Source organism: Euleptes europaea, chromosome 2 (genome assembly GCF_029931775.1).
Source record: "Euleptes europaea isolate rEulEur1 chromosome 2, rEulEur1.hap1, whole genome shotgun sequence".
NCBI lineage: Eukaryota > Metazoa > Chordata > Lepidosauria > Squamata > Sphaerodactylidae > Euleptes > Euleptes europaea.
Window position 1 is genome coordinate 64,273,110 of NC_079313.1, and position 61,131 is coordinate 64,334,240.

A 61,131-nucleotide genomic window follows, 5' to 3' on the forward strand; every position below is an offset into this window, starting at 1 on the left:
GTCAGCTTTGACTTGACGGCACTTTCCACCACCACCACAGTGGTGGCTGTGGCTGCCACTAGTTAGCGTCTGCCTCTTGGCAAAGGCCAGGGTCACTTCAGTAATAATATACATGACAGTGCCTTTGAGCATGTACAGAGTGCCTTTCCTCCACTATTAATAGCCACAGCTGGCTCCACACATCTGATATCTGAGCAGGACATGGCGTTGAGGCAGGAATGTGCCTCTCCTCCTCCGGTTTTAGAGCCCTCCGTTCTGGACAGCAGTCCATACTTCCACACTGGAAAACCAGTGCCAGCAGAGGAGATACAAGGACAGCTCAGAACTGCCAGCAGTCGCTGTGGCTTAGTAGGGCTGTATAGAAGGAACACTTTTGTCAGTTTTCAAACTCTGTCATTTGCAGTCTTAAACTGAGTTAAATCCCATCCAAGTAGCATGATTTATGTACTATTAAACAGGTTTATGAGTAGTGTTTGTATGTTTTATGTCTTCAGTTTGTCAAGCATACTGTTGCGTAATAGCTCTGGATGTCACTAGTTTTCAAAAAAAATGTGAATTGCAGTTTATTACAAAGGAGAGCGGCATGGCTAGGGGCCTCTCCTAATTATAACTGCCCCGGAGTTCCTACCAATTTTAACCTTATTCACATTCTGTCTCAGTCTGAAACGTGGGTGGAAAAAATGCAGAATCACAAGCCACTTCTCATTGGAAGTCATTGGTAAAATGTGTGCTGCTTTTGGGAGATTCTGACTACACCCTACAAAAATGTTACATGTGTTTAGACTCATGGGAGGCATTGGGGGTGCAGGAGTCATTGGCTTTTTATGCAGGGACGTTTCCCTGTGGTCACCCCTGCCAACTGCTTCAGGGCTTCCTTTTGATTATGCATGCCTTTTCCACCCATCAGAGGCCACCTTGCTGTCCCCACATGTTTTGCCTGCATTTTCCAGATTCTGGCTAAAACAGCATCTGAAAAACACGGGCAAAATGTCGGGGGGGGGGGAGCGAGGCGACCTCTGGTGGGCAGAAAAGGCATGCATAATCAAAAGGAACCCCCAAAGCAGGCGGCGGGGATGACCGCAGGAAACGTCCCTGCGTAAAAGGCCATTGTTCTCTCCCTGCTATGTTGGCAAAGTGGGAGGCTGTGGGGGAGCACAGGAGTCATTGCCCCCGATAGCTGGCAAAGCTGGAGCCTGGCAGGGCATAGGAGTTGTTGCTGCCCACCCTCTCGAGCAGACAAACCTGGAGGCGAGGGGTACAGGAGTTGTCCTCTCCCCCCCCCCCAGCTGGCAACAGAGGCCGAGGATGACATAAGGGGTGGGACATAAAGAAACAGGGGGTGAATGAGAAGTGGGGGGGGAAGAGGGGTATGAGTGTCAGAGAAGGGATCGGGGCGAGGGGAAGAAATAAAGGCAGGGGAATGGGATATCCCCTCCCCACAAGGTCTTTGTAGGTCCCTGCTTGTACAGTTTGTTTACTGATACCCATTTAAATAGCTCAGGCTTACTTACTCATATCAGAATGCAAGTCAAACTTACTGTTAATACAGAAATACATTTGAGATGACTGACTGAGGACATTCCCGGTACTGGAAGAATAACACCTTCAGTGGGAGGAAGAGGCAAGAGACTGAACAAGTGAGCCAGGTTTGCCAACTTTAGGGAAAACCTTACATGGCTGTAAAGGATAACATAAATAGAGGATATAAATAATGCATTCTCTCTTCCTCTTTTTTTTAAGCAAGAATCTTAGTCCATGGCTATTTATGCTTGGTAATTAGCATAACGTTCCAGGCTGAATTGTCCCGCATATTTTTTAAAAAATTTTTCACGGTGAACCATCATTCAGGAAGTGACTGCGAAGCCGGCGCATACCTGCTTCGCATTACTTAAGAGCCCCTTTAACGCTACCTTTTGTGTTTGCTCTGCCCCCACACCGAAGAATCCCCTCAAGGAACCATGCAAAACGACAGCCGCGCGTTAGCTATGCAAACGGCGGTTGGCTAATGGAAGGACAAAGGAGCAGGCGAGTGGGGGTGGGTGGAATTTCTCCTTTTTTGTTGGGACCGTGAATAGTCATTTTAAAGGTCACATTTTTAAAAAGAGCTTTGAGCGACCTTCAAAATTGACCCTGCATAAATGACCCATGAATCCTCATGCTACAATTAGGATTCTCTGGGCTTTAGGCATTAGGCATGAGCAATGGGCAAGGGAACACTCTTTTATTATTGTCTGCATCATTGATGGTGCAAAAGCTGCAGAATATATGTTATCCACTGGTTTAACCCAGCAAGTCTGAAAGCTTTATGATAACTCTGCTGGAAAATACTACAGCAGTGTAACATAAAGCTGATTTATACGTTAAATGCACCAGATATATTCAGTTTGAGAGGAGGAACAAAATAATTTACAGTAATAAAACATAAAAACATTATTTTTAGCTGCCCATCTGCCAAACTACCCACAATTAGCAAATGCAATATACTTCCTGGCTTAGAGACTGTTCCTCGGAGCACATCAATGAAAGTTAAAACACATGGTTGGGGAATACATCTGCTCTTAATCTGCAGCATTCTGAAGTCAACACAAATATTTTTGCTATTTTCCCCTTAACTCTCAGCCATCAGAAAGCCTGCGGTGTGCTACACTGGAAGGATTGAAAATAGAATAAACTTGAAAAGTAGGAGAAAGAAGAAAAACAGGGCCAGGGTTTTTGAGAGAGAAAGAAAGATCGGGTATCTGTAACTCAGGAACAGCAAAGAATAACCAAGAGTAAAACAAAGGCAGACCTCAGGATAGATTTCTCCAACATAATCCACTAGATTCTACTGAGATCTAATGGTCTGATAAACCATCAGAAGTGCAACTCTATGCAGAAGAAGCCCACAGCCTTTTGAATAGCAACATTTTTTTCCTGGAACAAAGGGTTTGTAGTTGATAGCCTTAAGGAATTAATTCTCGCAGGAAAATGTATTTCTTATAGATAATTTGTTTTTTTAATTAAGTGATAACCATGAAGCCTGCTGTCTGGGAATAATCTGAAAGCACAATAAAGTGAATGCAAAGATGGATGTGAAAGCAAATGTTGTAATGTGAGAAATCAGCTTCAGATCTGTGGCAATGTTATACAGTTCCTGGTTGCAAGGGCTCATTGTGTAACATCACATTACAAAAATGCCTGTGTTTTCTTTCCAAAATACTTGTCTATCCTAGCAATACAATATTTCATTTTCAAACATTTCGGGCAAGATGTCTCACTCTCTGACAAACACGTTTGGAATCTTGTGCAGGATAGAGGAAGCCACGTGGGATTGATTTAGGGAACAATCCTATATGTTTCCTAATTTTTTTTTTAAGCATCAGAGCTTATTTACATGCATTGGAGTATTATGTGTTGTTAGTCCCTTCATTCTTACAGAATGCCCACTTGTATCTGTGCTAACTGAAAACCTAGAAAGTAAATGTAAGCAGTTGCATGTTTATAATATGACAAGGACCTAATGCAGGAGATTATTAATATGCAAGTGTGGTATGCAGTCACAAAAGGTACATATGAAAACCTCCTGGTTATTCCGAATCCTAACAAATAGCTCCAGAAGTCCATAAAATTAATTGAAAATCAACTCTATAATGACTACATTTCCAGGCAATCTTCATCAGAAACTAAGCTATAAGTGAACCTCAGCTGTATCTGCATAATGGTATAAGATTAAAGAAACAAAACCATAAAGTTTCCAAGTAGTGGTAATGATATTAGGCTTTTTTAATAGAAAAAACAGGGGGAGGGGAAACTATAATACATTCAGAATTTGTATAAGGCCAATAAGCCAGTTCAAAAATGCACTCAAAATATTAATAGCCTGGAGCCAGGACAACAACTTCAAGAAATTATAGGTAAACATCAGTTATATAGTCTCCAAACAGAGTAGATCCTAGTCCTGAAAAATTTACATTCTGAATCAATAGGTTTGAATGGGCTTAAAAAGATGGTACTGTTAATTGTACACTTCCTTGAACCATGGGGAAAGGAAGGGTCTGCATATTTTGATTAATAAATATAAATAATACATTGAGGTATAAATGTGTACCATTTGCAATCACCTTTTAAACATGCATTGGTGAAATAAGCACAGCAGGAACCACAGACATGTGCTTAGATGGTTGCTATCCAATTTTAAGTGTTAAGCACTTCAGACTTGGAGCACAAGGATCATGCCACACACAGCCTTACACCCTAAGGCCCTAGATTGCATGATGGGTATAGAAAATTCATATATGATCGAATGGAATGCTATTCAAACACATTTAAATGTTTACTCCACTCTGAAACGTTCCTTTAAAGATAAGATTATCAGTACGGTTGCCAGCCTCCAGGTGGTGGCTGGAGATCTCCTGCTATTGCATCTGATCTCCAGGCAACAGAGATCAGTTCACCTGGAGATAATGGCTGCTTTCAAAGGTGGACTCTATGGCATTGTACTTCATTGAAGACACTCCCCTCCCCAAATCCTGCCGTCCTCAGGCTCCACCCCCAACATCTCCAGGTATTTTCCAGCCCGGAGCTGGCATCCCTAATTACCAGCCTTATTATTTTTTATCAACAACAGTATCAGCAAAGGATGGCAGACACTGAGTTCTGTTTTCACACCAGCACTAATGAAGAGCATGGAACCAATACGATGCAAAGCCCTTGACAATTTTTATGTTGTTTAGCCTCATAACAATGCTGTAAAATAGAACATCATAATTCCTGCAAGACGGTGACTGGCTCAAGGCCACCCAATGAGCTACCCCCTCTTAAAATGCAAGATTACAACATTCACACACATGTGTTCTAGAGCCTGAGTATAGTCAGCAATATTTATTCTGTAAGTTAAGAGAATAATTACATCATTGTTCTGTAGCTTAGTAGGAGAGGCACAAGGGGTATCATTCTTCCAAGAGAGGTATGGGAGGAATTATTGTTGTATTCATTATTGTGGTTTTAATAAGAATTTTTAATTCTGTTTATTTGTAGTGGGGAAAGGTCTTCCATTTCAACAGCCATCCAGAGGTATCTGATCTAATAAATAATAGAGATAAAGTTATCAGATGTCTGCTTGTTTGATTGCCACCAGATTTGGAAGTTTTGCTCCCTGTAGCGTTGGATGCCCTAGAGCACTGCCCTAGTTTTGTAGAAGAAATGTCAGAGAGAAGACATTCAGTCCCCATTGTCTGAATTTCATTTTCTCCAAAGGAAGAGAGGGGGAAAGTGCAAGGAGATTGGGTCACACAACCTGAAATCTGAGAGCCACCAGCCTCTTATTGAAGTTTATGAGAATGAAAAGGCAGTCTCATCTAGAGAACAAGGGAAACTTGCATGATGCACTAACAATGGGAGAAGTGTCTAATCCTGAGGCCTGAGGATCTTAGTCACTTCTGTGACCCTTTGAAACACTTGTAATATAAAGTTGTCTTTGCTGTGGTGGGGTGCAGTCTGTCATCTGGTGAGCAGCGCTAGGATGTGTAAACAAAGAACAGAAATAAGAGGTGAGGGAGACAGACTGTTTTTAATCTTTTCTTCCTCTCATATTAATCCTCTTCCTGTTGTTGCTCTCTGGAGTATAAAAGGAAGATTTTTTTTTAAGTCTCATCAAATATTCACTGACAACTTTCTCATTTGTAGGGCCCCCAAATTACTCAATATTTCCTGCAGGTGTTAACACACTGAACATGCAAGGGTAGGGGAGCTTGATGCAAAGCTGAAATACTCCAAGGAAATTCTGAATGAGTTGTCATAACTTTCCTTACAGCCTCACCACTTTCTCCTTCATTGGTTAAAGAACAGAAGGAAGAAGCCTGCCCTTTTCTGCCTTTTTCACTGCCCCAACTCATGGGGTTGACATTTTAATAGAGTTATCTACTGACCCTCTCAGAGACTGTGGCTCAGTGGTAGGGCATCTGCTTGGCATGCAGAAGGTCCCAAGTTCAATCCCTGGCATCTCCAGTTAAAGGGACTAGGCAGGTAGGTGATGTGAAAGACCTCTGCCTGAGACCCTGGAGAGCCGCTGCCAGTCTGAGTAGACAGTACTGATTTTGATGGACCAAGGGTCTGATTCAGTATAAGGCAGCTGTTCATGTGTTCACCTCTCAATCTCAGCACGTTTATACCCCATTAGCCTATACTCAAAGCTGGGATTTTTTTTGTCCCAATGTGCATCACCTTACACTTACCTACACTGAATTTCATTTGCCACTTTGTCGCCCACTCACTCAATTTGTGAAAATCCTCCTGGAGCTCTTCACAGTCTTTCATGGTTTTCACCATTCTGAATAATTTTGTGTCATCTACAGACCTGGCCACTACCCTACTCAACCCTAGCTCCAGATCAGTTCTGAACAAATTAAATTGTACCAGCCCCAATACTGATCCTTGTGGGACCCCACTGATTACTCCCTCCATTGTGAGAACAGTCCATTTATTCCTATTCTTTGCTTCCTGTTATTTAACCAAGTCAACGATCCCTACCCCTTGGTTGGCTCTGAGACCAACTGTTCCAGAGGCTCAAATGCTCTCCACCGGAATCCTGTGTTAGGTGTCCCAGTGGTCCAGGACCTGCCCAGAATATGTGTGTGACTTTTGTTTTGGCTTTTATTTAAATGATAGTGTATAAATTGACTATTGTATTTTTGTGCAATTTTCTGTAAACTCATCTGGGCAGTTACATACAAATGCCCTAAATAAATAAACCCAATCATGCTGAAGTGATCCAACCCTGGTCACTTTATAAACAGGCTGATTGTTCTGTTTCAACCCACCTACCCACTGGGTTTTCCATTATTTGATGGTTTTATTAAAGGTGAGCCTTCCTTCTCCCTCACTTTATCTCCCAGGTGCTTGTCTTTCAGCCCAATTCTGACAGAGCATATGGAGCTCAGACACTAGATGATTTGGCTTCCTTCACCCACATGTCCTCTTAATATAAAATCTAACCATCACTTTGCTTTATATATAAAAAGTGGAGAAATGTTAAAAAACTATTGTTCTTAAGGCTAAGGATATTAGTTTCAGAGAAGCAATCACCCTGAACTCACCTGGGGCTGCCTTTGCAACTCGGGGCTGGAAGCAGTCAGGGAGGGCTGATCTTGCCAGCTCTGGTGGCAGCATGTTTCCTGGAAGTAGCTGGGGGGGCCACAGCCCAGTTGGCTGCAGGCATCTGGGAGGGGCCTGGAGCCCAGGCGAGCCTATGCACACTCTTTCCTCGCAGGCTGCCCTGCCTCTCCCTTACATAGCTGGGCTCCAGCTGGGCCCTTCCCCTCACTCGGCTCCAGCTCTCCCTTTCATCCACCCTTGCATGTTGGTTGTTATGGATTGCATTTTCTGTTTATTTGCTTCTGTTCTCTGCCCAGGATAGGGTTGCCAGGTGGTGGCTGGAGATCCCCTGCTATTGCAACTGATCTCCAGCCGATAGAGAACAGTTCACCTGGAGACAATGGCCGCTTGGGCAATTGGGCTCTATGGCATTGAAGTCCCTCCCCTCCCCAAACCCCGCCCTCCTCAGGCTCTGCCCCGAAAACCTCCCGCCAGTGGCAAAGAGGGACCTGGTAACCCTAGTCCCCATGCTGTGTCAATGCTTCTGCAGTTGTGTTCAATAAATCTGTGGCTTACTTTTACCCAACTGGTTGTGCGTGGTGTGTTGATGTCCTCCCCTGCCCCGCTCTCTCCCTTGCCCTCTGGGTCTGCAAAACAACTAAATACATGAAGTAGCAGGAGCTATAAACTCAGTATTGTCTGCTCTGAGAGGCAGTGGCTCTCCAGGTTCTCAAGCTTATTTTTTTTTTTGTATTACACAATCTTATCATATGAACACATGAAGCTGCCTTATACTGAATCAGACCCTTGGTTCATCAAAGTCAGTATTGTCTACACAGACCGACAGCTGTTCTCCAGGGTCTCAGGTAGAGGTCTTTCACATCACCTACTTGCCTAGTCCTTTTGACTGGAGATGCCATGAATTGAACCTGGGAGTTTGTGCATGCCAAGCAGAGGCTCTACCACTGAGCCACAGCCTCTTTTAAATGAAGATGCTGGGGATTGAACAGGGGACCTTCTGAGTGGAAAGAAGATGCTCTAACATGGAACTACAGTTCTACCCCTAAATGAGTACAAAAGACAGGAAGGAAAGCATGTATTGTGGGGGAAAACAAAACCAGAATATTGTGAGTGCTTTTGACAGTCCTAGCAGTGGAACAAACTAAACTACTCTTCCAGTGCAAAGACTGCAATGCCTGTCTAGTACTAGGCACCCAAGATGAAAGATATCTTCTTATCTTCGGATCTTTCATTTTATCTTAGCCTGGCCTTTATTGGTTGCCCCATGGAGTCACTTTTGAAGACTCTCATCTCTAAATCTTCACCCAGTCTGGTTTGCCGTTTCTCCATCTGTCAGAGAAAGCGCCTATTCACCAGGCCTGGGCAGACAATGGTTTTATTATCCTTAAAAAAATTGTTTTTTGAGTACTGACTTCTTGTTGCACATCTCTGCTAGTTTATGGAATGTATGGAAGTACAAAGAAGACCAATTTAATACAACATTATACAGCTGGAGAGATGACTTCCTAGACAATTCAGGTCTGAGAAGATTCTGCTGTGTAATCTCTCCCCCTCCTGCAATTGTAGCAGTTTCCAAAGTTGTGTCCATGAACTCCCAGATGTTGATTTTTTCTCTTTTGATTGAGGACACAAGGGTTCAGAAACTAGGTTTAGAAAATAATTCAGCTCTTCTCTCCCCCCCTTACACAAGTGGAAATTCTAAACAAGCTTTGAATTGTTATTAATATTTATCAAGGTAAAATACTAATTAAAAAAAACACTAACAAACATACAATAAAATATTCTAAAATACAATTCCGTAGCACAAAACAGTCATTCAATTGCCATCAAATGAAAAGGCAACAGAGGAGCTTTTTCAATCGCACTTTGCTCTTTTACACTTTTATTCCAAACGAACAATAACAGAGGCCACCTCTTTAATTAAAACTGCAAATGCGGAAGGCATAACATTAAACTGATCTACAAGTTCACCGAAACAGCGACAGTTGGCTTGGCTTGGCTTATTTATTCTAAAGTTTTCAAAATAGACTAGAACAAGAAAAGTAATTTGGGATAATTAAAATATGTCAAAGATTTCTGTCTTGCATGTGGAAAATGACATTTAAACACTATAAACTTGCTAGATGAAACATGAGATTTCAATTTTATAAGAGCTCAGCTTTTTCGATAGCAGCTGTTTGCAAGTTTGAAAATATGACACTAAAAATTAACAAACAAATATGAAAGGTCTTAATTTAGTGGGAGCAACAAAAATGTTTACATTTACCCAAAATGTTTGAACCTTTCAACCAGAATAAGTTTATTCCTACTGCTACAAGACAAAATTAAAAGCTCGGAGTTGTTTACAATCATATTCTTTCATTTTGTGCCATGGATTTTAATAGTTGAGAGTCTGAAAACTGCCATTATAAAACTTTCTTCTTTGAGGTTCTATAATTACAGAGCAGCTTAATGCTTTTATCTTTATAGCATGTGGAATGGGTGTAAATTTGCAGTCTGCCAGTTCCGTCTACTGATTTGCTTTGCTTTATCTTGGAGGAAAACTAGGTATGAAATATTTGCCAAGTTTCCACAGAGGAATTTTCTAAAATAGTTTTTTGGGGTTTTTTTTGCCAACTCTGGATTGGGAAATTCCCAAAGATTTGGGGGTGGAGCCTGGGGAGGGTGGGGTTTGGTAAAGGAAAAGTACCTCAGCAGAATATATTGCCATACAGTCCACCCTCCCAGAGCAGCCATTTTCTCCAGGTGAACTGATCCCTGCAGTTTGAATGTCAGTTGTAATTCTGGGAGATCTCCAGGCCCACCTAGAGGTTGGCAACCATGAAAGGAAGACTGACTGTGAGAACAAACTTTGGATTTCTGTCCTTGGGCTTCTGAAGCACTGGCTCCTACTAGACCAGGGGTAGGCAAACTGCGACTCAAGAGCCGAATGCTGCTCTGGGCTCCAGGATCGCGGCCGCCCACCTGAGAGAAGCCCCCTTCCCCAGGTGCGGAGGGCGCGCGGGGGGGCTGGCTTCCTTCGGCAGAGGATCGGGGCTGCATGTCGCGGCGGAGGAGAGCCTGGCATCCCTTTCCTGCCCCGGCTGGGCTCTGCACGCACACAGAAGTCCCGCAAAAGTTATCCGCCTTTCCGCCAGCCCAGAGCCGCCGCCGCCGCCACACCTGGGGGCCCCCGGGGAGAAGGAGGGAGGCCCCAATCCAGCACACACACACCCTCCCCTGCCTTCCTCACCTGCAAGCTTCAGCCCATCCCCCTCGTGGCCTGCCCTTCCCTTCCACCGCTGGAGAACGCCAGCAAGAGGGGAGGGGAGAAGGACACCCCTCCGCCTTCCTCCTCCTCTTCTTCCTCCTCCTCCTCCTCCTCCTCGGAGGCCGAGGTGCTGAGGAGGGGCGGACAGGCGGACGGCAGGCCGGCCGGGGAGGGAAGGAAAGAAAGAGCCGAGGCAGCGGCAAGGAGGAGGCCGAGAGGCGAGCGCGGGAGGCCGAGGTGGCCGGGATGCGCCAGGGCGGCCGCTGAGAGATCAGTGGGGGGTCGGGGAGATGCAAGGCCATTGCTCACATTAAGTGTTTGTCAGTCATTGTCATGATTTAATTTTATGGATACCTTATTTACAATTTAATTGTTATCAATAAATAAGATCATTATTAAGTATGATATCAAGTTTTATTCAGTGTACCTATAGTTTAATTAAGACTTAAAACTTTAATTAAAGTTTATTAAGTTAATAAACAGTGTACCTACCTACCGTATATACTCGGGTATAAGCTGACCCGAGTATAAGCCGACCCCCCAAATTTGAGGCCAGAAAAGGGAATTTCTTATTGACCCGTGTATAAGCCGAGGGACAATAAGAAATTCCCTTTACCGGCAATGCTGCGCTCTAAAATGGCGGCCGCCATTTTAGAGCGCAGGGATGATCTTGCCCCTGCCCCAGGTCGCCCTCCCGCCGGCCTCCCGGGGCCTCCCGACCCACCCCAACCCACCCCGACCCCAGTGCCATCCAAGAGGGGGAGGGGGAAGAGCCCCTGAACCCCCTACTCACCGGGAGAGGTGGCGAATCGGTGGCGGCAGCGGTGCGGCCTTCCTGGGCCGGCAGGAGGCCCCTCCAGGCCACTGCCGGCCGGAGGAAGGCGCGTGAGCGCGTGGGAAGCGGCGGCCCGGCCTGCAGGGGCCTCCTGCCGGCCCAGGAAGGCCGCTGCCGGCAGGAGAAAGGTGCGCGGGCCCTGCGGTGATGGCGGCGATGATGGCGGTAAGTTCCCCTCTCCCTCCTCCCCCCTCTACCGTATTGACCCGTGTATAAGCCGAGTTCGGCTTTTTCAGCCCTTTTTTTGGGCTGAAAAACTCGGCTTATACGCGAGTATATACGGTATATAGTTCTTCACACAACACGTGGTTAAATGGTGGGACTCCCTGCCCCAGGAGGTGGTGATGGCTGCCAACTTGGAGGGCTTTAAGAGGGGAGTGGACCTGTTCATGGAGGAGAGAGCTATCCATGGCTACTAATCAAAATGGATACTAGTCATGATGCATGCCTATTCTCTCCAGGATCAGAGGAGCAGGCCTATTATATCAGGTGCTATGGAACGCAGGCAGGACAATGATGCTGCACTGGTCTTGCTGGTGGGCTTCCTGGAGGCACCTGGTTGGCCACTGTGGGAGCAGACTGCTGGACTTGAAGGGCCTTGGTCTGATCCAGCACGGCCTTTCTTATGTTCTCATGTGTTTACTGCGTCTGTGAATCTAGAGAAAAATTTGCTCACATTGTTCACATTAAGTGTTTGTCAGTCATTGTCATGATTTAATTTTATGGATACCTTACTTACTTTTTTCCCTCCTCAGAGGCCATGTCTACCCACTGGCTTTCTTGGTGGTAGACCTGGACTCCAAAGAGGGGGAAAAGTTCCCCTTCAGAGGCCAGGTCTACCAATTGGCTTCTATGGGCCTCCGGAGGCCAGGTCTACTGCCAAGAAAGCCAATGGGTAGACCTGGCCTCCCAATGGGACTCAGCCGGAGGCCAGGTCTACCAATAGGCTTTTATGGCGGTAGACCAGGCCTCCAGACGAGGACTCCGGACGGGGAGGGGGAAATGGCAGGGACTTACAATTTAATTTTTATCAATAAATAAGATCACTATTAAGTATGATATCAAGTTTTATTCAGTGTACCAATAGTTTAATTGAGACTTAAAACTTTAATTAAAGTTTATTAAGTTAATAAACAGTGTACCTACCTATATAATTTAAGTTTAAGAAATTTGGCTCTCAAACGAAATCTCAGTCGTTGTACTGTTGATATTTGGCTCTTTTGACTAATGAGTTTGCCGACCCCTGTACTAGACAACTCAATATGATCAGCAAATCTCCACCCATCCTCCCCATAGCTAGACAGCATAGTTAATGGGGACTTCTCAGTTAGGCAAGTCTGTGCTATTGTTCCATGTAGGGTTGCCAGGTCCCTCTTTGCCACCGGCGGGAGGTTTTGGGGCGGAGCCTGAGGAGGGCGGGGTTTGGGGAGGGGAGGGACTTCAATGCCATAGAGCCCAATTGGCAAAGCGGCCATTTTCTCCAGGTAAACTGAACTCTATCAGCTGGAGATCTGTGGTAATAGTGGGAGATCTCCAGCTAGTTCCTGGAGGTTGGCAACCCTAGTTCCATGCCTTTTAATTTTGATGTAAAATCCTTTCCCAACGTATTTCTTTGTTGCACCTGTTAACTGGTTTCCAAACGCATGGAACCAAAAACAGCTCAACTTTAGGATTACCAACTCTGGGTTGGGAAATTTCCTGAGATTTGGGGATAGAGGGCAGGGTTTTGGTAGGTGAGGAACCTCAGTGTGGTATAATGCCATATAGTCCACTATCCAAAGCAGCCATTTGCTTCAGGGGAACTGATCTCTGTAGTTTAGAGATCAGCTGTATTTCCAAGAGAGCCACAAAGTCTGACTGGAGATCAGAAACCCTACTTATCAGTGACCATTGTTAAACACGTACACAAATTTGCTGTTTCTCACAATAGTCAAAAGATCTGCTTACCATTTGGGCCTTCCTAAGTAGAGAGCAGAAGTGAAGGCTATGTCTTTTGCAGCTATCACCCAGGGCAAGCCAGTTTATTTCCCTCCTAATATGCAATTTTCTGATTAACTATATCTAGACCACAAAACCAGTCGCTGGCTACCAAGAGTGTCAGAATCATCCCTAATTAATTCACCAAGATAGTATCAGTTTCTTTTGCAAACTTCAATAGTAATGCCCAAATTCATGCCACACCTGGCCCGTGATCACACTAGCAACTTACCTCGCTATTTAGACGTGTTCAGTACACAAGCATCCAACACGACTTTAAATTTCTGTTCCCACCGCGCCGCCTTTCTCTGCTGCATTTGATAAGCCAGGATCAAATTAAGACCGGTGCGCTCCCACGCATGCCCAGTCAGCGCTCGAAGCAAGGACGGCAATTGGTCCAGCGTCAGTTAGGGAGGCGGGGGGAGTGGGGTGGTGGGCTGGCAGCAGGAAGTGGATTGAACACAGATTGCATGTTAGCACTTTAAGGCTCTGGGTGAAGAAGACATTTCATTTTATTAATTCGCCGTATAAGCGGATGCTCTTAACGCGGAGAAATTGTGCTCTGGAGACGTCTCCGGAATCGTTCGGTTGAGATGAAGTGCGAACATGCAAGGAAAGCCCGCAGAAATCGGAGCTGCAAACGCGCAGTGCGGACATGGTCCTGGTCTTTAGCTGTAGTCTATTCTTATCCTCCAAGGATTGATGGAGGAGAAACAAGATATTAAAATGTGTAGTTATTCCTGATCTCTTTGCTAGGATTAAAAAAACACAACAACAACAACAACCAGGAAGTAAATTCTGAGATACCATCTTAAAATCTGAGAGAAGAAGGATGTGACCACAATATTATATCTCAAAGCTTTCTAAAAAACTGGATTGATAACTGTTATACTTAAGTATCAATCAATCAGTTAAATAGCATCTGGGGGACTCTACAATAATGTCACAGATTCCTATTTTTTGCGTTGGGAGCAATATTTTGATTAATTCCACTTCGGGGAAAGAAAAACACAAGGGTATATGTAGGTCTGGCATACACAAAGCGTTTTCATGGATGAAACTTCTAAGTCTTTCCATTTTTTAGCTGCCTAATGCAGATTTTGAGTAAAGCTGCAAGGAGAAAAAGAAATATAAGCATGAATTCCAAAACATCTGGATCTAATTGGATTCTGATGGGATGTGCAATAGCCAATAAGGAAGGGAACGTGTGGGAGGAATTGCTCACACAACTGCTGTTTTGCCTAAGGATATTAGGCCTCTGTGAAAATATTTATTGCTATCTCCTTTCCAAAAAGGAACCAAGTGTTCCATAATCGAAAGGATCAGCATTCTCTGACATTCAGCAACCACAAATATTAGTAGGGTTGCCAAGTCCCTCTTCTCCACCGGCGGGATGTTTTTGGGGCAGAGACTGAGGAGGGTGGGGTTTGGGGATGGGAGGCACTTCAATGCCATAGAGTCCAATTGCCAAAGTGGCCATTTTCTTCAGGTGAACTCATCTCTATCAGCTGGAGATCACTAGTAATAGCAGGAGATCTCCAGCTAATACCTGGAGGTTGGCAACCCTAAATATTAGCAGGCCGTGCATAGATATTGGTGTAGGCACAACTGCTCTCTCACAATATTGTGTCTTTCTTCTCTTCCTCCCTGCCATTGATTTGCACCATTCAGCCACCAGGCTATCTAAACTGTCTCTCCCCAGTCTATTGAAGTCAGGATGGGGAGCCAAGCTTGCCTTTCATTACTGTTTCCACCCAGGGAAATTGCGTGTGATGGACGCATGTACTCTCTCTTGCGTTACAGTGAGAGTCTACCCAGTTGCCATGGTGCTGTGCTGCTTGAATGGCTCAAAATGTCAGCGTGGGGCTATGTTGGCTACCTGTCCCAGTTTTACAGTGTGATGTCAACTCCACTTTATTTACAACCATTTTATACAGCTAGTTCACTGTCAGTGTACCCCTAAATAAGCTTTGAAGGGTGTATCTTTCAGGACTGCACTGTCTGGAAGTCTGGGCCCTAGTATCAACACATGCTATCCCTGTAAAAAAATAATAATGGTAAAGGTCCCCTGTGCAAGCACCGGGTCATTCCTGACCCATGGGGTGACGTCACATCCTGACATTTACTAGGCAGACTTTTTGTTAGCGGGATGGTTTGCCATGCCTTCCCCAGTCATCTTCCCTTTACCCCCAGCAAGTTGGGTACTCATTTTCCCAACCTCAGAAGGATGGAAGGCTGAGTCAACCTTGAGCCGGCTACCTGAAACCAACTTCCGTTGGGATCTAACTCAGGTCATGAGCAGAGCTTGGGACTGCAGTACTGCAGCTTACCACCCTGCGCCACAGGGCATAATACAAATAGTCTGGCACAGCGATTCAAGTACATGCCAGTGTCTGTTTGTTGGAGCAATGGGCAGTTGCATTGGACCTCAATGGCACTTCCATGCAACACTGTGCTGCTATAAGCCACGTTACCTTGCTTGTACTGCAACTCAGCTTTCTCACCACTTGGAAGCTGCTCTAAGAGGCTTCCCAGAGCCCTTCAGCAGTGTTATTGCAATAGCCACAAGAGTGCCAAAAGAAAAACCCTCAATCAACTTAAGGCCATGGGTAGTCAGCAAGTTTGCCTATGTCCTGTATCAACGTGATGGAAATGGGTACATGTGGCGTGAAAGAATGTCTAATAAGCATGCGATGTGTGTCCAATGGAAACCCCACATCCAGCATTTTGCTGTTATTGACCCACTTCTGCCTGCAGCGATTGTCATTGTTCCATTCAGGCCTCCAGACTGACTGACCTCAATTGCCATAGATGGGTTGAAGCATAAATGACAAATGGTGTGGGTCTGCTTCACCCTCCCTCCCTTCTTTCCTGGGTCAGAAGTAAATATGTATGTGGGGTGGGGGTGGGGGGTTGATTTTTGTCTTGTAATACCAGAGGTGGACTGGAATGTGGGAGGAACTTTCTCAGCAACAAAACAGAAAGCAACACTATTTATTATACAGGTTTTGCTCACAGGTTTAAAAACACAGTTTAGGGTGTTGTGAGTCAGCTTGAGCCTCACTTACAGTATCTGTGTAAGTGTGGTGGATGCAGAACAGTTGGAAGTAGAAAGGAACTATTATAAAAAAAACAAATTTATATTCTAGCTAATGCTTCTTTTACATTTGTAGATATGGGGAATTCTGAAATGCAGAGTGTTCTTTCTGAAGACCTCAAAGACCTAGAGCCGTGTTAGCGTGCTGCAGCTGGCACGCCGAGCCCGCTCTGTGGGCACGCGCAGACCCGTCCTGTATGCCTAGGGCTGTGCCATGTTGCCGTGGTGAGGGCGCTGAGGGCGGTGCTCCTTCTCTTCAAGCCCATGCTCCCCAAACCTGCGCTGGCGCCCTCCCTCTCCTTGCACCCGGGGCAAGTCCCTCCCTCTCTCTCAGCTGAGCTGCAGCCGCAGCTCAGCTGTTTGTCGGGGCACCCCGCCCGTCTTCAGTTTGGACCGGGAGGCTGTGGCCGAGCACCTTGCCATGCCCCCCTCTCAGCTGAGCTGCCCCGCAGCTCAGCTGTTTGTCGGGGGCCCTGCCCGTCTTCAATTTGGATGGGGGAGGCTGTGGCCTGCTGCGCCCCCCTCTCAGCTGAGCTGAAGGGCAGCTCAGCTGTTTGTAGGGGGGCCCACCCGTCTAAAAAAGAATTTAGAAAATTCTACAACATTTGCAGACAATCCTACAAGCCATCAGGAAATCTACAAGGAATTTTCTAGCATTGTAGCAGCTGCAAAGGTAAATTTTAGTAACAGATTTTTACAGTTCCGTAAGATGGCGACAACCCTGTTTTCTTACTTCTCCAGAGAAAGCCAAATTTGAAGAACTTGATCTTTCCTGCCTACACTGGTTAGATTTAGAAAATCTGGAAATGGAGCTAATAGAATTTCAAGAAAGCTCTATCTGGAAAAATAAATTCTATGACCTGTGTGAAACACTTGAGAAGATAGAAGGGATGCCAAAGGACAGCACAGTTAGTTCTGAAAATGAAATCCTTAAAGTGTGGAATTCTCTGCCAAATAATTTTAAGTCAATGAAAGCACTTGGGATTGCTTTCCTTACTTTGTTTGGATCATCTTATGCTTGTGAGCAGCTGTTTTCAGCTTTGAATTATATCAAATCTGACACCAGAAACAGGCTAACAGATGACCTGAGTGCTGCATGTGTTGTTCTCAAACTTACAAAGTATGAGCCAAGGGTAGACCAATTATCAGCATGCACACAACAGCAAAAATCACATTAATTATTCAAAAAAATTGACGATGTCCTCAAAGATGTCACAAAAATGGTGAATTACATCATGGCTCGTGCTCTGAATTGTCGACAGTTTCAAGCACTTCTTGAGGAGGTTCAGGCACAGTTTAATTGTTTACTTATGTACAATAATGTCCGGTGGCTGAGCAGAGGACGAGTCCTGGAGAGATGCATGCCAAATACAAACTTTTACCTTTCGATAAAAAGTTGTTTGTATCATTGAAAGCTCTGTTATCGTGTTTTTCTTTTAACGCAAAATATGTGAATGTATGAGTTGTTTTTTCTAAACTAAAACCTTTAAATTCAGGTTAAATTGCCGTATTGGCACTTGGCGATAAATAAGTGGGTTTTGGGTTGCAGTTTGGGCACTTGCTCTCTAAAAGGTTCGCCATTACTGACCTAGAGAATATGAACTTGGTTCAAGTTGACCACAGCAAGTATGCATTTACTTGAAAGTAAGAACACATGTACATTGGGGTTAGGCACTCCTTCCCTTTTGCTTCTTCAGCCCAGAACCCTTACCCAAAAGAAGCTTCTCCTGTCTGAAAGGGAATGTTGGGATGGTGTTGCATGCATCTCCATGCAGTCTAGTTTGGCCCTAAGATTATGCAATCTTGTGATAAGAATGCTAGATATAAACGTTATTATCTAGATATGAGGAGTCTGAATATCCCACTCCCTCAACTGGTCTTCTTAAAGTCTGTCTTCAGAGATTTAGAAGAAATATTGCACTGCTATTAGTACATACATTGATTCTGTATCCCCTAGTAGCTGGTTTTGCAAGTTTTTATAGCACTTTCAGATGTCCCTGGAAGCATAACCAGCACTGTAACAACAGACATGTACATAAGTTTATGGGACTTTCATAACTGCTCATAAACAGTAACGCCCTCCCCTCAAGATCCACTACTAGAATTATTTTTGGTTTAGTATGCTAGATGTGCTCAGTTAGTCCTTGCAAAAGAAAAGAAAAAAAGGCAAACTTCCTTCCTTGCACCCCAGCTTGGTTTCTCCCACCCCACGAGGCTAGCAAGAACTATTAGAAAAACTGACCAAAGCTTTCTCCTCTCACACAGCAAGGGTTCCTCCTCCTCCATTACTACAGTACAATGATCACATATAAAACGCTGGCTAAGGCCTATCGTGGTAGTGTTGAAACCAGGGGAAGGTGTATCTTAAAAACCGTCTATGCCTAGACTTTGAGCCCATTCCTGAAGAGAGGGGGTCGAAGCTCCATAGGAGCTGCCGTGACCCCGCGCTGGCGTAGGTGCCACCTTATCACTAGGGAAGCCAACCTCCAGGTACTAGCTTGAGATCTCTTGCTATTACAACTGATCTCCGGCCGATAGAGATCAGTTCATCTAGAAAATATGGCCGCTTTGGCAATTGGACTCTATGGCACTGAAGTCCCTCCCCTCCCCAAACCACGCCCTCCTCAGGCTCCACCCCAAAACCTCCCGCCGGTGGCAAAGAGGGACCCGGCAACCCTTATCACGGAATAATAGTGGGAGATCTCCAGCCACCACCTGGAGGTTGGCAACCCTAGTGTGTGTGTGTGGGGTGTTCTTGGAGCATTCCAAGGGGTGGAGCTGAAGTTAGTCAACTTCCTAACCCCTTTTGCCTCAGGAATGCCCCCTCAAGCACCTTTTTGGGTAGCGTAGCCTCGCTTTGTTCAATGGGGGAATTTTTCTCCATTTAGATTTATAATCCCTTTTATTTTACTTTTGGCGGCTGGGAAGCCTCTGAGGAGGTGGCACGGCTGCCGTGGATCCAACCGCCCCCCTTCAGGATTGGGCTGCCCAATTCCAGGCATCACAAATCAGGGGGGCAATAGCAATATTCTCACCTGCAGACTGCAATTCTAAGAAGAGATGAAAGCTTCTAAATCCACTGAAGTCAACATGCTCAGGAGGGTGTTACTCTGCTTAGGACTGCAGTGTGTATTTAGCTAGTCAGCCAAACTGATAAGTACGTTACTGACTGGCCTTTCATAGTTATTAGATACATCTAATCATTAATTTTGCCTCATGGCAAAGTCACCAAAACATCCGCTTAAATGGAGAAGCTTTCTATAAAGTTCTGAGTTACAGGTCTGCAAATGCCCTACTGCTGTGGGTAAAGCTCTCCAAACAATATTGCGTGGGCAAAAAGCAAAACAAAACAAAAAATTAATTGCTAGGCCCGACAAGTTAAGGTAGGCATGAGGGAGACATGCTGTGCGTATGAGTAGTTCTGCATGGTTGCATTTGGGCCTATCTCTAGGTGTAATACTTGGAAAACATGTAGTTATGGGTTGTAGGTTTATAGTCATGTTATAATACTGTCACAGTTAATTATGGTTAGAAAGGTTCCCTAATTAATGGGGCAGCACATTAAAAAAGATGGTTTTTGATACTTAAAGAACATGCAATAGATACGATAGATACCCTCTTCGAAGAGGCCTTCCTTTTTAAAAAATGAGGGAATGCCTTTTCTAATATGAAGCCTGGTATAAAATTTAGGTGAATGCATCATGTAACAATCAAGATTGCTTCCCTCCATCCCTTAGAGCTGCTACTTGTCCCACAAGGGCGGAAACTGTGGAGAAAATAACAGCCATGGGACTAAGACCTGGAAAAAGTCTCAGAGGAAGGGGTAAATGACCCTTTTCCTGTGCCATTTTGAGTCAGGCGCCTCTGGTAGTTACTATTTACATTTGAAAAACAACCACCATGAGATCTCCCAACATCATATCTACTTTAACCTGTAGAACGTGGAGAAGCTAAGTTTTCTACCCTGACCACCAAACATCCAACTAAAGACTTGAGCTTCAAGTTTTCTAGAGCTCACAGCAGCCTCTAGAGGCCATGAGCCATTTCTGCATGCTCTTTTTATTTGGGTTGGTTGTTTTAATTATTTTATGCTGTAAGCAAGCGGCAGATATATGTTCTAAATAAACAAAAACTGCATTTTTACATAATGGTATGTGCAAGCTTTTCCTGTGAGCTGGAGGTGATGGAGAACCTCAGTTTAACTTTACTGTCTTATCTGCCCCCACAAACTTTTAAATCTGCGTTAAACTTCCATAACATTACAATCAATGAATTGAGGCTCATATTTTATTTTGGTTCAGCAGAGCTTAAAAGAATGCTCCACATCTTCACATGGCACAACCAAGTACCCCAAACAAGTGTTTTGACCACAATACATTTAGCATATATTTGGGAAGTACTTTTTTCAGTTGTAGACAGATACTGTTGCAACCTAGTAGTATAAGAGGTTGTTTTTTTAATGCACCAGTCGCAGGAAAAAGTGGGATTTTCCCCTCCCCTCATTTTACTATTAAGGTTCAAGCCTGTGTCACAGCATTAAGATGAGAGGAAATATTTCTCTGCTTTTCAAACCTGTCGTGTACAATCTGGAATTTAGCTTTCACATTAAAAGGGGAGGGGGACAAGGACACACCCAAGAATAATTTGGAGGCCTCATTACGTGCTCCATCTGGTCTATTTTGGCAGGAGGGACTGGGCTTGCAGGATGATTAGTTTTACAAAAGGCACAGCAATGCCTTACGTTAATGGTTCTTGACACTTGTAGAAAAATAGAGCAGTGTAGTATGGAAATTAGACTCCTCTATTAGTGGCAAAGTGCAAGCAATCTGACTACGCAGCTATTACAAACCTTTGAGGAAGGCCCTGATCTGTTATTGTTCTCACACTAATGTCACTTAATTTGGGCCAGACTGGTAATGAAGATGGGGGAGGAAGGGGGCATAGAAGGGAACAGAAGATAAAATCTAGTACAGCTGGGGAGCAATTGCCAGAGACACTTCAAAATCCTAGTTGAGCTACACTATTCCTAGGACTTCTATAAGCTTTGCAATTTTATATATTTTTATCATTAAGAAGGCAAATAAAATTAAGGGGCTTCAACAGTAAATCAGACTGGGAAGCAAGCCAATGTACTGTTAGACTAGGCTCAGGGAGACCGATATTAAAATTCCTATTCTGCCCTAGAAGCAAGCTGGGTGACCCTGACCCAGTCACTCTCTCTCAGCCCATTCCTCAAAGCTGAAGCAGCCGGGGACGAAGTGGCTGTGGCGCCACCGTAGAGGCTCCAAAGAGGTTTCGTGGCTGCAGTAAAAAAACATGTTTAAAAACAAAAATTAGAAAAAGGGGGGAAAGGCCCCATAGGAAACAGCGATGCTGCACCAATGAAAAGGTGGTGTGGCAACGCTGTTGCTTCAGGGAGCATTCCTGGGCTGCAAAGGGTTAGGAAGGTGCCTAACAGCATCTCCATCTACCCAGAATGTCACAGGAATCTCCTGGGATCCAAGGGCGCCGGCGTCCAAGGGCAGTGCTGCTTCCCCGGTCCAGGGGGGCTGCATAAGTGCCCCTACGCCAATGTCCATGCCTGTTTGCATGGCATAGATGCTGGCGTAGGGGTCACGCCTCCTCCTATGACCATTCAGCACCCAACCTCAGGAATGCACTGTCTGTCTCTCAACCTAACCTACATCATGATGAAAATGGTGGACAGAACATGGTTGTAAACTGCTCTGGATGCCTATCTTGAGGGAAAGCAGGATATAAATAAATAAAGTTTACAGAGTACACTACTCTTCTATGCAGTTGCTGGTTCTTTTAAATACAAGCTTTCTACTAGGAGACTTCATGTAATTTTTCAATGTGGCACTGGCAAGTATAAACTAAGGGAAGAAGGTAAGTGGTCAACTAGCCCAGCCTCTTTTTGTTGTGGTCCTCTTTGAGGAAAGAAGAGTGTCGTTCAAGTGTAGGAAATGGCAAATCAAGCTGTGAGAAGGGAAAACATCTGGAAAAACACCTGTCGCTGCTGTCTGTAGAACAGGAAACCATGATAAAACTTTGCCATTCTAGGTAATACATTCTGGGCGATGCATATGCATTACCACATTAGAACTGATAAAAAGATATCCATGGGACAGTCGTTCTTTGTTACTCTTAAATGTTGCAGACCTGTATAGTTTCCACCATTCCATTTTGGCAGCTTCATAAGGAAAGGAAATGTTACTTGAGCATGTTAAAAAGGAGCTACTTGGAGAAAGGGCTGATTGGCTGTCTAGAGCTGGTTGAATCCATCTGTATCTTATTCCTATCAGCAGGCTGATCAAGCTGGTTGTCTGGCTAATGCAAACATTCTTATGCAGCGTGATCTTGTGCTTTTTGTGGGGGAAGTAACTAGTTCCACAGCTTTCAACAGCACTAGCTTCCCAAAAAGACTGTAATTGTACACATGCAAACAGATGCCAAATTATTTCATATTATTATCCATGAGATTATTGGTGCCTTCATTGCCCATCAGTGATCACTCTCACCCACATGCCCCAAAGTGCTCTCCTCTCATACTTTGGCCACAGATCTTCTCTTCAAAGCACTTCTTTGCGATGGAGACAACTGGTGTGGGAAGCAAAGCATCTGTGAGCAGAGAGGAAAACTGTATCTTTTTAGCTTGCTTTTCAGCCTCAAAATTGTCTCCCAGAGCAGCTATTATGAGTGCTGCCCATAAATTCCAGACATTTTACTTGAACTAGAAAGGTGCTCTCTTCTCAGTATGCTTGTGTGGTTGGTTCTCTGGAGGCCGATTGAATCTCTGGAGGTGGACTTCTACTTGATCCATTTCAATGCCAGTACAATTCCAAGATGTGAACACATGAACACACATAACGCTGCCTTATACTGAATCAGACCCTTGGTCCATTGAAGTCAGTATTATCTACTCAGACCATCAGCGGCTCTCCAGGGTCTTAGGTAGAGGTCTTTCACATCACCTACCTGCCTAGTCCCTTGAACTGGAGATGCCAGGGATTGAACCTGGGACCTTCTGCCAAGCAGATGCTCTACCCCTGAGCCATGACCCCTCCCCTGTGGGTATAACAGGAGTAGGGGTGGAAAAGAAGGAAGCATGGTTGAGAATCATACATTGCCCATCAAGACAGGAGACAGAGACTAGATCAAACAGGGGATGGAAATATAAGGGAAAGGGGGGATTTAGTAATATCCAGAAGAGCCTAGCTTTTTTGCCCCAATTGCAGAATTAATATGGGGTGGGGGTAGTATGGTTAGGGTCCGCCATATCACATTTATGAAAAGAGAAGCATTCCACAGTGATACTGCTTCATTTCATTTTAATGTTTTGCAATGCTTGTATTAGTGATGATTTCCATGGAAGGGTCTTTGTACAGCAGATTGTGGCACAGAGTTCAACTGATAGATATTCTTTGAAACAGGATGTTCCAGAGAAGGGGGAGCAGACAGTCATTCACAGTGATTGCATACTTTGTGGCACAAAGATTAAAAGGAACTCTACACACTGCCAACAAAAAGGCCCTTTGTGCAGAGGCCATTCAGGAACTTCTGAAAAAGAAAGGGCAACAGGATTAACTCCCACGGTTCTTTTTCATACAGTAATTTGTTTTAACTCCTACTAAACCAAAAGCAGCATACTAAGTAAGTACTATGCACGAATTAGAAAGGCAACAATTAACAAAGACAACGTCTATCGGCATACACACAGTGTAAACTTTGCTCTTTTTTTTAAAAAATGACATCTTTTCTCACTTCATCGTGCTTTTTAAATAGTATTAGCAGTTTTAGGGATACATTTGATAATAGAAAGGAAGACTAGCTGATTCCAACTGACAGCTGCCAGTCACTCCAAGTCGTCTTTCCAGTGGCCTCAGATTCCATGTTTATGTGATGACCGTGGGGCCTGTGCGGCCGGTTCTCTCGTGAAGCTGAGAAAGCTTCAGTGAAATGGAGATGAGGGGAGCTAACATGACCTGTGAGAAAAGCAAAAGGGCAACAAAAAGGAGAACAAAGAACACACATCAGTAAAAACGGGATGAGGTTTAAATTTCAAAATTTCACCTTCGAGGCTTGCTCAAAAACCTTGGGCAGAAGAATAAACTCTAGATCTAGAAACCAGAGTAACGCCTATCAACCCTAAACAGAGAAAAATCTATGTGGCCTCTAGGAACCCCTGCGACCCCTGTCTGCTTCTGCCACAGACCACCAAGGCCCCTGAAGTTGTGTCCCTGGAAGTGGGGACCCTCTCAAATAGCACTGGGCATGTGTGAAAGGGGTATCTGCAATGGGCAGGGGAATGGGCAAAAATCACCTTTCTTCCTCTGCCAAGAGCAATGCTACCCTGCTAGTATAAGAACTGCTCTGCCAATGAAACAGCACCTTTGGACCCAACCCATAGGCCTGGATCCAACGCAGTGTTTCTGAAGGCAGAAGGATTTAGGTTTGCAAAGTGCAACTTTTTTGCATCCCCTTCTCATAGCAGCCACAAATGTCCCCCCACGAATGTTACGAAATCTGCCTGCATAAACACTGTTGTATCAAGCTATACACTTTATGTGGAAAATGTAATAAACACAACCTTCATTTACAAAAACAGTGTAAAGCATCCACAGTCATAGATTTAAAAAAAAGGACCATGAGAATCTGGGCAGATGCCTACAGGTCTCTGTCTTCTGACATGCAAGAAGTGACAGAAAGGAACAGAACCCTACCTGTGGATCTTCATATATTTTGGAAGGATCTTTTTCATAGCTGTCAATATACAGCCGCACAGTTGCTCCAGCACTTCCTGTACCACTTAGTCTAAAGATGATGCGAGAACCATCAGCAAAGATGAGCCTCAAACCCTACCAAGACAAAGGGGGGGGGGGGAAGAAACACACACAAGAGATTTACTTCAATAAAAGAATGGTATTCCTGGAAGAGTGTTTCTCACTAAACTTTTCTGAGCACAAGGAGGTACACAGATCCTTGTTTGGCAGCTGGCTGGCTGCCCTTTGGTGACCTTAATCATTCCCCAGTCACTCTTGCCTGGGGAAATGAGCATTCCAAATTCTCATTTTGCTGTATAGAGCTGCAGGAGCACCAAAGTATACTTCTGCTGAATATAAATATTTTTAACACTTTTAATCAATTTACATTTCTTGTATTTCATTTGTCCCTTGTTTCTGTTCCAGTAAAACACACTTTTAGGCCAAGTTTGTTTGTTTATATATATGCCTCATCATTATCGGAATGCTGAGGAGCAGCAGAAGTCAGGTGTCCCATTCCCCCCCCCACACACGGGTAATTGTAATGATGAGGCATTGTTAATCTGGGCACATTTCTTGGGGACAGAGCCAAGCATGTGCTCTGCAGAGGCCTTCTGTTAATTCAGTTAAGCAATGGGAGCATGTTACAGCTGAGGCAGTGCTATCGTTTGTTTGTGAAGACCACAGGGCTTGCTGTGAACTTGGGAAATGGAGAAAACGTAACATGCACACTAGGATTAGCTTAGCCTGCTGCAGGATACTTATAAACAGAAAACAGACTGAATTTTAAAGTCTTCAATTCAGACTACCAGCGGCTTGCAGATATGCGTTTGCCTGAACTCCATACCAGCTGGCAAAGCCATCGGATGGAATGTCTGAATGTGGATATCAGGCAAATGCTTTTTGCTGCCCCGCTTTTGCATTTACAGAAGTGTACATTAACTGAAAACTTGCCCTGAATGAATTCTAATAATCACATAACATGTTTTAACAAAGAGTAACACTATTCAATGAATCCAAATATTCTGTTTGTGTATGCCATGAGCTTGCCAGGATGTAAGTGGTGTGGAAGGATTAAGGAAGTTTGTACTGGAGCAGGAAAATGCATGGCTGGCGGACAGTGCAAGACAGCACACAGAGAGGATTAGACAGGATGCAGGCCAAACAGACTTGGGGAAGGAGCTACCAGAAGAGTGCAAGAAGGAGCAGGCGTGGGGGCGGAGGCTGTATTCTGGGACATGGTCACATGACATGGCACAACCAGGGATGTTGATTAAACCATCAATAAACCTGGCCTCAGTCACATCTGATTTCCTTTTACAGGGGCTGCTAGGAGGCTGGGGCCAAATTATTCCCTAGTGAGTTTAACTGAAAGTGAAGACAGCAGGAATGCTTTGAAAGCCCAGACCGTTGCTATGAACCAACTCATTGTCCTACCAATTGAGCTCAGATGTGAATTTGCCTTTGCCATGAATGGGAACGAGATCATAAGAACCATGTCACTCCTTCTTGGTAGTATGCATTAAATCACAGATGCCGTAGGTCAGTGGTTCTCAACCTTCCTAATGCCGCGACCCTTTAATACAGTTCCTCATGTTGTGGTGACCCCCAACCATAAAATTATTTTCGTTGCTACTTCATACCTGTAATTTTGCTACTGTTATGAATCGTAATGTAAATATCTGATATGCAGGATGTATTTTCATCACATAGGGAGACATTTTAGATGTTACGTTAGGTTTGCGTAAGGCAGCTAATTGTGCTCATGAACATTCAGCAATTCAGGGGAACCATATGCTCCGCCTGGGATCATTGGAGAAGCCAATACAGTAAATAAAAACAAAATACACCAGTAGGAAAGAAACACCCAACCCCAATTCGTTCACAATCAAAATCTCCCTGCCCTTGGAAGGGGTGAGCCGTGAAGAAGGTGAGCTGTGACTCACGAAAGCCCATATTCCCTGCCAGAAATGTTGTTAGTCTTTAAGGTGCTAGATTCTTGCTCTTTTCTACTGCTACAGACAGACTAAGACCCATACCGATCTATCTCCTTGGAAGTTTTGCAAATGCACAAAGCTGCCTTCTATTGAATCAGATCCTCAGTATTGTCCACTCAGACTGGAAGCGGCTCTCCAGGGTATTAGGTCAAGGCCTTTCACATCACCGAAATTCTGATCCTTTAACTCAGCTGTTTCCTAACTGTGCTCCATGGAGCACTTGGTGCTCCGCGAAACATCTCCTAGTGCTCCGTGAAGAGACTGGAAAGAAAAATGCTACTGTCATTGCTAGGTGAAAATTAATGACTAATTTATCTCCTGAAAAGTGCTCCATGATGCAAAAGGTTTGGGAACCACTGCTTTAACTGAAGATGCCGGGGATTGAACCTGGGACCTTCTGCATGCCAAGCAGATGCTCTACCACTGAGCCATGTTTTGCTCTTCCTTCCTGAAGTACCGAGACTTTGAACAGAATGTCCTGAGGGGTTGCAACGTCCCCTTTTGTGAATGCTGCCATCGCCCCCCACCCCCAAAGGCAGTTTTCAATGCAGAAACCGCGGCAGGGAAGAGAAGGCAGAAACCAAGCACAAAAGCTGAGCCCGACCTAAGCCTCTCTCACGGAGCCCGCAACGGCTCCCCCTCAGACAAGAGACCCTGGGGAGGGGGAGGAAACGCCGGAGGGCTCCAATTTGCCCATCTGATTCACCTCAGGGGGCGAAACTCATCCCCGGCGTCCCCAGCGCAGAGCAGCCTCCTGTGCCCCACGTTGCGTGAGGAAGAAGCCACCGCGGCTCCCGCCAACTGCGCGGGAGGGGACGAGGAAGGGAAAGGGGGGGAAAAGGAACGTTGGCCTCACATGACGCGGCGTGGCCAATGGCGAGGTGAGTTTCAGGCCTGGTGGGGTGGGAGGGGGACAGAGTGAGAGAGCGAGTTGCTGACTGAGGCGGCTTCCTCCCTTTCCTCGTCTGGGGAGCCTGAGAAGGGGGTGGGAGGGGGAAGAGCCCTGCGTGGGGTCTGAGGGAGTTTTCCGATGGTCTTAGGCGACCCCTGTGAAAGGGTCGTTTGACCCCCAAAGGGGTCGCGACCCACAGGTTGAGAACCGCTGCCTTAGGTCTTGGAAGAGTCCAACAGTGTGATATTTTATGGTGCTTTAAATATCATATAGAGAGTTTCTTAAAAATCTGTGTAGCTACACAGGTTCTTACAGCACTTTCTACCCTATAGAGAAGGTATGAAATATGTTCCTATATCCTAGTGACTACCTTCTAGCATAGCAGCTTTTAGTGGCCATGCAGAGGTAAAAGATGATGACTACAGGGTTTCTACACTTCCCATAGCATAACAGCTGTATAGGGCTAGCAGAGTAATTTTGGGTCTTTTTTGCTACAAAATGGAAGCAAATACAACAATGAAATGGTTTGTCAAGACTGGAAGCTAGGCATATGTCTAAGGACATCATTATTAAACTTTTAGCAACAAAATTCATCTTAACATTTAAATCTGTCGCAAGTTTACTCTTACAGCCCATTCCACAACTGTGCCGGCGGCCGCGGCAAAAGGCCTGAGGAGGCCGACGAAGGCTGCCGGCGGCACAGGGCCCACACTGCTGGCTCCCGGGCGACACACATCGGCGTGAGTGGCCCCAGCGCCAGCGTGCAGGCCCAGACGCCGGTCCCTGGCCGCTGTAGCAGCAGCGCTGGGCCTGGTCGCCGCCGCCGCCGCCTCCCGCCAGACTCTGGCTGCCAGCACAGCTGTTTCGGCTCAGTAACGCCCCTTTTTTATTTTGTCGAGATACGCCAGATTTTTGCTGGCGTATCTCCCGTGCAACCCTATGATGGTTGCATAGTTTTTTTGCGCCGGGTAGAGGTTTCAGCGGTGCCAAAACCTCCTTAGGAGGCAACACTGCTGGGTTGCCTCCTAAGCCCAGCGCAGGCATTCCTTTCAGGAATGTGCTGTTATTACACCATCTACCTGGTTTCTTGAGATGCTTCCATCCACAGGATCACTGTATTCAAAGTTATCGGCTTTCTCCACAGTATATGATTTGTCACCGGCTGATAGCTTTTTCCCCACGAAGGAACGATCAAAGAACATTGTCTCTAGATCCTTCATCATCTTATTTGCACTGTCAGCATCCACCTCTTCATAGTCATATCTATAAATCAGGGAGACTTTAATTAGAGAAAGATAGAAATCTATGGTGTGCAAAGCCCTTACTATGCTTCATTTTTAAACTTCAGTTTTTTATGTGGTTCTTGCTGTGTTCTCCTCACAATAACTCTTAAATTCTTGATAAAAAATATGAGACATGAGACCATAAAACAGTGTTTTAATTAAAATCCCAACCTACTATTGTTCCAAGATAAGGCAGCATCTGGACTGGAGTGGGACAGGGAAGGACTGGCCAGATAAATAATACAATAGAGCAGGGGTGGGGAATCTTTTTCCTGCCAAGGGCCATTTGCACATTTATAACATCTTTCGGGGGCCATACCAGGTGTAGATCTCCCGGAGGAGGGGAAGAGGCTAGGGTTGCCAGGTCTCCGGCCACCACCTGGAGGTTGGCAACCCCAGGGGAGGCCACGCAGAGAAGGCCTGGAGGGCGCCCCCACTCCCCCCCAGGCAGGAGGGCAGCCAGCGGGGGGCCCGAGCAAATGAGGCGCCAGGGGGGTGCAGCCCGCAGTCGATCAGCAAGGGAGGAAGGAAGGAAAACAGAGAAAGAGGAAAAGGGAGAGAGGGAGAAAGAAATGGAAAGAGGGGGAGAAAGAAAAGGACGGAGGGAGACAGACAAAGAGACAGAAAGAGAGGGAGAGAGAAAAGCCTTCCCTCCCCCCCCCACACACACACCTGCCAGCCCCACGTGACCTGGCCCCAGGCTCCATGCCTTCCCACCCCCAGAGACCACAAAAGGCCCCCCTGAAGCCCGATCGGCTCCTGCGCGCATGCTCTGCCGCCAGGAGCCGTGGGCCTCTTTCCCCCCTCCCTCTCGCTGCTCAACTGCCGACAGGCAGCAAGAGGGGCTTACAGTGTGCCCCGGCGTTCCTACATGCTGCGGTGATAGGGGGGGAGCCTTGGGGGAAGCGTCCCTCCCCCTCCTCTTGCCGACCAACAGCTGTCAGTCGGCGAGAGGAGGTCCAAAGGGCGCCGCAGCACCCCTGCAAGCTGTGGCCCCAGGAACATCCTCAGGGAGGGCCGCCCTATGCTGCGCCTCCACAGCGGGGCCCCGGAGCTCCCGAGGGCCACAAAAAATGTCCTCGGGGGCCGCATACGGCCCCAGGGCCTGAGGTTCCCCATCCCTGCAATAGAGGGTCTGAGGAGTGGGCACACAATTTGTGGGTTTTTTCTTTCCTTACAGAAGGAAGCTGACAGAACAATCCACATTTCGGTACCTGAAAACCTAGTATACAGGTATAATTTGATCTAGGAACATAGTATGCTAAAGCTTCTCTAAGATCGCCACACTCCCAGGGCTCCATCATGCAAACGTAGACAAGGAATGACAACAGTAGATGTGCTGCCACAATGCCATTGGGAAGTACCCTACCATCCATATGCAGATGGTGTACCAAGATTTCCCATGTTCCTCTCCTTTCTGGCAGTTCTTTCTCCCCCCCTCCCCCATAATAATTCCTGGGGTTGCAGGTCCTGTGTAGATGAACAGCCATGAGGATCAGTAGGCTAGAGTGAAGAGAACAAAGGGATGCAATCGACATCTTTCCTCACCAAAGCCATGCTTGCAGAAGAGGAAGGAAGAAGAATTTCACCTCTTTGTCTTCCTCACTCCTGCCTCTTCCAACCAGCGCTCTTGTTACTCTGTGTGGTCCAGCAACCATGGGAATAATCTTCCGAGGGTTTGGGATGCAAAACCAGAGAGGAACACAGAAGAATAAGGCATCCCAACACAAGGAGTCTCTCCAATTCTACTGCAAAGGAAACATCCTGTATAACTGTCTCCTCAGGGCTTCCAGCCCCTTTCAAGCACTTTCTCTCCTATTGCCACTATGCTTCTCTTTGCTCTTAAAAATGTCCAAAAAGGAAATTCCACAACACATTCAAACACTGAGTTCAGAATAAAACATACAAAATCAGAATGTATATGAAGACGTCCACCGTTTGTAACTTGTTGGACACCATTGTCCTGAATTTTCAGAACTAGATGCTGAGATTTAATTTAACTACAAACCCTCATGATTTGTGCAACAGCAAAATCCAGTTTTCATAATGTGATTTAAAATTTGGCACAGAATTTGGACTCTGAAAAAGAGGACTGTCATTTGCATGATTGTTGCTTTCGTGGAAGAAGGAATTATGGAACGCTTCCTTTTTATAATAATTCTTAACGGCCACTGTATATACTTTCCTCTGTATATACTTTCCATCATGGTGAATTTGCCAGGCTAATCCTTACCTCGTGAAGAAGTTCCTCCCATATTTTTGCCAGTGATCTTTCAAGATCTCTTCTACACTCTGTTTGCGGACAGCTATGATTGACAGCCATGCCAAGACAGCCCAAAGTCCATCTTTTTCACGAATATGATCAGACCCTGAAAACACAAAGCCCAGAAACAAATGAAGTCAGGCACAGGCTGTGTGAGTACTGGTCTTCTTCTAGTCCTTCAGTGAATGGTGGAAAGCTGCATTAAGAGACAAGGACTGAGGGACACATCAGAAACATCAGGACATTAATTTGAACCCCTAAGGGTGAAACTAAGTTTGAAGAGTTTAGTTGCGTGCAATTAACATGTCTTGCATACGCTGATGACAAACCTAGTAAACACTAAAGCACAAATGACAAAACATTTATTATATAGCTAAAATGGTCAACAATAGGAAGAGAGTTTAATCCAGACTTGAATAAAACAGTCACCATCAGTTACATAGCAGAAGATACTTTTACCTTCAACAAAACTGAAGTCATTTTTTAATTGTGGGGAAAAAAAGGAAAGATTGCTTTAACGTATGCTGTCCCCTGCTTTATGGATTTTGTTGTTTGCACATCTGACATCGTGATGTCCTGCAAGAAGAGGCCTAATGTCTTTTGTAGGTAGCCTTCTGGTTGTGAACTTAAAGCACTTACCGTAGTGGCCATGAAACTAGAAGAAAGACACTTTTAAAGTAATGTTTTACAGTGCAAAGTTATTCCACTGTAAACAAATTACTAGAAATTGATTTAGACTGGAGTAAATCTGCATAGGATTCCACTGCAAGTTATGAATGTCCAGGCTAGAGTTAGGGAATATGTTGATAGCCCCATTCTCCAGCCCTATGAATGCACAATACTGACTTGTCTACATTTGGATGTATATAGTTTGGCTGTCACCTTTCTGCTTCTTAATCCTAATTCTTCAGCAATAAACAGCATATAAATGGTTTTACATGGAGTTAATCCATGGCACAGGACCAGATCTTTAGAGAACATAAGACTCAACTCATCGCAGCTCTTCCCATATATCATCTCTGCCTTGCCAGATTTACAGCCGACTCTTCTGCAGCTCCGAACTAAATTCCACTGATGTCTCCTTCAGTTTAGTTGCTCAGTGTTTTTCGAATAGGGAACTTTGAATTCTGATGATAGACATTATTTTATAGCATAAATCCCACCATCATGAAATCTTATGCATCACACTATACTTTGGTCTATTATCATCAGACTAAGAGCTTTAAGAAAGCAAGTGAAGTGAACTCAAAGCAGTCCACTGCAGCGTCTATATGTGGAGGGATCCTCCTAAGGGCGGAACAGAGCTCTGTTTCTCTTCCCGTTCATGTGATGTTCACAGAGGCAGAGCTGGAGGGCCCTTAAAACACAAAAAAAGATTACTAAAGGTCTGTGTTAGGATAATACACTTTTTTTGTAATGACACCGGCCTCTTAAGTTTGACAGCTCAGGGGTTCAGCATGCCTTGATCAGGCCATCTGCAAGCGCTATGCCAGATCATTACAAGGAAGATCCAAACTTGTGCTCCTTGACTGAACAGAAGTGGAATGGCTGGATGGGAATAGCCTGACCATGAAAGGAGAGAAGGGGAAATATTATGCCTTGTTATTCCCTGCATGGCTACCTTGGCATGAGGGAGCTTCATGCTCACTAGAGGAGGAGGAGCAGAAGGAGAAGATAAATTCAGGAAGAATCAAACCGGCTTACAATCACCTTCCCTCCCCCTCCCCACAACAGATACCCTGTGAGGTAGGTGGGGCTGAGAGTGTGACTAGCCCAAGGTCATCCAGCTGGCTTCATGCGTAGGAGTGGTGAAACAGATCCGGTTCACCAGATTAGCATCCACCACCACTCATATGGAGGAGTGGGGAATCAAACCCGGTTCTCCAGGTAAGAGTCCACCTCTCCAACCACCGTTCTTAACCACTACACCATGCTGGCTTTCTTACAGTATAATTCCCATGTTATTAGTCCATGGCCATAAGCCAACAGGCTATACTCTGAATCCGGTATAGCTTTAATCAAAAGAACATCTTCCTATACTGCTCAGTAGGTTTCGTAATCTTGATAATACTTTCTGTTACAAAGAAAGAGCTGTGCAGTAAAGACAAATAGTGCATCACTACATATTAATGAGGTTCACTTACCAGTACCAAAACTCTCCTCTCCACACAGAGATAATTTGTTTGCGTCCATCAGATTTCCAAAGAACTTCCAACCTGTTGGAGTTTCATACAAAGCAATCTTTGTAGCTTTGGCCACCCTACAAAAAGAAGAAAAGAAAAGAAAGCCTCCTCAGTATTTGTTACCTTGGTTCAGAGTTAACAACTGCAGAATATAGTAACTTTGTTATCAGGCATCCTACTTAACAAATACATTGCCTTTCAGAATACATCCTTTTATAAGTTCATTTGCCTTACTCTAGCATCAATTTGGAAGGGATGAGTTAAAAATAATCAAGTTGCAATAGATTATGAATAGGACCAGGGCCAAAGGAGCATGCAATTAGATGCATTTGTCAAACAGAGCCTCCTTAGGCTAAACACATGGCAAACCCCTTCTGAAATGGATAGGAGTGTGAAATACAGTTTGTAATGTGGCAAAGTCTGCTGTTAAAAGTAGCAGCATCAGAGGGTCACTGGGTATAGCCAAGTCCCTGGATATCTACAGTAGCTCACTGGATCCTAGCCCGTATTGTTGGGGATGCTCAGAGAATATTCAATAGCCACAAAACATAGCAATTCCTCATTTTAAATCTCACCTGTCAATTGCTCCACTAGTAGGCATACTTCGGGCAAACCCCCGGACTCCTGTTTGTTGAAAGTAAGGAATATTGAAAATATTTGCAGCAATGGCAGCCACAGAGTCTGAAGGATTCACAAAGAATCCATGTTTTCCAAGTATCATGTTGCGATCCTAACAAAGATGGCAAAAAAAAAAAAATCACTGTTTTTTCAGTTGTTGACACAAATGGCCAGAATAAAAGTAATTGTTTATTCCACAACTCTAGAAAAAAAGACCCAGTTTTAAGAACAGACTGATTTTTTAAATCAATTCTTATTTATCATATTCATTAACAATATTAACAATATTTGAAGGTTCTGCCAATAATATCTATTTAAAAATAGAAAGCATATTTGAAATTCTTTATAAAAACAGTAGTTAATTTTTTTACAATAATAAAAAAGAGTCAAGCAATTTTCCTTTTTACATATTAATAGAAGACAGAAGGAGAAAAGCAAGCACCTCCCCTGCCATCTAAGAAAAGTGGTTCTTAGGAACAATCACAAAAAATTAAAAACCACACACACTCAATCGTACGACGACTGTATATGCAGGCCGCAACCCCCCCCCCCAAGTTTTCAAGTATTTAAAACCAAGATCACTGTAAAAGTGAACCTAAAGCAACTCATAAGACTTAATCAGCAACATAGCCAGCAAAAGCCTCCTGGAAAAGATTTAAGCTAACATGGAAGAAAACTAAGAGATGGGGAGGCAGACTTTCCTTGGGACGGAATTCTATAATCAGGGTGTCACTATTGAGAATGTCCTCTCTAATAGCTTCAGATAGCAGGGTCACACTAAGGATTACTAGTGAATGTGATTACCTTATTTCCCAAGCATGTCTGTACAGAAGGTAATCCTTGAGATACTGTGGTCCCAAACTATCTAGAGTTTTAAAAATAACAAGCAGCACTTTGAATTGGAAGCTAATTTGTAACTAGTGTTTTTTAGCCGTCAAGACACAGCTGACTTATGGCGACCGTGTAGGGTTTTCAAGGCAAGAGACATTCAGAGGTGGTTTACCATTGTATGCCTCTGCATCACAACCCTGGTATTACTTGGAGGTCTCCAATCCAAATACTAGCCAGGGTCAGGGCGGAGAGCGTGTGACCCAGCAAGCTTCCATGGTGCAAGTGGGGATTTGGACCTGGGTTTCCCAGGTCCTAGTCCAACACTTTAACCACTACATCACACTGGCTCTCTGGAACCACTACACCACGCTGGCTCTCCAAACAAAATACAAGTAATATGTTCCTGACTGTTTGCCTCCATCAACAGTTTGGCAGCTGTATTTTGGACCAGCTATAGTTTCTGAACTATTTTTAAACACATATTCCTGTAGAGCAGGTAACAGTATATTAGTCTGGATGTCACTAGGGCATGGGTAACCTTCTTCTGTCAAAGAAGGGGTACAGCTGTAAAATTAAAGAGATATCTTTGACCAGGGCTAGTTTAAAGGCGCTCTTGCTCATAGCCACTCCCTGAGCATTTAAGAGCAGCATTAGATCCAGGAGAATCAACAAGCCTCAAACCTGGGCTTTCAAGATGAGTGCAGCTCTATCCAGTGAACTCCAGGGTAATCAGTTTTCTGACCAAGAGGGCCTCAATCTAATATAGATTAACTTTCAGGTTGTTTGCCCCCATCAAGTCAGATCCAAACACGAGCATTTCTACTGCTTCCCCAGAATTAAATGGAAAGAGATGGAGCTCTTCTATAACTTTTATTTTGTTTCACTAGGAGCTTTGGAATTCTCACTTCTTCTTTTTTTAAGGTATCTTTCTACATCTCCTGTTTGTGAGGAGAAACTTGGTATCCTAAAGCAATACGGTTTGGAAATCTGACTCTTCAATTAATGGAACCTTCAGCAAATGGTGGAAAACTTGCAACAACTTTCAACATATTGTCAAAGGCTTTCACGGTCAGAGTTAATTGGTTCTTGTAGGTTATCCGGGCTGTGTAACCGTGGTCTTGGTATTTTCTTTCCTGACGTTTCGCCAGCAGCTGTGGCAGGCATCTTCAGAGGAGTAACACTGAGGGACACTGAGAGACACTGTCCTTCAGTGTTACTCCTCTGAAGATGCCTGCCACAGCTGCTGGCGAAACGTCAGCCTGGTTAACCTACAAGAACCAACTTTCAACATATTGGTCACTATTCTTTCCAGTTAGACTCATCAAACACACAAACTGTGATACTGTAACATATGATAGTTTTCTAAAGCAGTATACAGTTTGATCATCATTCTGGAATACAAAGACAAATTCAACCCAGATTTAAGTGTGTGTTTTGTTTGTTTGTACCAAGGACAGGTCAAATCACACTGCTTATGACACCTTTCAAGTTCAATGTGCTCTTTTACAGGAAAGCCATGAAAAGCATATCTTCACATACCCCATCTCCATCAAAGGCAGCTCCAAAATCATAATCTCCAGTCTTCATGCTCTGGACCAAGTCAGCAGCATACGTTAAGTTTGGATCTGGATGGTGGCCACCGAAGTCCTCAAGAGGCGTGCAATTCACAGCAGAATTTGCAGGTGCTCCAAGTTCTTCACAGAGGATCTTTTTTACATAAGGACCAACAACTGATTAATTAACAGATACGAGAGAGAGAGAGAGAGAGAGAGAGAGAGAGAGAGAGAGAGAGAGAGAGAGAGAGAGAGAGAGAGAGAGAGAGAAACCGTTAACACAAATTAATCACATTCTTGGAAGATTCTGCTCAAAACATTTTTGTTATTAGGAACACTTGTGGTTATTTATATTAATATAATATATTTTAAAGTATTTTTAGGCATCCAATTAAAAAGGTATTGATGTGTTTCACGATGTATTTCACATGAGTATTAAGGGAGAATTAATTAGTGATGGGAATACAAGTGGTTTGTAAAAGAAGACATACTGCTACAACTTTCAGGCTTTGCCAATGGTGACAAACAAACAAGGTATGCAATATCTTTGAAGAGATGCAAGATTCGGGGAGTATACAAGAAGTTTAACTTCATCAGTGAAACTGTGCCTGTTTTCTTTCATACCTCCATGCATAGCATCTAGGCGAATCTTTAGATGGTTTTGACCCGAGAGTAGTTCTTTTAGTGCACTAAAATCAAAAATATTCCTCAACATATTGGCATAAGCTTCTACTGAGTCCACAATTTCAACTGAAAAATAAAAATAAAACACATGCTGATAGACAATCTAATTTTTAAAGATGCTATTATTCAACACAAGCAGGTAATTCCAACAAAATCTTGACTGTATTTGACAACACCAGGAGGAAAAATAAAAACATTAAGAAACTTTAACATTTTGTAAAGCACAGATTTATATATTGGTATATACATCTATTTTCTTTTGGCTAAAATAATGTACAGAGATAGGCAGCTTTAAGGAGCAATCATCACCCATCCTCCGTATCTTTAGGCTTGTTAGTATCAATTATTATCTTAATAGAACCTAAGGTTCCCAAATGCATAACCAGGTGCTCTGTGGACCTGCCTCCTCCTTTTGTCATCCAGCATGAAATGGCAATACTTTCCCATTTCTGAACTTTAAAAGGTGGGATGTTGGCATTTAACACAGCAAATCCAGGAGGCCATGAATACCAGGTCACATTTCAGTAGGGCAATTTGAACTGAATGCTGAACAGAGCTACCGAGTTGATGTCAATGGGTTTGTGTACAAAGTGCTGCCAAGTTGCAGCCAAATTACAGGGACGCCAGCGAGGGGCTTTCAAGGCAAGTGAGAAGCATAGGTGGTTTGCCATGGTCTTTCTCTGCAGAGCCTTCCTTGGTGGTCTCCCTTCCATGTATTGACCCTGCTTAGCTTCTGAGATTGGGCTATACCAGTGGTTCCCAAAGTGGGCAGTACCACCCCCTGTGGGGGGATTACCTAGGGGGGCACTAAGAGGCAAGGGAGCAGCAGGGAGCACTAGAGGTGGGCCCCCTCAACTGTGTTGTTCCCTCATTTACAATAGATCAAGATATGGCACCATGCTGGCAAATTTGGTGGAAACGATCAGAATTTTTTTCCAGACTTTGAAGAGCTGGATCAAGTTCATCAGTTTTGTTGAATAAATTTCAACTAAAAAGTTTTAATTTGATTTTGAATAGATGTGCACTTAATTGTAACTGTTTTGAAATTTTATTGTTATTATCTTTAGTGAGTCATGCAAACCCCTATTTTGAATAATGCTTTTTATACAATAGGGGGTGCTGCGGTTGTGTTTGGGGAACCAAGGGGACGGTGGCCCGAAAAGTACGGGAACCACTGGGCTATACCATGCCGCCTTCCCTTCAGTCAATGGGTTTAGGAGGGTGTTAACTCTGTTTGGGATTGCACTGTTAATTTCTTCTAATTAGAACATAAGATTGTACAGTAAAAAATATCCCTCAAATTTCTAAAGCTGCTATTTTCATTCTATGCCCCCTAGCTCAGAGGAAGATGAAAGTGCCCTTATTTAGTTTTCAAGGATGAATTACTACAACAATATTGTGGCTACTACAAAAGACAGAGGGAAGGTAGATTTTACTTGCCTGTGAATGGTTTAAACTTGTTCTCCAAGTCAAATTGCTGCTTTCCAAGAGTACTGAGGTCTACCTGTAGATCTGGACATATAGCGTACTCTTCAATAGTTTTGCTAATCTGGAAAATTTTATCAGTAATCCCTTCAGGAGCGGGCCCTAGCAATAAAAAAAATATTTTAATTGACACATAATTAAAGCGATCTTCTGTTTTAAAAGGAAAGGATAATATACCTCCAAAGAGAATTTTAGAAAGAAGACAACATTAATTGAGTACAAAGTTTTAAAAGTACAAGTAAAAACAACAAGAAAGTTTTACAAGGACAAGTAAAAAAACCACTCCTGATAAAAACTGCACTAAAACCAAGCTACTAAAACTATACCCTGGTCCAAAATGAAGCAGGTATGGATGTACACATGGAATTTCAATATAAGGATGCAATTCACTTCAGCCATCATCTGTGTGATACAAGGAACTCCTTGCACACATCAGCGTTCCAGTTTACGCACAGAGAGGTACCTTCACCGGGGAAACACATATTACTGCTCCGTGAGGCAACACGGAGCCTTTTGAGTCATGATGTCCTTCTCTCCATCTGTACAGAATTTTAACTGCTAGGTGAAGACTTATCCTGCTTGGCCTTGACTGCTTTATTGTTGCTATTTGTGGGTTTTTTTCCCCCTTCACATGACAGAGAAGGGAAGCCTTTGATTTTTATTTATGTATTTGTTTGTTGACCCAGATAAATTCCTGGCCAAAAAAAAAAGAAAAGAAAATAATGGATACAGTACTATCAGTCTCTTTGTTGCCTAGGTGGTTTCACAGGTTGCATCTCCAGCCTTTATCATCTGGCAGGACATCACAGGGCCCAGCTACTGAAGCCACCAGCAGCTAGAAGGTGGGACTGAGAATGGAGGACTGATATCTGGGATGTTCTTCTCATTGGCATCCCTATCAACTAACTTTCTCAGTGTCCTGCTAGGTCTGAACAAATGTTGCAGTTATTTGATGAAGCTTCTTTCACTGTATAAACAACAGCATTAAACAACAACATGGTACTGTGCACCTCAGCAAATTCTTTCAAACAATTATCTGAACTGTAAGTTATCTGGAGAGCCACTCTGGCTGAAAATTGGGGTGAATACATCAAATAAATAATTATCATCTTAGAAGCATCCATTGTAAATTAAGGAGAAAGTAATGCCTAGAAGGGAAGACACTCTGATGTTTCCAAATGGCAGAATGATATAAGGAACTAAATAAATATATTTGAGCTAAAATCATTTTGTGTGAGGATTTTATTTATCTATTTATTTGTTTTTCGGATTTTTCATTAAAACCATAAAATATTGTTTCTAAAATTATTAACACAAGGCGCCATATAATATGGTGCCCACTATAGCAAGGCTGCCAACACCAAGGTAATATCTCCAATCCGGTTCGGCACCCCACCCCCCATAATTCAGTAGTCAATAATAGTTGTAAATAAGGGGGGCAGGGAGTAGGGAGGCCAGTACTGATATTACCTGCGGCTGTCCTTAATAATAGGCCCGGTGGAAAAGCTCTGTCTTACAGGCCCTGCAGAACTCTTTCAGGTCCCACAGGGCATTCTGCCAGGCCAGAGCCAGGGCCAAAAAAGCCCTGGCTCTCGTTGAGGACAGCTGTGCACTCTTAGGACCGGGGGCCACCAACAGATTTTGATCAGCAGAGCACAGTGCTCTTTGGGGGTGTATGGAGAGGCGGTCCCGAAGATACTATGGTCTGTAGGTAGGCAATCCATTACTGAGAAACAATTTTAATTTATATTAATAGGTCTACAGAAAGAGTTAGCATGTCAATTTTATTATTCTTATGTCATTCCTTCTTTGCAGCCCCCTCCACTTTCTATCCTCAACTTCCTTTCCACCTCCAGCAGCCAATCATAAAGATGTACAAGTGTCAGTCTCGCTAAACATCCATCAGGCTGTAATAAACTGGAACAGCATATGAAGAACTGATGAGCACTTCCAAATAGCCAAGAGACAAAATAATCACGGGTGTGAGAAGGGATTGTGGGAGGAGGGGAATTGCTCACCTCCATTTGAAGTATTGAATTTAATGCCAAAATCTCCATTGGGTCCACCAGGGTTGTGACTTGCTGTCAAAATTATGCCACCAATAGCTTTGATTTTTCTAATAATGCAGGATACAGCAGGGGTAGATAGAATTCCATTCTGTCCAATTACTAAGCGGCCAATCTAGAATAAGGATTAAAGAGAAAAAAAGCCACAATAGTATTTTATAGACAAGCCAGTACAAAAATATTTTAAAAGTTAATCTAAAGATATAAATATAAATCCTTATCTAGTACAGAATAACTAACAGTGCCATCCTAAACAATGTCATACCCTTCTAAACTCACTTATGCCACTGAAAGTTATTTAAGATTTACTATGCATCTCTATTGTATTTTGTATAAAGCCAAATATAATCCTTATATAAAATCACATATGTTTGTTGTATCTTGGATATTCCTGACTTGTTACCAGAGTAAGTAAGGTGGAACAGTTTACACTGTACTACTTTTCTGTAAATGTTCTTGGAAAAAACCCTCAGCAGGGCATGTGTTCTGAACCTATTATTCATAGGTTGAAATCATGAAGATTCTAATAATTGTCCATAGTTATACTGTCTTGTAAACTAAACCAACATATTAGCAGTAAAATTCATGCTTTTTGACTCTCATTCATTGATGCAGCCTGATCATACACTGCTTATTCTTAAAGCAATTACCTCCGACTCAAATACTTTTATCTGTTCTCCCAATTCCAATGGGGGGAAAAGTTTCCAAAATCTTCCATTTTTTGTTTACTAATAAGAAAGTGAACGACATGAATGCAAAGTATTATTAAGTGCTCAAAGTGGCTCAAATACATTTGTCTAAATTAATTTCTGTCAGAAGTGGTTGGTTGGGTTTTTTTATATGTCGACTTTCACTACCACTTAAGGAAGAATCAAACCGGCTTACAATCACCTTCCCTTCCCCTCCCCACAACAGACACCCTGTGAGGTAGGTGGTGCTAAGAGAGCTCTTAACAAACTGTGACTAGCCCAAAGTCACCCAGCTGGTTTCATGTGTAGGAGTGGGCAAACCAACCTGGTTCACCAGATTAGCGTCCACTACTCATGTGAAAGAGTGGGGAATCAAACCTACACTGGTTCTCCAGATTAGAGTCCAGATTAGAAGTGCCTGCATCCTCATAGAATCTTGATCCAACTCAACCCCTTACTCAATTTCTTTCCCTTTTCAAAGGCAAAAAAGGGGCAAAAAAGGGGAAGGGCTGAGATCCATCTGAGTTCTTCACGATGGAATTGTGACATGGGCTCCCAAGAAAAAGCCAAGCAGACCAGAACTTCAGAGTAAGAAATTGTGAACCAGAGTGTATGTTTATTAAAACCAATCACCACAGCTTTAAGTCACTGCATTAATAGTGGAACAAAAGTTATCTAATGGTTTTAAGGGGTATCAATTACATGCTTACTGCTTTTGCTCCTGCTAGTGAAGACATACAGGTGAGGGTAATTTTTTTACATGAGAATGATGCAAGGGAAAACTGGTCAAAAAGCCCCTCTTCACCAGTGGTCTTCCCAGGGGCTGCATTTTGTTTAAAAAAGTGTCCTAGAAAAGAATAATGCTTTGACAAAGAAATTCAGAACTATGAGATGGTCTACTTTAAGGATTGCCTTTCTAGTGATTCTGGTTCTCAATCATATGGCTATAACTGCCCAATCAAGAGGAACTAGAGATCCAACCCATTGCATTGTAGCTACCCAATTGTGGCCAATCTTCTGGATTATGCCTGCACTTGAAAGGCTGCTCTAATGACATAACTTGAAGCACCATACACAAACTTCTAGTTATGTCTCTACACTGCTTCAAGGATGAATGCTCCTAAATAACTCACATTTTCTCAGCACTCAAATATTCTCAACAATGATTCTCAGCAGATGATTTTCAGAATCTGGTTTAAATCTGATTAGGCTCACTTTCCACCAGTTTTGGACTTAAGATAAATTACTTATTTCAATACTTCCTATTAGAGTTATGTGCCACTCTTCTGGTGCCAGTGAGACAGTTATGTGAACTAAGACTCGGCTAAATATATTCAGGAGTGCTAGGTAAGGGACAGTGTATACTGATAGCTTGTTAGGATTCTGTTGGCATAAAATGGGAGAAGGCAGTAAGACAAAACGGAAGTAGGTGTACGTTACAACTACTCAAGGCACTTTGGATGTTCATATTTCAATCCCATTTCCTCCAGATATCCAAATAGCTGAATGGTAAAGGAAATTTCTTAGCAGAACACAACCATGTAAATTATAGATTGTTCATTGTAAGGCTAAGAAATTGATGTATGTGAAAATAAGCAGGCTCTTAAATAGCAGAGATCAGATTCCCGAATCAAGTTAGCTGCTGACTACAGTCCCATCCTCTTCTTTAGAATATCTATCCAACAGGAAGGGAACCGGAATTACACATCAGCATTCTAAATGTGTCTTCAACAGCCATTTAACTGTACCAAAATAATGACTCTAATTATAGATATCACTATCTAAGTAGTCCAAATGCGGTCACTACTATTCATTTCCGTTAGTTAAATTAAATCACCATGTTTAAAAAAAACAGAGTATAGATTACTTAACTCAAACCACTTACAGTATAGTTCTGTTGAATTAGTGGGAAACAAACCATCATTAAGTGGTACATGAATCACCTCCCAAGTATGTGTGGTCTTATTTGGAAATCCATTTGGATGCAGCATTCCTGAAGAGGTAACTGTACCTCCTCTATCACATATTGGTACACCTGCTGTTCACAAGATGTGGTGTATGTGTCTTTCAATTTGTATTTAAAAGTGTCCCTGCAAGCATATCTTGCATTCTGCAGCTACTGAGATAATCAAACACCATTAGTAAATCCATTGGTGTTGAAAAATGTATTACAGGAAGTACAAACAGTTAATAAAATTACACTTCAGTAAAAATTTATTGGTACTGCATTCATTACGTATGCAATACAATCAATAAAAGTAATCTTTTTTAAAAAATTCCATTTACCTAATTTTTTTCAAGGGTTGAAGTCTAGACACTGTTTGGGTGACAAAGATCTTGATATTCAGTTGTTTGTTCTACTGTACTCTAACTTCAAGGGAGACAGAAAAATAGCCCTCTTAAAAATTAAATACAATTAAGCTTTTCAGCGGGAGGTCAAAGCATGAAAACAGAGTGTGTGCTTATGTGTATGGAAGAACAGATAATTGGACTTAGTCTGTTGTAGCCAGACTTGGAAAATGAGTCTGAAAGCATTAAAAACCACTTGATTGCAGGCGCTATTTCACTTTTGCTCACATCAACTTGGCACAAGAAGCAGAACTCTACAGTCCAACATAGTGGGGTAACCACAATCTAAAGTGTTATTGCCACAACCCAATACTAAATTCTTGAAAGGTTAGTCTGCTGCAGAAGGAACCAGTGGCACCATTAACAAATTTAACATGGCAGAAATGTTTTGTGCGGCAGCATCAGACCCAAGTGGACAGGTCCATATACACACTCCAAGAATAGACAGAAAAATAAAACATTTGTAAATCCGTACAGTGAGGCCAAAAGTCAAGCAATGCAAATCATATCTGTATGTGTGACACACAGCAAAAAAAAAAATTATGTAAACCAGACAAATTAACAAATCTCATCAGCATTGGTAGGAACCTCTCCTGACTGCAGGCCATGAAGTCATGGCACCATCAACAGTTTATGTCAATAATTTAAAGCAGGTTAATAACTTTATTTCATGACCTAGCCATTACCTGGACCAACTGAGACCAAATTCCATAGCATCAAAATGTGATTAATGAATTCCAACTTGGAAACGTCATACTGGAGCTCCCTTTGGAAAAAGTTTTGACTACAGTATTCCAGTTTCAAAATCTGCAGAATGACCTGAAAGACTGAAATGCGCCCCCCCCCCGGCTTCTATGTGCTATTTTTTGATACCGAATGTGTATCCATTTATTCTCTTGGATGCAGACAATGGAGAATTGTCCACTCTAGCAAAATGATTTTAATGAGTTCAGATCTGTTTATGTCTGTGCCAGTTTTCCAAGAGCTTTCTTTAAAAATGTTTTTATTTAGCAATCTCAACATACAATAAACACCAGCATTACAGCACACACACAGCCAGGGAAAGGGCACAGAAGAATCACATATTTACCCCCTTTAACATTTTGTACTTGAGGTAGAGAAAAATGCAGTGTGGGCCTGCTGTAGTTATTCATCTGCTGACCCTGGCACAGCCAGTATGGTGTAATAATTACACTTAGGATAATGTGGAAAATTTCCCTTGCTGTCTTCCAGCTCAAGGGTGAGTGGGAGAGCTTTCATATTATGCTACACTTTGGAAAAGGAGTTTCTTGTTCCAAAATCTGGCAAAATATGATGAGACTCCATCTCTTTTCCCAAGCTGGGCAGAGAGGAAGGGCTCACAAGGCCTGTACAACAGATGAGATCAGCTCCAAAACTTTCTGAATGTTACCCCTCCCTCCCTCTCCAGAGCCAGAGGAGCAGGGAAAGTATTATATATTGTGTTTTCTAACAACCATCGCCCTGGCAAGTAGATATGTGGATTGTATCCTATTAATTTTGTTACTGCTCTAAATTACAGAATTTTCTTCATTTGCTTTGCTCACAGATCAACAGCTTCTGCTCAGTATTGAAACACCAACAGAAACTGACAAGATGATTTGGAGCATTTTCACATGGGAAATGCAAAACCCCCATTGGCTACATTGCATATTCACTTACTCTTCTGCATTAACAGTGTTTCTGTGTAGCACAACAACATGCAAGAGGCTTAAAAGCACTGCTATCATCACATACGAAGATGTCCTTTGTCTTTACAAAGCAAACAAACTTTGCTGTAGAGAACGACAATTATTCTCAACATATGAAACTTAATCAGAACCAAATTTGACCATGTAAAAGACCATGTCAGTGTTATTGTTAATCTACTCAACATCATGGTCTTCCAGTATTGTAGTAATTATCCTGACACCGCTATTTATCCATCGAGAAAATGAAAACATGTTTTATCCATTCACCTACTGAGTGGCTCTGATGGATAATAAAACAGTTTTGGCTGATCTAAGTAAAGAAAAAACATAAATTCAACCTCCTGAGCAATCACATACTTACTATCTCCACCATGGTATTTGGACACATTGAATCTAATTTCAGAATTCACACAACAACCATTATCTGCTGCTAGACTACATAGGAAAATGCAACTAGCATTATTTCTACACATGCAAGTATTTCCAACTAACCACCACGTATCTTTTCAATATTAGACCACACAATAGCATAAAGTGTTTTCAGTATTAATGAGGTAACTTTTAATGAAGTCTCTTTCCTATGAGCCTTGTCTTCTCACTGCATCCTAGTTTTAAAAAGTGAATTACAAATGTTCTAGCTCTTTTGACATGTGGAGAATGAGCACATCTGTTGAGATCATTCACGATATTAGCGATGTGATCATACCCACCCCGTTGGCAGCGGCCATCTGAACTATTACTTTTATTGCATGCTTATTAAAATATCTCCCATCTCCTCCAACTACCATGGTAGATCCTTGTCGATCTCTTAGGTCTATGGAAAAAAATATGCTCTGGATAAAATTTTGCATGTAGTTTAGCTTGGTCTCAAAAATGTAAGTCTTCTTCCGTAATCCACTAGTTCCTGGTTTCTGGTCATAATAAGGTGCTGTTGGCAAAGTCATTATAGGCAGCGGGCTGTCTTCCATGTTCCTTTTTTATACATTAAAAATAAAACATTACAATAATAGTGAAAATATATTTTTAAATCACTCTTCACACTGGCAAGCGCTGATCTACTGGTTAGAGGTTCAGTTAAGTAGCTCTGTACCCTAAAATAGCTCCTTGAACCTTTAGCTGAATGTGGTTTCTGTAACTGAAGAAGTTTTCTTGCACTTGCTCCGAAAGATCACTGTCAGAAAGAATACATACAATTCCACACTGCGATCCCCCAGGAAAATGGGTGTTCACATGAGGTCCTGAAAGCCTTTTATCACAGCAGCAGCAGGGTCAGGCAACTCCTGTGTGACCACAAACGAGATTTGACAGGAGTGAGCTCGATTCTGTATTTGAGTGTAGAGAAAGGCGTTTATTCGGTCAGCTTCTCAGTCATAAGCATTGATTTGTTGGCAGGCTATACTCTCCAAACCAATACGAAGCTGGAGTTGTTTCAGCTGGGTAAGCAGGTTTATAAATGACTTCCTGCTATCCAGCTGTGGCTCCCACTTTTAACAGTCCTCACCAAGTGATGAATACTAAGAAGGTAAGTCTCCTAGAAGCATGGTACTAGAATACTGAAGTTATTTCGTGCAGTCTAGCAAGTTAAAGGTCACTTTTTAAATGGAAGTCAGGACTTCTCAATTACCTACATTTTCCTGATTCCACTGTTATTTTTATCAGTGCCACAAGTGGCATAATGTCTACTGTAATGGAGGTACTGTAACGGAAGAGCCGCCTGGCAACCTTTGCTCTAATTTCCTACCTCCCCGGGATAAGCATAATGTAACCTTTATGATTTTAAGCAGCTCATTCCAGATTCACCTACTTTTAATCAAAATAAAAATGCTGTGATAAGTTCTCAAATGCTTTTTGAATGTTTACAAAATATATTTTAACAGATTCTATAAAGGCTGAAATTCCATTCCCTTTGATATTTCATTTAGAGCAATTAAAAACACCTTTGTAGCGGTTAGCATGTCAGACTAGGATCTGGGAAACCATGTTTGAACCCCCCATGCTGCCATGGAAGCTCACTAGGTTACTTTGAGGCAGTGACACTCTCTCAGCCTAACCTACCCCACAAGGTTATTGTGAGTATAAAATGCAGGAGAAGAGAACAATGTAAGCCATTTTGCAACCGCTTTTTTGAAAAAGTAGGATATAAATGAAGCAGATTAAAAATAAATTAATTAACAGTACAGGTAATTGTATATGCCCAAAGGCCATTACAATCAATCACATAGAGCATAAATCATAAGTAACATCATTAAGAAACAAAACCCAAAGAGGCTTATCAAATAAAAGACTTCATACTTCAGAGTCAACTTTAGGTCTGTACTTTTGGGGCTGCCAAGGCAAAAAACAACAGTATGTATGACACAAGCAAGTCAGTATCAGAGAAGCAAAATAAATCAGCTTCTGATGAAACGTTTAAGCCCTTCAATAGCACTGCAAGAAATTTAGTTCTAGGCTTGGGGGCAAGACAGAATATAATGAGACCGATCCTCTGAAACCAGAGGTCTGCATATGCATAAAAGCAAAGCAAACTATTTGTAGGAGTAGTGACCAGCAAGCAGAGCTGTTGGCAAGGTCTGGAACCATACAAACGTAAAAGCTATTCTGATATTGTGAAGGGTACTGCTAGACAGATAGGAAGCTCTGACATGGTTCCTTTTAATCACTTTAAACCAGAGAGAAAATTTGGAGATGAACATTGATTGCCTATCTGTAGCAGCATCATACTTGAACACCCAGTCCCGAGTATTGCAATGGGGACACCCTGGGTATCGTCAGATATGCAGAAGCAGTGGAGAATACTGCTGTAGCAAGCTACCCAGGCACCATCTTTCTGCATCATCACAAAGCACTGCCTGCAGAGTAGACTGGTAGAATAATTCCTTTGCTACTTGAATGCAACACAATTTTTGAACACATTAATCTGGAAAGGCAGAACCAGTTTTGCACATTCTGTGCTGGGGTACAAGAAGCTCAGACAGTTTTGCACAGGCAGCTATGGCAATCCTGTTATCCTGCGCCTTAGGTTTGCACTATAATGTGCTGAATAGCTGTGACCTAGCTTTTTACCTCACTGTTGCTTGCCACTGGGTTGGACAAACCTGTGGCTCACAAGTCATACAGAACACTTAGGTGGCTGACAAGCAGCTTCTTATCCCTTTGCTATAGCAGGAGCTGGAGTCCAAGAAGCATTGATAGGAACAAGGGACCATTCCTTCAGTTGCCTGAGAATGGCCTTTTGAACCATGCTCTGACCACAGTGAGGTGAATTTTTAAAAATGATTTCCTTCATTTATACCTCACCTTTCTCCCCAGTAGGGAACCCAAAGTGACTTTCAGTGTTTTCCTCTCTTCCATTTTATCCTTAAAACAACTCTGTCAAGGTAGGTTAGGCTGAGAATGTGTGACTGGCCCAAGGCCACCCAGCAAGCTTCCATGACAGAGTGGGGAATAGAACCTGGGTCTCCCTGATCCTAAACCATCACACTAACCACCGCACCACACTGACTACAACAGAAGTTTAGGTTTACAAGACACCTTCATCCACAGTAATAATGATAAAATGTATTTGCAGCTATTATGCCAGGTAAAACAGAAACTAACCTTACAAGGAATAGATTTACAAACCAAGGCTAGCAAAATTAAGAATCATCTGATTGTACATTTTCACAATTAGATCGATGGGATACTCTAAGGCGACGTACCTTCAATGCAACCACACAGTATTGTGCAACCTGACCGGTAATTGGGGAATTATCTCCCAGCAGAAACCTTTTAGTCCATTCACCCTCTGCATCAGTGCCCATTTTTCCAATAAGAGGGCAGGCTGTATCATTCTCAGTAGATATGAATTATAACAGGACTTTAATCTTACTATTTTGCAACTGGCACAAGTATGCTGCCATTTGCAAAAAAGATTTTACCATCTGTATTCTCAGTATAAGAGCCCCGTGGCGCAGAGTGGTAAGCTGCAGTACTGCTCTGCTCACGACCTGAGTTCGATCCCGACGGAAGTCGGTTTCAGGTAGCCGTCTCAAGGTTGACTCGGCCTTCCATCCTTCCGAGGTTGGTAAAATGAGTACCCAGCTTGCTGGGGGTAAAAAAAAGTCTGCCTAGTAAACGTCGGGATGTGACATCACCCAATGGGTCAGGAATGACCTGGTGCTTGCACAGGGGACCTTTACCTTTATTCTCAGTATGGGTATGTGTAACTAGGACATAATATTAAAATATGAGGAAATAATTGTATTTTTGCGCTTAATTGATTACTCTAACCTCACCTTTGGAAAGATAGTTGATACAGCCTGTATAGCAGAAAATTGCCAGCAACAGAAGAAAATGTCCTTTTCAGAAAACCCTGACTTGAACACAGCCACTCTGCCATGTGGTTAAATTAACAGGAAAAGGCTTCCCTCTTGTGGTAAAAAACCCAAATGCATCTCAGGGAGAACTTATTCCTGACACACTGCAGGATCTTATTTCTGGTTATGCGGACTACATAAAACCTTGTACACAAGCCAGAATGCTGGGAAAACATGTTCCCCATATTATTTCCTATTAGTACTGAGACATTTAACAGTGTAAAATACTCTCTCTCAAAAAGCAGAAGTGTGCATGGGAGAACCAGTAACTAACTACAAGAAACCCTCTACATTGGACGAACAGGCCAGTCCCTGTGACAAAGAGTGAATGGGCATAAGTCTGACATCAGAAACCACAATATTCAGAAACCAGTGGGGGGACATTTTAACCTTCCAGGACATTCAGTTGCTGATTTAAGAGTAGCAGTTTTCTTACAAAGGGATTTCAAAGGGAGATTAGAAAGAGAGACTGCTGAATTACAACTAAAAATGAAGCTCGAGACTATGCATTCTCCGGGACTTAATAGAGATCTGAGATTCCTGTCTCATTACCAATGCTCATTTCTCCATGTCTACTACCCCTCTGCATATCACACCTAATCCAATCACGCCTGCTAATGTCATTTGCTTGCTTTTTACATTGCCATTGTGTGTCTAATTCACTCGTCTCTACTTAAGGATAGATGGACTCACATTCTAGCTGTATCTGAAGAAGTGATCTGTGGATCATGAAAGCTCATACCCTGCCAGAAATGTTGTTAGTCATTAAGGTGCTACTGTACTCCTACACTTTTCTACTACAAGAAACTACAAGAAAGTAGAAAACCCCAACTGCTGTTAGGAACCATTTGCTTTGCATAAATATTGTGGCAAATTTACTCCTGTGTCAGCTCCATTTATTCAGTTCTGCTATGAAGTAGCATTACTTTTGTTATGTCCTAGATGCATACAAAAGGATTATTATGATGTTAGGGTGGCTAACAAGGTTGAAGAACTGGCAACTAATTTTGGCTGGATTCCTCATAGCCTGAAAAAAAAACCAGAGGCAGCTCTCTCACTACAAATAGCATTTGTTTCCCATGTGAGTATGCACTGTGTCATGTTTGCACTTCCATTAATCTGGACATTTTTAAACATTCCCATGATCTTCAGTTCTCTTAGTTAATCTTGCAGTGTATTTCAGACTATTTTGAGGGGCATCCCAGATTAGCCGTTTCGAGTAAATGGGGGCGGGGGAGAGGAGTCTGCGCTGGGATGGGAAGTTAGCGTCCATGAGGGGGAGGTTGGCTCCGGTGGGAGAGGGAGGAGATGGAGGATGACAGTGGGCGGTGCAGGGGCATCACCACGAAACCGTGAAGAGGCATTCTTCACAGGGCTGCCTCGAGGTGGGCCCGGAGTGAAAGTTGTAGAATTGTGTTAAAAAGGCCCTGGGGAGGTGCGAGGCAAGTGGACGCCAGCTGCACAGTGACTGCCAAAGACAGGGTTGATCATGAAGAACTCCAAAAACAAAGCGAGAAAATTCAGCCTAGAATGTGTGGTAAAACTCCAAGCATAAATGGCCTTAGAGTTATGCATGACCTCATTCCCTAACATTTTGTGGTTGGCTCTGCCTATCGTGGCAGCCATTTTGTGGTTGTGCCAACCACCCTGTGTCAGAATTCTGAAGGTATGAGCAGTCACAAAAAGTTTGGGGACCCCTGATTTAAATGAATGCCATGTGACAAGGGAGCTACCATGAAGGGGGGGGGGAGAAAATTGGGTGAAACCAACCCTTCTTCTGACAGTTGTGAAAGTTTGCAGAAAAGAACAATTTCACCTTATTTCCTTTCCTCCGAAGCTGCCTGTGCTGTTTACTGTTTTGTCCATGAGGGTCCCCCAGACCCCAGTACTGCCTTTTGGGGAGTCATAGAGGGATGCTGGTGAAATGGAAAAAGAAGATCTGCCAAAGTACTCACAGTTCATCAGATCCAACCACTATGGACTCAATCTAGAGTTTTCAGATTTTAGGAGGGCGCCAATTTTGTGCTTGTCTGGAAAATTCCTAAGGCCAGTTCAAGACATTAAAAAGTAAAGAATCCCTGCAGTTGATTGAATATAGTAACATTAGAAGCAAATATTTTGTTAGTTTGAAGAGGCTAAAACTGCTTAGCCTTCAACAGTACATTATATGGGGAGCTTTTCTGTAAGAACAAACATACAGAAAATTGCCAGATCTTAAAGGATAGTTATTTTTCTAATTAACTAAAGTCAAACATATCACTTTCATATCCCTTTCATATTCAAAACGGTCTGGGACCAGCATATCTGTGGGACTGCCTCTCCCAATACACCCCCCAGAGAGCATTATGCTCAACTGATAAGAACTTGTTGGCAGTGCCTAGCCCTAGAACTATCCGTCTGTCCTTGACCAGGACCAGGGCTTTTTCAGCTCTGGCCCCAGCCTGATGGAACTCTCTGTTGAATAAGACCTGTGCCCTGTGGGACTTTGCCCAGTTCTGCAGGGCATGTAAGACAGAGATCTTCTGCCAGACATATGTTTGAGGACAGCAACGATTGTAGATCGACTGGCCTCCCTGCCCCCCCATCCTGCTTTTTCCTTGTTTCCCTTCCCCCTTTTCCCCTTTCTCGTCTGTTCCTTCTCCATCCCTGTTGCTATAGCCGTCTGGGCCTTGGGCAGGTGTGCCCCCTGGAGGTTATTGGCCCTGCTGACTACCATTATGGCCAATTTCCTCAGTGAAGATATGTTTATAGGAGCTACCGTAGTATTTAAGTTAGGGCGCCATCTACGGTATGCTAAATTGGGCTTAGTTTGAAAGTTTATATGATATGCTTTTATCACTGTGTACTTACATTATATGTTTTATACTGTTGTAAGCTGCCCTGAGCCTGGCAGTGCTGGGGAAGGGGGGTATAAACCCAATAAATAATAATAATAAATAATAATAATTAGGAGCAGAGTAAATTGTGACCCAAACTAAATAAGTACTGTAAGCCCAGTACTGTAGGTGTCCAATTGCTTTCTTTCATTCAAGATTCTTGGCACTGTTTGAATTCAAGGGAAGACATTGCTACTGCTGGAACTGTGCCATACTCCATAAAGATCCTCTGGGTATGCTTCCAAAATTTAGACAAACCAGCCTTTTTATTTAGCTGAAGCCAGTCCAATGATTGCCCATTTGTTCACTCTGTGCAGACAGATCTGTACACAAGCTTGTGTGAAGTATACTAATGTTTAAAATTAGTGACGCACCACTGATCCTTTAAAAAAAAAAGATTTTGAGAGAGGTTTCATCATTAAGTGGTTGTTGGTAACTACCAGGTATATTTTACTTTCTCTTCAGTTCACATGTGTGTTGTAAAGTGTTCAGTTCTTTGGAGATAGGAGCCATGTTTCCAAGTCTCACAAAAGCATTTATCATGATTCCTGTGATTACTCCACTGAGGTCAGGGTAATTTCCAACAGTTCCATGCTTGCCTTTTGTCCTTTTAATCTAAAGCATTAGCTAATCTTTATCAACATTATTAGGACTACTTCCAAAGTTACATGGTTGCATCCATGCCTTTTCTCCACATGTACCCATGTCATATCACCATACATTATTGAACATAAATTTGTTCCATTTATATTTGAGATGGGGGACGACAACTGGTCGATCTACTGCAGAGCCTTCTGTGGCTGTGCCAATCCAACCAAAAGCGGATCACCAAAAAAATGGAAGTGATGTCATCACAGAATATACATCACTATACTGACCACCGGGGAGGATACAGAAATCCTTTCTAGCATCACTGAGGCCAGTCTGGCTGCAGGAGCTCACTCCCTGACATTTTGGGGTTGGCTCTGCCTATTATGGCAGGACGGAAGCTGAGCAGTACACTGTAGACTGGTTGCAAAATCATGCAGCCCACCTTGGATTTGCAGATGACACCAAATTATTTAGGGTGGTTAAAACAAAACTGGACTGAACAGCTCCAAAGGAAACTCTTCAAACTGCAGGAATGGGCATTCAAATGGCAAATGAAATTCAATGTGAGCAAGTGTAAAGTGATGCATATTGGGGGAAAAATCCCAACTTCACATATGGGATCTGTGCTGGCAGCAACAGACCAAGAAAGGGATCTTTGGATGGTAGTGGATAGCTCGATGAAGATGTCAACCCAGTGTGCAGCTGCTTTGAAAAAGGCAAATTCCATGCTGGCCATAATTAGACAAGGAACAGAGAATAAAACTGCCGCTATCATACTGCCCTTGTACAAATCTATGGTGAGATTACACTTGGAATAGTGTACAGTTCTGGTCAACACACCTAAAAAAAGATATTGCAGAGCTTGAGAAGGTGCAGATAAGACCAACCAAAATGATCAGGGGACTAGAGCAACTGCCCTATGAGGAACGGTTAAAGTGCTTAGGGCTGTTTAACTTGAAAAGAAGGTGATTAAGAGGAGATATGATAGAGGTCTATAAAATTATGCATGGTATGGAGAGAGTGGACAGGGAGAAGCTTTTTCCCCCTCTCTCATAATACTAGAACGCGGGGTCATCTGCTGAAGCTGGATAGTGACAGATTCAAAACAGATAAAAGGAAGTTAAATTGTGGAACTCCCTGCCCCAGGATGTGGTGATGGCTACAAACTAGGAAGGCTTTAAGAGGGGAGCAGAGATGTTCATGGAGGAGAGGGCTATTCATAGCTACTAGTAAAAATGGATATTAGTCATGATGCATACCTATTCTCTCCAAGATCAGAGGAGCTGCGGAAGACAGGCGGGATAATGCTGCTGCAGTTGTCTTGTTTGTGGGCTTCCTAGAGGCACCTGGTTGGCCATTGTGTGAACATGCTGCTTGTCTTGATGGGCCTTGGTCTGATCCAGCATGGCTTTTCTTATGTTCCTTCCTCATGGCGAGGAGAGGCTAAAGGGGAGGAGTAGCACCAAGTCCCCAACTGGCCAACAGACTGATATAAAGGGTCCACTGGAAAAAGGAGTATGAACTGGGGTAAGAACCACCACATGACAGACCACATGATCCACAACAACCCTGCATGTCAGCCTGTGATGAGTAAACCCCTCCTAAAAGGTAAGGCTTAGGCATCATGCTAGGGGCTGGGACTGTATTCTTTGACAGTAGCAGAGTGAACACATGATAGGATCACACATTCATTACGATTTATGTTTTCCACTTTAACAAACTGTAAAAGTTAGTTACACATTATATAAAATATATCTACCATCAAGAATACACTCAGGAGTTTTTTGGCAAATAGTTGGATATATGTATCATCAAGAACATCTTTTCTTTTTACTCCTTATGCTTAAAGAGCTTGGGTATACATTAAAAATATAAAGCTACATAAACCATAGATTACAGGGGGTCAATCATTATCTTGAATCCAATAGCTGAACAATTCAATAGCTTGAGAGAGTTAAAACCAAGAATAATGCTAGACTTTAAAAAAAGATAGATCCGCATCCTGAACTCTGGTCAAGTGCCTACTTTGGTTGGGAAAGAAAATGCTGAATCACCACAGACAGCAGGCTATTGAATAAAATGGCACTTACTTCTGAGCAGACCTGTTGAATATTTCTCCCTAAAATGCTTGGGTACCAAGCTATCAAAAGTTTACTATCTCTCTCCTGGAAAGACACATTTATCTTACAGTCTTTGAAATGTTGCTCACACAATTGTCTAGCTGTTTTGAATTTGTACAAAATGCACAGCCAAACAATTGTTTTTAGAATTAATACTAACCATTACATAACTAACAGGGAAGGGACACACTTTGAAACACAAAAGTCTCTGGTGTACTCTCTGGGACCTCTAGTTAAACAATTTGGGGCAACAGCAGTAGGAACAGCCTATTCTTGTGATCTTGGAAAGTCACTATCAGTAGACAACATTGGGCAAGATGGAAAAATGATCCAAATGTAAGATAGATTTTTATGTTGCAAGAGACCTGTTGTTACTAACTGAAGGCAAATACTATGTGTACTAATTTTTATTTATTTAATTATTTCTAATTTGCTTTTCCCCCACTGGAGACTCATAGCAGCTACCAAGAAACATAAAAATATAACTGAAACAGACAGAAACAACACAGAATACAGCTCCAACATCATTGGCTACCTCTGTTGGCCTGGCTTACTCAGGGCCACAGGCTGGGAACTGTAGGGGCAAAAACACATGGGAGGTTTTGCCTTAGATTTGCCACTCTCTAAATGCACATTTTCGCCAGCCAAATTCTCAAAACTCAAAAATAAGTCCCCATGCAGAGTTTTGAGAATTCAGATGGGAAAAATGTGCATCTAGAGAGTGGCAAATCCAAAACAAAACCTCCCATGCGTTTTCATAGAATCATAGTTGGAAGGGACCAAAAGGGTCATCTAGTCCAACCCCCTGCACAATGCAGGAAATTCCAAACTTCTCCCCCCACCCCCCACCCCCCACCCCCAGTGACCCATACTCCATGCCCAGAAGATGGCCAAGGTGCCCTCCCTCTCGTGATCTGCCTAAGGTCATAAAATCAGCATTGCTGACAGATGGCAATCTAGCCTCTGCTTAAAAACCTCCAGGGAAGGAGAGCTTACCACCTCCCGAGGAAGCCTGTTCCACTGAGGAACTGCTCTGTTGGAAACTCTTTTGATTTAATTTCAACCTGTTGGCTTTGTCCGACCTTCTGCATGGTTAAGACCTGAGATCCCTTTGTTGGTCCCCCTCTGACTCATGCCCAAAGGCTCACACCTCTGCCTATGCCCAGGTGGAAATACCTGAGTACAGGGGAGGTGACAGATGCTCAGCCCAGATCTCATACAGCTGGACTAAGAACATCAGAATCAAACTTTCAACTACCGTATCATTGACAAAGTAACAGCAGGCCTTTGTGCCATTAAGGCCCCAAAGGATGCAATTGTGCAAACATATATAAAGGTTATTAAGAAAAAAAGTTTCTGCTACCAACAAGGACATTGAGAAATCTACTCTTAAAAGTTGAAGGTTTTGTGTATGTGTGTGTGTGTGTTAATGACAGAACCTTTTGGACTGCCACAGTTAAAGTTGCACGTATCCCTGTAGGAAAGCCAGGGAAACCGTATCTCTGATAGCTGAAAGGTTAACTTAAATGTCAAAGATTCCCAAGCCTTTTGCAGTGAGTGAATTCAAGAGGAGTGGCATCATCTATCTCCACTGCCAGTAAATCCACATGTAAAAATAATCAGCTTACCTAAGCAGTATCTCAGTAACAACTCACGCTTATTTTACCTGTACCTTCATTCTTTATTGAGTGGTACCTCAGTCACAAAGGACATTTAGAGAATGGGCTCCAAGAAGTTACTGGAGTCAGAAACACGCCCCTTGTGAAGTGTTGTTAAGGCAAGACACAAAAAAGAATGCATATTCTCGACCATGTACTTTCCTCACCTGATCTGCAGATGCAAGCGGCGACAAAGATTTGAACCTTCGGTGAAGTCAGTGAAAAGTGTTTCCTTCCCAAAAACGTGTTCACTCTTTATGCCCCCCCCCAACTTTCCAGCTTAGCAAGCTTCCATTCAAAAGAATGGTTGAGGGGGAACTCTGTGACAGGCAGACAGACAAGAGGTGTGTGTGTGTGGAGGGGGTGGGGAATACCCTGCAGCTTGAGGGAATAGGTATCACTGAACATAAGCCTGGTTGGTAGGCCCAGAAACGACGGGGAACGAGGATGGCACTGCAAACTGGGCCTCTAAGGCCAGAGCGCCCCGCTACTGCAAGCTGATCCCACCACCAAGAAAAGGGCAAGAGTCCAGCAGCACCTGAAAGACTCACACAAATATTTTCTGGTAGGGTATGAGCTTTCGTGAGCCACAGCGCTCCTACCCTACCAGAAAATAATTGTGTGAGTCTTTCAGGTGCTCCTGGACTCTTGCCCTTTGCTACTACTGCAGACAGACTAACACGGCGACCCACTGGGAATTACCACCGCCAAGAAGTTTACTATCTGCGACAGTCTGCGCTAGACAGAGGGCAGAAAAAAATAACTAAGTACACAACAGGAGAGGAGACTGAGGCCATTTCTGCACGGGGAGGGAGGCTCGGCCTCGGATTCGCCGCTCTCTAGATGCACATTTTCCCCATCCGGATCCTCCAAACTCTGCCCGGGGGCTGATGGTCGAGTCTGGAGAATCCGGATGGGGGGAAGACGCGTGCAGAGAGCGGCGAATCCGCGGCCGAGCCTCCCTCCCCGTGCGGAAACGGCCCAACCGTCGCACCCGACCGCCGAGCGCGTGAAGCGGGCCGCCTCAGGGGCGCCGGGGCCTCTCTTCCCAACGGGACCGGCCTTTCTCCTTACCCCGTTGGCGGCGGCGATGCGGATGATGAGCTGGATGGCCTCCCGCATGTAGAACCGGCCGTCCCCGCCCACCACCAGGGCGGCCTCCTGCCGCTGGGCCGGCTCGATGGTGGCGATAATGCTCTGGATGAAGTTCTCCGCGTAGTTGGCGTGGCCCTGGAACACCTTGACCCGCTTGCGGAGGCCGCTGGTGCCGGGCTTTTGGTCGGCGTAGGCCTCGGTCTTGACGGTCACGATTTGCACCATGGCGGCGGGCGGCTGGGCTCGAGGGACTGGGCCCGGCGGCAGGGTGACCCAACTCACACACACACACCCCCGGCTGCTCTCCGCCTCTAGTCGCGGCGGCGGGGCCGGGCGTGCTGCTGTCACCGCTCGCCCCAAGCAGCCAGCCCCACCTCTTAAAGCCGCAGAGGCTAGGCGGGACTAGGCACGGAAATGATTTGGAAGAATTTAAGCAAACATGGTTTAAGGCCACCTCATATTGGGACGAGCTGGCAAAAATGGATTTTACTTTGTTATTTAGTGAGTTACAGAAAATTATCTTTTAACTAATATTAAACCTTAGATAACTAATAAATAAAGCTTCCGGACACTTCTTCGGAAGTCATGGTGATGGGTCACTTTCGGTGGGTGGGGGGAAAGGGTATTTTTTGATGAGTATATTAAAAAACGAAATGTATTGAATATGATATGTGAATACCCTTTTATATCTATATATATATATCTTTTTTCCTTTTTTCCCTTTTTTATTTTTTGTATTGTAAAATTCAATAAAAAATTATAAAAAAAATTTTTGACAGTGAACCCCACTTTGAAAGCAATTCCTTTACAGATTGTAAATAGTAACTTTGATTTTAGTTTTTACAGTTTAGTTTCTTACAGGCAGTGCAACATGAAAGAACAAATCATAATAATTACATGGGTCTGCTGCCAAAAATGGCAGACTTGTGTTGCTGTGCTCTTCTGTACATTATAGCACATGGTTAAGGATGTGTTTGATCTGGTAATGAACATTTCTGCAACTTAACATCTTGTGGTTCTCTGCTCCTCCTCCTCCACATAAGCTGTGCGTGTGTGTGTGTAAAGTGCCGTCAAGCCATAGCCGACTTATGGCGACCCCTTTTGGGGGGTTTTCATGGCAAGAGACTAACAGAGGTGGTTTGCCAGTGCCTTCCTCTGCACAGCAACCCTGGACTTCCTTGGTGGTCTCCCATCCAAATACTAACCAGGGCTGACCCTGCTTAGCTTCTGAGATCTGACGAGATCAGGCTAGCCTGGGCCATCCAGGTGAGCCTATGGCTATACAAATCCATTCTATATCCCAAAACGGTCCTATGTCCCTTTTATTAAGACCAACCACAAAAGCATAAAGAGTATGCAAACTTTCGAGTACTCCAGGATTCCTCGTCAGGCTGGTTGTTTTTAAAATAGGGTTGCCAACCTCCAGGTACTAGCTGGAGATCTCCTGCTGTTACAACTGCTCTCCAGCCAACAGAGATCAGTTCGCCTGGAGAAAATGGCCGCTTTGGCAATTGGACTCTATGGCACTGAAGTCTCTCCCCTCCCCAAGCCCCGCCCCAAAAATCTCCAGGTATTTCCCAACCCAGAGCAGGCAACCCTATTTAAAAAGGAGCGAGGGAAGGGGAAAAATATGTTTTAAGCCTTTTAAGTGGGGGAATCATGAACAGTGGGGTTTAAAAACATGAAATAGGAAGGGTATAATCTGCGATATTTTTATGCAAAACTCCAAAGTATAAATATAGCGACCAGTGACCGACCACCAAAGTATAAATATAGCGACCAGTTCACAGTAGCCATCACTGGTGATAAGTTTCTGTCGTTATGTTAACCCATTTATAGTTGGAAGGAAACATTTCTATTAAGGCCTGTTTAGGCGTGCAGGAGACTAGCTCAAGTGTCTAAACTGGACAGAGGTTGCCCTTCACTGCATTCTGTGGAACTGCCATACTTTTTGGATGTTTTGGAACAATGAAAAAGCCCATGTGAATAGTTATATTTGGAATAAGAGACACTGAGAGAACTATGATCTCATGAAATAATATGGACTATGATGATCGGGAACATTAGCAACCGATCAAGACCAGGGTGCAATTAAATTTCGATGGCACTTTTGAATCAAGATACACTTTAACTATATTTTGAAATAAAGACATAACACCAGTACCATCGGCTATGAGATTGCTGGTATAAGAGCATAATGAATAAAAGAACTCTGGAAGACAGTAGGTTTTCCACAGATGAAAATGGCATATATTCTTGCTTATGAGGTATATACTTTTTTCCTGCCCTTTGCGCTATCATTGTTTGACAAATCTTCAAAAACCTGCAAAATCTGTGTGATCAATGATTGCAGTGGTTCATATGAATGTTCATACCACAAGCCAAAATAGCTGACAGAACCTTCATCCCTTAGAAACTATTATCTCTCTCCAAGCATAGCCTGTCAATCCTACCCCACAGAAGCACTGTGCAGTATGGGAATTAATGTGGTGTCAAATGGCTTATTCTTAAATGCAAGGTGTAGCATCTCACACTGAAAATTATTAACATCAACTATCCTTCTCCCTGGGACTCTGAGATCAATCTTTTCTTGTTGCTTACTGATATATGAGGATTAATATCTGGTAACAGCCCTATAGATAAGTGTGCTGAGTGACTACTGGCCTCCCTCGTTCCCATTTTCAAATGTTGTTAGGGCAGGACATTAATCATTAAGTCATATGGTGAACTGTCAGGAGCAAAGTCCAAGCTTTTGTTTATCCATCACTTTAGCACTTTGGGGCTTTTAGCCAAAATAGGGCCTTGTACCCCTGGACTGCTA

General features: G+C 43.4%; 1 protein-coding gene across 1 annotated transcript; it reads right to left on the reverse strand.

Annotated features, from left to right (window-relative positions):
- Positions 1-23,568: 23,568 nt before the first annotated feature.
- Positions 23,569-58,544, reverse strand: PGM1 (phosphoglucomutase 1). Its single transcript, XM_056845614.1, has 11 exons — positions 58,290-58,544; positions 40,821-40,983; positions 38,758-38,904; positions 37,258-37,383; positions 36,620-36,810; positions 34,207-34,361; positions 33,593-33,708; positions 31,419-31,554; positions 28,982-29,165; positions 24,975-25,109; positions 23,569-24,236 (listed from the first exon to the last, which is right to left on the reverse strand). Exons 1-11 carry the CDS (start codon positions 58,533-58,535, stop codon positions 24,147-24,149), a joined length of 1,689 nt encoding a protein of 562 aa, XP_056701592.1. The 5' UTR covers positions 58,536-58,544; the 3' UTR covers positions 23,569-24,146.
- Positions 58,545-61,131: the final 2,587 nt, after the last annotated feature.

What these genes read in the sequence shown, in the direction of transcription:
- PGM1 (XM_056845614.1), bottom strand. Translation starts at nt 58,535, where the DNA reads ATGGTGCAAATCGTGACCGTCAAGACCGAGGCCTACGCCGACCAAAAG. An exon ending in CTGCCTTTGATGGAGATGGG is followed by an intron (nt 34,362 to 36,619) that starts GTATGTGAAGAT and finishes CATCTTTGTTAG; the next exon opens with GATCGCAACATGATACTTGG. An exon ending in AAATATATGAAGATCCACAG is followed by an intron (nt 24,237 to 24,974) that starts GTAGGGTTCTGT and finishes CTTTTCTCACAG; the next exon opens with GTCATGTTAGCTCCCCTCAT.